This window comes from Panicum virgatum, chromosome 6K (assembly GCF_016808335.1).
Source record: "Panicum virgatum strain AP13 chromosome 6K, P.virgatum_v5, whole genome shotgun sequence".
In the NCBI taxonomy this organism is placed as follows: Eukaryota; Viridiplantae; Streptophyta; class Magnoliopsida; order Poales; family Poaceae; genus Panicum; species Panicum virgatum.
Genome location: NC_053141.1, coordinates 16,064,464 through 16,134,841, shown reverse-complemented (window position 1 = coordinate 16,134,841; position 70,378 = coordinate 16,064,464). Strand labels below are relative to the sequence as shown.

At 43.7% G+C, this 70,378-nt stretch overlaps 4 protein-coding genes and 1 pseudogene across 11 annotated transcripts; 1 reads left to right on the top strand and 4 right to left on the bottom strand.

The window, feature by feature from the left end:
* Positions 1-12,849: 12,849 nt before the first annotated feature.
* On the bottom strand, positions 12,850-15,378 carry LOC120711892 (peroxygenase-like). Its single transcript, XM_039997572.1, has 7 exons — positions 15,276-15,378; positions 15,008-15,162; positions 14,311-14,460; positions 13,949-14,034; positions 13,596-13,690; positions 13,373-13,498; positions 12,850-13,198 (listed from the first exon to the last, which is right to left on the bottom strand). The coding sequence occupies exons 1-7, from the start codon at positions 15,341-15,343 to the stop codon at positions 13,060-13,062; spliced, it is 819 nt and encodes a 272-aa protein (XP_039853506.1). The 5' UTR covers positions 15,344-15,378; the 3' UTR covers positions 12,850-13,059.
* Positions 15,379-35,861: 20,483 nt separating this feature from the next.
* Positions 35,862-38,121, top strand: LOC120711891 ((DL)-glycerol-3-phosphatase 1, mitochondrial-like). 2 transcript variants are annotated; one of them, XM_039997571.1, is made up of 6 exons: positions 35,912-36,160; positions 36,254-36,478; positions 37,203-37,263; positions 37,382-37,529; positions 37,618-37,694; positions 37,771-38,121. In XM_039997571.1, exons 1-6 carry the CDS (start codon positions 36,067-36,069, stop codon positions 37,892-37,894), a joined length of 729 nt encoding a protein of 242 aa, XP_039853505.1. In that variant the 5' UTR covers positions 35,912-36,066; the 3' UTR covers positions 37,895-38,121. The 2 variants fall into 2 exon arrangements, with proteins under 2 accessions (XP_039853504.1, XP_039853505.1); XM_039997570.1 differs by having other exon boundaries at positions 35,862-36,478; positions 37,771-38,109.
* Positions 37,955-48,626, bottom strand: LOC120711890 (phosphatidylinositol 3-kinase, root isoform-like). Of its 5 annotated transcripts, none has more exons than XR_005690517.1 (19): positions 48,153-48,568; positions 47,638-47,734; positions 47,196-47,292; positions 46,478-46,636; positions 46,138-46,347; positions 45,671-45,849; positions 45,261-45,408; positions 44,927-45,022; positions 43,697-43,832; positions 43,211-43,332; positions 42,922-43,116; positions 42,652-42,822; positions 42,278-42,415; positions 41,967-42,121; positions 41,331-41,474; positions 41,096-41,240; positions 40,832-41,006; positions 40,646-40,719; positions 40,419-40,615 (listed from the first exon to the last, which is right to left on the bottom strand). XR_005690517.1 is itself a non-coding variant. In XM_039997569.1 (18 exons), exons 1-17 carry the CDS (start codon positions 48,232-48,234, stop codon positions 40,869-40,871), a joined length of 2,412 nt encoding a protein of 803 aa, XP_039853503.1. In that variant the 5' UTR covers positions 48,235-48,568; the 3' UTR covers positions 37,955-38,166; positions 40,832-40,868. The 5 variants fall into 5 exon arrangements, 3 of the variants coding, with proteins under 3 accessions (XP_039853503.1, XP_039853500.1, XP_039853502.1); XR_005690518.1 differs by having other exon boundaries at positions 40,646-40,682; XM_039997569.1 differs by lacking the exons at positions 40,419-40,615; positions 40,646-40,719 and adding an exon at positions 37,955-38,166.
* LOC120713303 lies at positions 38,861-39,789 on the bottom strand (annotated as a pseudogene).
* A 9,345-nt stretch (positions 48,627-57,971) lies between the features above and the next one.
* On the bottom strand, positions 57,972-63,858 carry LOC120711888 (NADPH--cytochrome P450 reductase). Of its 3 annotated transcripts, none has more exons than XM_039997563.1 (17): positions 63,354-63,858; positions 62,467-62,526; positions 62,277-62,353; positions 61,748-61,889; positions 61,606-61,642; positions 61,450-61,519; positions 61,166-61,357; positions 60,964-61,056; positions 60,620-60,848; positions 60,445-60,528; positions 60,208-60,359; positions 60,028-60,124; positions 59,002-59,151; positions 58,839-58,916; positions 58,628-58,750; positions 58,425-58,538; positions 57,972-58,307 (listed from the first exon to the last, which is right to left on the bottom strand). In XM_039997563.1, the coding sequence occupies exons 1-17, from the start codon at positions 63,684-63,686 to the stop codon at positions 58,227-58,229; spliced, it is 2,112 nt and encodes a 703-aa protein (XP_039853497.1). In that variant the 5' UTR covers positions 63,687-63,858; the 3' UTR covers positions 57,972-58,226. The 3 variants fall into 3 exon arrangements, with proteins under 3 accessions (XP_039853497.1, XP_039853498.1, XP_039853499.1); XM_039997564.1 differs by lacking the exon at positions 63,354-63,858 and adding an exon at positions 62,603-62,747; XM_039997565.1 differs by lacking the exon at positions 63,354-63,858 and adding an exon at positions 62,615-62,638.
* Positions 63,859-70,378: the final 6,520 nt, after the last annotated feature.

Sequence of the window (70,378 nt, the reverse complement as noted above, 5' to 3'; positions counted from 1 at the left end):
GGTGGGGCCACACAACTCCAGGGCGACCTCTTGCGAGAGGATGCATCCCAACCTAGGGGATAGGGTGGTGCCGTAGCGTTTAGTCTCGTTCTCAGTAGATCGGTGCCTCGGAGTCAGTTGGTCGACGGATCGGCGGGCGATGGGGCGAGTGGGTACAGGTGCGCAACTCCTGTAGGGTGAAAACTATACGTATAGCCGCGTACTCTGTCATGTACATTCCTACACTTCTGTTACTTCATCTAGAGTAGTAAACCCAGATTTCTACCTCCCTCTAGTCCACTTCCCCCTGTGGAGTCAGATGAGGTGCAGGGAGAGGGAGTTCCTGCCCCACCCCGGGATTTAACCGGTGCCGGTATGGCCCGTGTCGGAGAGTGACAGATGACATATGTATATGTATATACTTGCTTGCGTAGGAAACCTCAGCCTATCCATTGGCTACTGTTTATATCTTATTGCATCCACTTAAAGCTTGCATACAGATGGTGACATGAACCTATCCCATCCTTGGGGATAGCCTGGTAGATGCAGAATTCGACTCGTGGATCAAGCCCGAAGACGAAGGATGAAGATAAGGGCGATTCGAGCTACACTCTGAGCTGCCTGTGGAGAGGAGACATCAAGACGGAGAATGCCCAGAAGTTTAGCTACTGCTTCCGATTTCTGTTAGTTTTCCTTTAGCACAAGGGGCTTGTACTTAGATTTTCGTACCACAACTATCTGAGTTATGTAATAATTAAACCCATGTAATGATTTTCAGCATTGTATGTCTGTGATATCTAATTGAAATGAGTTCTGTATGTGATACAGGGATTCGGGTTCTCCTTTCGGAAACCCGGGTCGTTTCAGGTTCAATTATGAAACCAACAATTATCTATAAAGATAATTTGCTTGCATTTATGCAATAGAAAGCAAGCGATATAAAGGGCAATATCACTAAAAACATTGCTCCTAAATTATTTTATGGGGAAATAGAAATCTTGCAAAGCAAATCATAAGATTTGCAAGGCTCAGGGGGAGACTCTCTCTGAATTGTAACCAATACAACCAACTATAATCATCAGATTATATAATTTTACTCTTTTCCTAGTGAGTTTTCCTATCAAGGTTTTTCTCATACATAGGTTTTTAATGAGGCAATATTCTATGTCATATGTCAAATTTTCCCCACCGGGGTTTTTAAAGGAATATTCAAGACATATTACATATATCATATCTTCTGTTTTCTTAGCAGAGTTTTTAAAAAGATATTCAAGATACTATTTCTCCTCATATTTTCCCATTGAGTTTTGGGGGAGAATAAGTTCAAACATGATCAACATATCTTAACACATTCAAACTTACTTATGAGTTTTCCTTTCGAGGTTTTCTCATATAAATTTGCAATCAATGATATTCCATATCATTTTCTCCTTATATTTTTCTCACTGGGTTTTAAAGGAGTTTTAATGGAATACCAATACATATATTTCATATCAAAATTTTCTCCTATTTTCTCAAAAGGGTTTGAGGAGTTTTTCCCATGACATATACATACACCTCCGGATTTTTTCCACAGGGTTTTTCAAGGAGTTTTCGATTGATTACAAGACTTCAAGAAGATCAAATTGATTAGAAGACCACAAGAAGAACAAATTGATCATGGGGGAGTGTTGTGAAGAAAATTAGATTATAATGATTAATTTTTGTAATTTGTTAATTAGTGATTAATCCCGAAAGGGCCACCCCGAAAGGGTCATCTCAAAGGGGGTCATTCCGAAGGGGCCATACCGAAGGGACATGTCCCTTCGGACTCCTTGGTCTTGTATATAAGCAGAAATTCCTCATCAATCAATAGAATCAATCATCTACTACCTCAATCTCTTCCTCTCTTTCAATTCTATTCTCAACAGAACTATCGCAGGCTCCCTTAAATCTTGCAGTGAAGGCAATTGCGCCAAAGCTAGAGACAAAGAATTACTTCGCCTAGATTAAATTAGTCCTGCACACCAGCCCCAAGAAACAAGTCATTATATTCGCCATAGGCATTTCAGCATAACCATCAGTTCTCCAGATCATCTAGCATTACAAATGACTGATCATATATCGGCAAAACTATTTTGATCTGCATGCTACATAGGAGAAAAATTTTGCTAGGATGCTTGTTTTATTGAGGACTTTTATAGTGCACAATACTATGTACTGTTATAAAGCTAAGTAGTATATTGGCATGCAAGAGACTAAGGGTCCAAATAAGTTGTCACCGATTGTGTCCTGCAACATTAGTACTTAGACGATGCTAATATTGGAAAAATAAGAAATGATGTCACTTTTGTTTTCCTTTGTGCACCTGAATGTCGGGGCTACTGAGCTTGTCTTGTCCACAGGACTTGAACACAGTGATGGATGGATCTGTTTGCTGGCTGCGATGGGAATTGCCGATGTGTCGTCGTGTCCAGATGTGTAAGAGGACGGGGCTGGGCAGCGCTAGACTTTGATGGTGCCTTGTGGTGGCGCTGAAGATGAAAGGACACCTAACATTTTCTTTTGCAGAATGACAACTCGGGTTAAAATAGGGACCAGAATAGAGCTGCCAAATCCCAAATGACAGAGGTGGTAATTTTCCTCGTTTTCAGAGCATTACAAAAGTACCCAACTGAATGCTATTGGCACTATACTAGTAGTATGGTGATCTGTAGAAGTCCTTTTATTTTTAAGAATCAGGACTAAAATTTTAGTTGATTTTGAATTCAAGCCAGATTTGTTCAAATCATCTCTTTCGTTTGAAGTTCGTTGTTGTGGTCATTTCATTTTCTTGATCTCTGGAAAAAAAAACCTGCCCCGGACTTCTGGTGGAGCAGCTATATAACTAGTGCATCACCAACCACCAATCAATCTGTATCTTACTTATAGACAAGCTAACCAAGTAACATATACGCTAATCCAAACTAGTATAAATAGAGATAATTTAACATATACTCAATTTCAACATCTTGACACCTAAAACAAAAACTATGTTGAAATTGAGAGAACGAGTCTGCTGCTTGCCAATTGAACTGTCATCACTGGAAGGTGCTAACGTTCAACAACAGACAAAGCACCCTCAAAACTGAACATATACCATTTCCTTCTTTATCTGCGGACTGCGAGGATGTGTATAGAAAGTTTATCATGGTTTGATCCGTATTTGTCGAACTGATGATAGGCACCCAGACCTCGTAAGTTCCTGCAGATAAGCACGAAGTTGGGGCAAAATTATTTCAAGCAAGCCACCCACTCATCGCAACCTGCAAGACAACATGAAACCAGATCTATTTTTAACGGGCCTGTGTTCATGCAACATCGCAATATCCCAACTCTTCGTGGTTCTGTCCTATTTTTCTTTGCCTCTTGGTTTGATCAATCACGGTTAATTAATTCTCTAGTTGTTTCCATCAATCGGCTTTGATTATTGTCAACAGCCAAAACCAATTCCAGTGTTGTTAATAATGTAATTACTAGGTTAACCCCCACGAGAGTCAATAGGCCAATATGCTTGGAAATTGATTAACAGCCATAGGCAAAATAGAGAAGTCGTCTGATTTTTGTTGGGGTTGCAACTCTCATGTAAGTAGGTGATTTGGTGTATGCATAATAAAATTGTTTTCAAATAAAAAACAGTTTACCTCTTTTCAGGCTGTCTTTAAGAGAGCGAATTAGTTGCACTATTTTTTTTAGCTGAGAAACACAGTACAAAACACAGACGCTCACAAAGCTATTGATCTCAATTACACTGTGAGGACTTAAGGAGACTGTTTGTTGTGCGAGTAATCCATTGGAGATTGCTGCCTTGGATATCTTTTCTAGGAATGGATGGAGAATGAAAGTGATCGAGTGCTCGTAGACTAAGAGGCGGAGGGGGTGAATTAGGCAACTTAAAACCTTAACCTATGGGTCCAGCTAGTTTGCACAAAAACTTAATCTAATACATGCTATGTAGATGTACAACTACGGTTTTTCTAGTAGTATAAAACCCTCACCCCAAAAGAGTTGTGCAACCTATAACCAATCCTAGGAAGATACTACACTAAGAATGTAAAGACACACAAGTTGTAATATAAAATGCAAAAACGTAAAGAGGGAATGAGAGGAAGCAAACTCTTGACATATGTGATATCCGACCTAATTTGGATGTGGCCCAGTTGTGGCCCATGAGTGCTGCGTGCATATATTTAGTACCACTTTGCTAGTTAAGTAAGGGTGGAGCCAACTTATAAGTCTTTATGCTCCAGCCATAGCACTTTTGGGTCAACCCTTTTATACCACTACAAGAGATTGGGCCTTCTATGACAAATTTATTGGATTATGACGCACCTTCTATGACAGTAGCATATAGTCACGGAAGGGGTACAATGACAAGAAAAAGACTGTAATTGTCACAATTCAGGTTGTCACAATCCAGGTTGTCATAATCCACACTGGATTGTGACAACTACAATATTTTTCTTTTCATTGTACCTCTTTCCTGACTATATGCTACTGTCATAGAAGGTGCGTCATAATCTAGAAAATTGTCATAGAAGGCCCAATCTCTTGTAGTGTACGAAGCGATGACGAAAGTGTAAGTAAGGTGCTATTTGTAAGCGGGCTCGCCCCTCGAAAGGGTTGTGCTGTGCGGCGTTGGGGGGCGAGGTGTTACAACACAATGATGTATCCCGTGATATCAGCAGGCAAATGCTAATCCTAGTCCACATTGTTGAAGCACACAATCAAGAGTATCGCTTCTTGGCCACTAAGTCTCTTCTGAGGATACTTTGACTTGCCACCAAGGCAATGCCACCAAGGCTTACCCAAGTTCTCGGTCACTTTGGCCCTGTTTTCCACTAAGGAGCTTCTCCACGAAGGGTGGGGGTCTTCACGTCCCCCGCACAAAGTCATCGACACCGCTCCACACTAAGCCGGAGAGTCGAAGACGTACCGGCGAGCCATCAAGACTCCAAGGATGGCTGGTGCACCGAGATACAAGTTGGTTCACCCTAGGGCTAGAACACAAGGTTCAACACTTTGCTCTCACACTCTCTCAAGAGATAAACCTAGCGCCAACACTCTCAAAGGTATGCTAAGGACTAAAGATTTGATCACTAAGCACTTTGAATGTCTTGGAGGTGTTCTTCAATGTGTATGGGGTCACCCTCAACTCTAGCAACACTGTTGATGGTCACTAACGACCTATTTTGACCATCAACTCCTGCACAAAAATGAATCATAATGTGGAATAAATGCTAGGATAGATTTATTTACTAACGAATTCCACAGATGATGTTCTAGAATGTGTACAGGTGATTTTGAGCTGATTTTGCAGTATAATGGTGTGGTTTAATCAAAGACACAATGCTCCAGTGAATTAGGACGTGACACATGTCAGAATATGGAGTAGAGGGCCCACCAGAGCAAGAAACCGACATGACAAAAGCCAATACCAGAGCCAATGACAAGTGGGCCCAGGAAGGAACTTATGGATCAAAAGGGAAGGTCGGTGGGCCCACTAGGAGGCCGGCAAACCAGCCTGGTCGGCCGACTTGCCCGTGGGCCCCACCGACTCAAACTTGCCATGTGGAGAGAGCTCATTGGATGACTATGTCGGTTTGGAGAGGATTAGCTGCAGATGAAGCTCCCCTCGACCGTGGCTCCCTCCTATAAATATAGAGGGGGGTGAAGAAATAGAACACACAAACACCCAATTCAACTCACCTTCCCCCTTGGAGCTTGAAGCCTTCATCCTAGATGCTTAGGTAGACTAGGACGTGTAGAACAAGAGGAGGAGAGAGAGGAGGAGTCGGGGAAGTGTCGGGTCTGTCGGCACTCTTTTCCGCTTGTACCTCGACGGATACTTATTCGGTTGTAAGTGTTCGAGACTTTCTTTGCTTATTTAGAATTAGAGTTTAGATCGCAAGTTATCATATCTGCCTTATTAATTAGTTGATGTATATGCTAGCGAGTAGCATTTGATCTTAGCTTAAGACCCCGGATAGAAAAGGGTAGTCTTGGCCAGGGCTAAGGTTAGTAGGGAAAGGCGTAGACGTGGTGTCTAGGCTGGACTATACCACTCAGTTGTCTGATAGTCCCACGGTTTGTAGAATTAGCCGGCAGGTGGTGACAGTCATGTTCGAGCCCTAGTAATCCTCCATGTTCAGATATTAGATAGAGTACTATTACTGGAACTATCGGCTTGTATAAGCCGGTCGAAACCGGTAGCTCGAAGTATAACGGCGACGTGATCTCTTCTAGGCATAGATTTTAGATCTAAAAAGTCCTCTCTTCTGTCTTCTCCACACCGGTGTGTGTGTGTGTCCTTGGATGAACCTGAACCCGTAGATAGCGTACTCACATTCCTCAGTGGATACGATACCCTGGAATACTCTTGGGTGAAAGCTACAGCGGTATCCGTGTGCTTGCAAATTTTATTCGTGACGTTGCAAAATACCAACAAAACACCAAAATGGCCGGGGGAAGGCATATATATAGCCCACAAACTCGAAGTAGCCGTTTGTAGCCGTTGGGCATTTTTCTACGTAGGCATCGGTTCAAACGGTGGTATTGCGTCGGTTCAACCGGTCACTCACAGGCCGAAACTATCCGTAGGCCTCTTTGACACTTCTGCAGCTGGGTTTTGCAACCATCGATTAAACTGATGATGGGGTATCGGTTCAACTGGTCACAGTGGACCTGTCACATAGCCATTGCACTTCACTTCTTTTGCTGACGCCATTGCACTGACGCTATGCTCTGATGACCGTAGGTTCAACCGGTGCTGAAGGCTTTGCTCTTGTGCACTTGACATACTCTCTGAGTAATAACAGGGTGATTGCACCGACCCCTGTCTGCCTACCGTCGGTTTAACCAGTGTCTCCCTGAGTTCTTCAATTGATCTTCAAAATGCAACGATTCATTGCACCGATGCCTCTGCTTCGGTTTATCCGATGACCATCGGTTAGACCGATGGCATGGCGTCTGTTTATCCAGTGCAGCTGATTCTGCTGATACTTGTCCAATGTGTCACAGCGATCAATTGGATATTGCAAAAATATTCTATCTCTAGTTTTTCACTATGACTAGGCATCTCTACGGCAAATTGGGCACATCTCGACGCTGGATTGGATGCTACAAATTACATTCATAGAACATAAAACCTTACAAATGTGATCTCACAAACTTGCTAGTCACATTGATTATGTTGTCACACAATCACTAAAATCACAAACAATGGCCTAATCGGGCCACATTCCTTACAAAGAAGCAATAAAGAATTTTCTATTGATTTCTTCAGAAGTTTGTTTACTTCTTTCCTGATTACTTATTATCAGTTTTTTGAGATGACAATATTATAAAACTTGATTGTGTGCGGTCACAGATGCTATCGCACAATAAACCATCTCAACATCCAAGATCCACACTTGTTTTACGCAAAATATGCAAAATGCGCATCTAAGGTGATTCAAACTTGTGACCTCGCGGGTCGCGCAACCCCTTCGTACAATTACACTATACAGTCACTTGTGACAAGTGAAAAGATAATATCCTTTTATGTTATCTTTTAAACTCTATAAGAAATTTTTAGGCACTAAAATAATTTTAAATGGAAATGTTGTCAACTACAAACTTAGATCTCGTCGAGCAATACAATGTTGATGTTGATCATTTTTCTAAGGTCATTTGATAGCTAGGTTTAATAGTTTATATCTAATATATTTAGTTATATAAATAATTTCAAATGAAAAATTAGTCACCTAGAAAGTATTAAGTCTCATTGAACTCTATAATTTAATGTAAACTTTGTCTTTCATTCAACTTCGTATAGAGAAGTTATAAATTTTTCTATGCGAATGGTAGGTTTTCGCCGCCAGGTTTATTTTCATTGTTGGGTCGTGAATATACCCAGCCTCTCCTATAACTGCCGATTTGTATTCCATTTCCACCACCAGTCCATAGTATAAACTAGCGGTAATAATCATTTTCCAGACTGGTTACAACGGCCATCACACCCACCAATTTATAAACAGGCTGTAAATCGCATTTGCAATGACCTATTCTGTAGTTTTGAGAGGCTATTCTTTTTCTCTAAAAAATCAATGGCCAACAAATGAACACATTTGTATTTGGAGTTTTGTTACATTATTGGTCTTTCTCAACCTTTAGATGTCTTGGCATTGTAAAGAATTTGGCAAGCCACAGGCTAATATTCGTATTGAGGAAATGTAAAATATTTAGGAGCCCAATACAAATGGACAGAAAACATCATTAGACATGACAAACTGCGAGTGCAAATAGACAAAGTTATCTCCCTGCATCAGAAAAGAAAAGCAATAGTATCCAAAAGATGAACTATATGCCGTCTTTTTTGGCCGTTAGACATAGTAAGTAGCAACCATGTGACTAAATTCATGTGCTAGTACAGTCAAGTATGTACTCAATGGATCATAATAGGTAGTAGGTATGGACTGGTTAGTGAAGCAGTAATTATATGGTTGTTTGAACCAGAACCTTATAGTAGCTAGTCGTCTCCTGCACCGACTGATGATTCCGAATAATAAGGTAATAAATAGCATGATTCACCATGTGAGCCTTAAACTGCATCGGTAACCTAGATGCAACAAAAGCTTGGTGTGATCTCCCCTTTGAGTCCTTAGCTATAGTCTCCACTACTCTCCGTAGGGAGAAAAAGAAGTGGGAGTGGGATGCACCGGAAATTTTCGTTGAACACACAGGGTTTCCATTTTGCTGCCGGGACCGCCATGCAAGTCTTATGTATTCACATTCACGATGACTGCTGGATCTCCTTCTACCTTCGCTGAAGTACAAGGGCGTCGAGGTGGAAGGAACTCTCTAAGCGAAGGCTTCCTATCTGAAGATGAGGTTGAGCAATGAGCCATGCAGACAGACCCAGCCGCCTGCTGGCGCCAGGATAGCTTTTTCAGGCCACTCATCACTCGTTCGAGGATGTGCTGCTCTAGCCGCCGCAATCCTAGGAGCCGGTCAACTTGGTTGCGCGCAGCGGCACAGAGCCGATCAAGCACAAGCACGTTTAGCCGCCGTCGGCAACCAGCAGCTAGCATGCCTGCACATCGGCCCTCTTGGAAGTACTTATTGGAACTAAAGACCCGCCGTGACTATGTATCGCCTAGGCTGCAAATCTCGTATCTATCTCCCGAAGAAAAGTTCGTACTCGAAGTGGTCTAAATTTGGCCCAATATTATATTCCGATCTCTATGGCCCAACAACCATGTCATATGCACTATGCACTGCAGGAGTAATCCTTTGAATAAATGTATGTTGTCAAATCGTGTTAGATGATAATGATGATGCATGTGGGTCTATCTCGTGAATGTTACAGTACATGGCATGTGCGTGACCTATAGCTGGTAGAGGGTGGCTTCAATTCATCATTTATTTTTCTCTTCCCGTGTTTTTTTTTTCTTACCAAGACTCCATGCTGCAAGTCGGTCAGAGTATTTTTTTTCTGCTTCTTCTTTATGTTTATATCTCTTCCCGTGACTTTATGTTTACACTTTAATTTTCATTCCCTTTTCCCATGCAATCCTTTGTATGTATATTATTTATTCTCTTTTCTCTTTCCTTCTTTTTCATTCTAAAGTTCATGTAATATTTCTTATTCAAGATGTAATATTTATTTTTTTTAATAATTCATTTCACACATCCTTTTTTCTTGTCTAATTCAAGTGAACCTATTTGTTTCAATGTCAGTGTATATTGATTTATTTGCATTACAAACTTATTAGTTGGTGATGTAAACTAATTTATTAAATTCATACTAGCGTCTACTAGGAGCATATCTTGTATGCATGTTGTATAACATTTTTGTTTTTTTCCTTATACTATTAAACAATCATTGGAGGTATTATTTTGATCGTTGTGTAATTTATCTTGCACGCAATTTATATAATATATTGATATTTCTAATAACTGATATTTTATGATAATTTATTTGTTAAGCCGAAGTGTTTGTTCCAAGTGCATTATTTATTCTTTCAGTTCATATAATTTGTTCTAGGGATATAATTTTTTGTTTGATGAGTTCAAATAATTTGTTCTATGCGTAAAATAATTTGTTCTCTAAGTTAGTATAATTGTTCCAAGTTTATATATATTTGTTCTTTGAGTTTATATAATTTGTTCGATAATACAACTATTTTATTCGGTGAGTGTTTATATTTTGTTTTGTATACATATATCTTGTAATAAAAATCTTCAAGCTTGTTCGCTATGTTTAATTTTTTTGTTCATCAGAATTATTAATTGTTTGAGTTGTTAAATTATTTGTTCCCAGGATCCAAAACTAATTATTTAATATTAAAAAACTATTTTTAAAAAATATCGTGTAGACATAGGCAAGTGTAGTCTTATTTTAGAGATCTTTTCGTAACAAAAATAATGGTGCAATCCAAATTTAATCTGAATGCTTGGTTTAATAGTTATAACTTTTTTATTTTTTTATTTTCATGCATGTAATGATGTCAGCGTTGTCTATTTGTGTATGTATGCATAGATTCTCTTTCCTATTAGCTGGCTTAATAGGCCTAATGAACGGCCCAAATCACACCCCTTCGGGTGATGGATGGCGGAACCATCGCCTCTGGTGATGGCTAATCGCGTCCCTAAAAAGACCTACTGAAAGTTTACTTTTTTTGCTGCTACCCGGCTCCACCTTATCCGCCCTTCTCCACTTTATGGGTAATATCTTATTTAGAGCTGGGACTTGCGCCATGTCATTTTTGGGCGGGCTGCGACTAGGGGGTGGTACTGGGCCATAACCCTAGTGGCTCCTTCACAGCCCAACAAGGCCCTTAAATTATTTAGCTCAAAATTGTATAAGATTAGAGTCCGATCCTTTTAGGGCCCGACCCTTAGATTTTCTAGTTCAAAATATTGGGCCCTTTACCACCCCTAGCTGCGACATGATTGTTTGACACGACCCAAAGCACGGTACGGCACGAAATATTTTGGACCGTGTGGGCACGACACGAACAGGAGGGCCGTGTTTGGGTCGGCACGACACAAAAATACCCCATCGGCCGGTATGTAGCCCGTTGTTCTACTATGGTAATTAATCTTCCTTTCTAATTAACAGCAATCATGAAAGGAAATATTATTCATTCAAGAAAATCACGTAATTTTTCTACCATCGATAGTTTATGTATTTTCTAATTGCAATAGTAACATTTTTGCATCGATGCATATAAATCCAATTACAGGTATATGAAGGGCCGTGCTTGGGCCGGCACGGCATGAAGACGTGCCGGCGTGCCTTGGGCCGTTCTTGGGCCGTTCTTGGGCTTGATAATAGACTTGTCGTGCCTATGGGTGGTAATGGGTCATAGTCCTAGGGGTCACTTCACAGCCCAACTTGACCCTTTAATTTTTTAGCTCAAAATTGTATAGAATTAGGGCCCGGTCCATTTAGAGCTTAGCCCTTAGATTATCTCGGCCAAATTTGACGGTCGTTTACCACCCTAGTCATGCTAGCATGGCACGGCGCGATGTGCCCATCGCGCCTAAAAATCTAGGCCCGACACGGCACGAGAGGCTGGACCGGGCTAGCACGACACGGCCTAACAAGTCCCGGCTCTAATTTTATCCACCCTTCTCCATCTTATAGGTAATATGATCTTTTGTACAATTCATTGTTCCAGTAAGAGACTTGAACTAACATTAGTCCTGAGTAAAGATTCCAAACAGGACCTCAGTCACAAAGCGGAACGTAGCCCCACACGCATCGGCGCAAATTCTTTTACCGATTACATTAAATTACATCAGTTTCAAACTCCCAAATTTCAATGTTCTACAGTTCCAGCATGGACATTGGAAGAAAAAACAATGCTTTTCTGAGGAGACGAAAGGAGGAGAAGAAAATGGTGCGACAACACAAGTTTGTTGAACACAAATTAGAAACAAAGCCATCAACACAAGGTAATGATGTTTATTTCAAGGAGGCTGCTTCGGGGAGAGAGCTCTCCCGATAGGATTCGATCGAGAGCCCCCCCCCCCCCCCCCCGCCCCCCTCCTCCTTCCTCTATCTCTCTTCTTCTTCCTCACCTCCGTCTCCTTCCTTCCGCCCCCGCCGCCCCCACTGCCGACCTCCCCCTCGCCGGCGTCGGCCGACACCGGCGAGGACCGCCACTCCAACCCCTCCCCTCCCCCTCTCCCTCCCTTCCCTCCCAACCGCCTCCATCCGCCCCCGCGGCCGACCTCCCCCTCGCCGGCGTCGCCGCCAGTGAGGACCGCTGCTCGAACCCCTCCCCTCCGCTTCCTTCCTGTCCGCCTCCACCGCTCGCCCCCCCCCCCCCCCCCGTCGGCCGACACCGGCGAGGACCGCCACTCCAACCCCTCCCCTCCCCCTCTCCCTCCCTTCCCTCCCAACCGCCTCCATCCGCCCCCGCGGCCGACCTCCCCCTCGCCGGCGTCGCCGCCAGTGAGGACCGCTGCTCGAACCCCTCCCCTCCGCTTCCTTCCTGTCCGCCTCCACCGCTCGCCCCCCCCCCCCCCCCCCCCCCCCGCCGCCGCCGACCCTGCCCACCGGTTGTCCACCACCACGGCCTCGCCGCCCACAACCCGCCTCCTCCGCCGGGCCGGCCGCCGCCCACGGCCATCCCTCTAAAGCCGCCGGCCATGGAAGCTCCCCCAACCCGAACCCCCGAACCCTAACCCTGCCGGCCTCCGCCGCCACTCCGGCCGGCGGCGACCCCGCCGCCGACCGCCCTGCCCACAACCCGCCGGAGGAGTTGGTGTCCTCGCCGGAGTTGGAGAAGAGAAGAACTGCAAATCGATTTGTTTTGTTACTTTCTTCTCACACTAACTGATTTCTCCTGTGTGGAGATAGAGGTAAGTTGGAGGGCTCTCGATTTAATCTTAAATCGAGAGGGCTCTCCCTGTAGGATTCTCCTTATTTCAAAGATAGGAGTTCTTTTCTACAATGCTTTAGCGTTTCTTATTTTCTATAATTACATCTACAGCCCAATGGCGAAGTTCCAGCTTTGTACTCTCAGCCCTTTTTCTTGGGCTGAACAATCCATTGGGCTCATTCAACACTCAGGAGGATTTCTTGTTTTCTTGCAGTCGCTCAAATAGGCTTCCATCGAAAGCGCCTCGGACAGTCTCTCGCTGCAACAGGCCATCCTTATCCTTTGCCACACTGTAGAGTAACAGCCATTCACCGGCTGCAGACACCCTGTATGGACGAGATCATAAAACATCAGAAAAGGAACTGTGAGAACAGTTTTCTTAATTAACGATAAGATCAAACATTCAAAAACAATCCCATGTGCGATCGATGCATTACATCAAATAGAACAGGTTGACACTGAAACATTATTGCTGCTAATAATTCAGTATCACTTCTTACCAGCCAACAAAATCATATATATTGCGGTTTCCTTTAAGCATGGAGAACACCTCGCCTAACGTCAAAGCATCCGGATGCGTTCGGCCATACTTGCTAAATATAGCATCGAACTTTGATGGATCAAACCTGTGCAACATTATTGAGCAGGCATGAACTAGTCTGAAATTGTGTGGCCGGAATTAGGCACTTGACCGACAGTAATGAATGTGTTAGGCCTACACACCTCCCTTCAGTATCATAGGATTCAGAATCGCTCCCGTGCTTACCCTTGTGGATGTTCTTGATATGGATGGGGAGCAAAGGGGAAGGTAACCATCCCTGCATTCAGAAGCACAGTTTTTAGTTCACCTGAAAACATACAGTATTATATATCTAAATGAAAAATAAACAATGTCCAATCTAGTCTAGCTAGAAAGGAACAGAAAGTGATGGCACACCCAAGATTTTCCAAAAACTGGACTCTGAAAGGTGAGTAGTCTCAGTAACTTGATTGACATGCCTAGCTAGTCACGCAAAGCTAAAGCAGCTAGATTTCAGAAAGGAACCATGCATCTGCAGAGAAGTAGAGAACGTCACCTGCTGAGTGGGAAAAGTGAGGAGGAGGTTGATCAGTATAGAGCCGAAGAACGATACCGGGAGCCCGCAGCCTATTGCACGGAGGCCTGACAAAGCAATTTGACACAGCAAGCATGAAACATCACCCTCACAGACAGCGTAATCAGCCAGTGCAGTATCCATAAACAGAATGTTTTTCGCCCCTACGCAATGCAAACGCTGGAGATTTTATTCTCACGCAACGCGAGACCACTACTGCTCATGCGTGGTTTCATTGGGATGGAAAAAGTTTGTGAACACTGAATGCGTGAATCGCTGCTGCTTCTTTTTTTTTCTGAAAGGAGAAAGACTGATCGATCGGTAATGACGGTTGAGTCACTCACCTTGAAACGTCTCCCAGGGGTAGATGATGCCGTCGCCGTTGCGGTCGAAGAAGGCGGCGTGCTGCTGAAGCACGGTCAGGCCGCGGGGGTCGCGTCCCCTCGTCCCCTGCGGGTGGCTCGGGTCCACCGCCTCCAGAGCCCGCGCGAGATCTGCAAAACCAATCCAGAATGCGTGAGCCCGATTACGGCTCTGCTAATCGCGAGAATGGTGGTGGTGTCTCCATCTTGATGGCAGGAATGACAGTGTTCAGTTCTGCCGTGCAAGGTACAGGCCTTGTTTGGATGCTTTGGCTAAAAAAAATAGGCTGAGGGAATCTTGTTATTTTGGAGTACAAGATGTATATTACCGACAAAACTCATTCCATAACTTCTAAGCTATTTTGCGAGACGAATATAATGAGCTTAATTAATCTATAATTTACTACAGTGATACAGTAACTAGATGCTAATCATGGATTAACATACCTCGTTAGATTTGTCTTGCAAAATAGCCCAGGGTTCTACAAATAGTTTTATACATATACTTTATTTAATACTCTTAAATGGTAAGATTTTCTATGACTAAAAAATAGCTCTGAGATCCAAACAAGCCCACAGGTGCCTTCCCATGTTTTTTAAGGTTCGGAATACAGAGTAGGACAGTCTAACTGAGAAAAAGGAGAACTAGTAGAGAGAGAGATCGGGTTGCATCGCATACATGGCTTGGGAAGCTGCTCCTGCAGGCTGGGGTTAAGCCTCCGCTCCCGGGTGACGGGCGCGTGGGGCGCCACCGTCTCCATGGACGCGTCCTCCGCCGGCACCGACGAGAAGGACGACGACATGCTCGCTCGCGGACCGACCTTGCCGCAGGGCCTGCGGCGGATCCACGATGATTCAGAAGTGTAACCTCGAAGCAGGATCGATCGAACAGCGACGGAGGATAGGAATCGGATTCGCGACAGGAGGAACAAAGAAGGATCCGGTACCTTCGGAGGTGGGGAACGGCGAGACGGGAGCACCGCGTGGGGAGGCTCGAGACGAGCTGCAGAGTCATGCGCGCCGGCGCGCGTGGGTGTGTGATGAAACGAAACCGACGGACGACGGGCGCCTCGGTGCCCGCTCCGCTCCCCTTTTTAAAGCCCTTTCCAGCTTTCCTGCGTTGCGTGGCGAAGGCGAGCCACGGAAAGCCCCGAGTGCGGCCACGGGAACCGGCGGAAAGCGGCGGCGTGGCAGCGTGGCCGGCCCGCACCGAACGGGGAAGTGCTTGGCCGGAACCGCGTGCCAGGCCACCGGAACTCGAGAAAGCGGCCACCGGACGTGGCGTCCTCGCTTGCACGATTTTGATTGCGTCGGCGTGCATGGCAATTTTTTTAAACCTTTTGCTTCGTTCTCGACGGGTCGACCCTCGCTAGTTTTCAAACCTTTTTAAATTAAAGCCGGAGATCATGGTGAGAACGTCTTCCGGTTTAGGTTTTTGTGTAGAAATAATGGAGTGGCGCGGTTTTCAAAGCTGGGGAGAGTGCGCGGTGAACATCTGGATGTTCGTGGCACGCATGGGCGTGGCAACCTGGCGAGGGCCAGGATGGACGCGTGGCTGCGTGTCATTTTGGCACTGTGATGTCAATTTTAATCGGGCCGAGATTTTCTTTCTTGACATGCTTGTGTCTTGGCCCACGCATGGCTTTTCTCAGTGTCGGTTCTTAGGCCCAGCCGTGAACTCTCTCTCTAGCCCCTGCTTGAGAAAAAAACAATCAAATTCATACTCATTAAAACTTGAAAGTTTCTTTATAGTGCCTATTTTGGATAAACATGACGTTGACTCTTGAATAATACAGGTATCACAAAGTCCAAATAGAAACACAATAAATAAATAAATAAATATAGAAGCATTTCTGATTTGAACATCAATCGGTGTTGTTTTACTAAAAACATTGTGACTCAATTGGGATGATCCAATTTTTCTAGTGTCAATCTTCTTGAGCTAGTGGGCATTCATCATGGAGATTTCCGGCATCAGCTAGCAATCCTGCGGATATACGCTTTCAACTTTTTTAAAAAAATGAAACTCTCAGGACGAAAATTTTTAAGAAGAAGTATGAAAACATCCATAAGAAACAGATAATAAATGAACCACTCAATATTTTTCAGTTTGCAATCTGAAATTGAAAAGGCAAGACTCAAGTATATTACCATTTTCACAATAATCTAGTCTACATTTAGTATTAGTAGAGAAACAATAATATAAGAACAAATAGTCACACTACTACAGAAACGCTAATTTGTTCCGGTTGGAAAATCCTTGTTGTCCCGGTTTCCCAACCGGGAACGCCAGGCCAGGACAAAAGGGGGGGTCCTTTTGTCCCGGGTCTGGCAACCGGGACAAAAGGTGCTGCCAGCGCCACGTGGTTGGCGCACCCTTTTGTCCCGGTTGGTGTTACCAAACCAATCGGGACAAAAGGTCCCCTTTTTTTTCCTGTTTTCCTTTTCTTAATTCTTTTTCTATTTCAATTATACTTTTGCATTTCAATTAAACTTATGTATTGGAATTCAGTGTGTATGATCTCCACTAATATATATATATATAGTTACTTATATAATATTTGTCCAAGATAGTTTTCATATATAAATTAATTCACTTATATATATATGTATACACATATCTATACATGTGAATTCCTTTACATATGAAAATGTCTAGGACCAATATTATATATATATACATACATATATATACACATATATATTATTGGAGTGCTTATATATATAATACATACATATTCATAAATATAAATTTAATACATACACACATATATATTTAGATAGGTATATTTGTTCTTAATTACATATATATGCGTATATTATCATATTTGCTGCGATTGTCAATATTAGATAGTCCATCATAGTAGAATTCGTCTTTTGGATCGAGGACTTGCTCAAAAATAAATCCGGACAATTGTTCTTGAATCGCCATAATCTTTTCCTCCGGTATGAGTTTATCGCGCATCTCCTCGACCTATGGAAAAAGAGGATAATTAATTTTGACTAATTAAAATACGAGTTCAAATATTAACAAGTTTTTTACTTACTTCCTCCTCCCTATCTGTCCAGGCCCTTGGAGGACCTAACAGACCATGGATGTTCTCGCATACATAGTATGCGCATAAATTAGTGCCTTGTTTCTGCCTCACACACTTTAAGAGAGAAGAAATTATTAGGTATTTACATGAATATATAATAAAACTAATGAATCGTGCAACGAATCATCCAAGTGCGTACCGCAAAATCTGTCTTGATCTTCAATTCCTTGTCAAATTTGCCTGAATGATTTTTAGCGAATTGTTTCCAAATCATGTGCATGATTAGAACAATTATAGTCAAGTAACAAAGTGATTCAAATTATCGGTCATCGACGGAGTTGTGGTATAATTACTTTTTCATCATGTTAAGAAGATTTTCGTATTGTTCTGGATTTCTCCTCCATGAGTCCATAACCACGAGTAGCCTCTTCTCGGGAATTATGACAATTAGGACCCAGTGTTCACTGCAAGATTATACGAAGGCAGTTCTTGGTAGTTAAGGTTTAAACAATTCGATTACAGAATAGAAAGAGTTAGACGGAAGGAATCACTCACGCAAAGTTGTAAGGAAACAATATCATTTGCTTGTTATGATGAACGCTTATGTACTTGAACAAGTTTTGGAACAGCTCATCAGAAGTGTCGCGTAGAATCCTCCAATTACAAGTAATTGGGTCGATGAAGCCGAGGTGAGAGTATCCCTTTCTCTTGCAAGTTTGTATCTCCATTCTACATGATACCGAATAAATCAAGGGATCAGTATGTTGAGATCATGCAAAACAATACGTAAGGAGAGTAAAATACTTACAGAACCCACAAGCCGACCATAGAGATGTCGAGGTCCTCCTGATGGAATAGTTGGTAAATTTCTTCCCAGTTTATCCATATAATGGCCTCTCCCCGTAAGAAATCGTCATCTTTAATCTTTGCGCCCTGCATGAAGATGCAATCGGCCATCGCACGCATGTAGTGCTGGTGCAGCTTACACATTTGTGTTGGAAGCACAGACACTACTTCGGGGGGTACAAGAGATTTGCCCAGCTCATACGTCCATTTGACGACCACATCGGCCTTAGGAATATCTTCTCCCCCTGCAATCTGAGCCACCGTCAGGTTTGATTCTTTCAAAAATGTAAAAAAGTCTTGTTATTGCGTCGTCTGTCCCACTAACAGAGCCTCTATTGATTGTTTCTTTTGGGCTCCGAGCTGTGGAACGTCGGACGACGACGACTTTGATTGTCTCTTCTTTTTCTCAGTAGTTTTGATAATTGTGCGTTCGTAGTCTGAAGGGGGATCTCTCGGAATGAATTTTCTCTTATTTGCTTCGCACATTCCCTTAAAAAATTTCAAATCTATCGGATTTATCACTTTCTCGGGCTCCGACTTCGGCTTCGGCTTGAAGTGCTCTTTAACTCTTTCTTGAGTTATCCGATCGCATTCTTCAAGGCTCATGTCCCAGGGTTTAATAGGAGCATCCTTGGTTTTCTTCTCCTTTTCCTTCTTCTTTGGAGGCTCCTTAGCCAGTGCAGCTACATTCTTTGCCGGCGGCTGTTTCTGCTTCTTTGCCAGCGGCGGAGGGGGTGACCATGGAGGCGACGGTGACGCTTGAGTGTTCATCGGCGCATGAGATGATGGTGATGGAGAATGTGCCGGTGAACCTTGCCGAGACAGTGCTGCCCTTGGGGAGTTTTGCAGAGATGCCGGTTTGGAGAGGCATGCTGAGATGTCGGTCTTGGTGTTTGATCATCCGACTTTAGGACAATGTAGCGCTTATCCCATAGGATGTAGCCATGAATGGTTTCTGCTAGTGTCCTCTCCCCATCGCCTCCAGGAATATCAAGCTCGAACGTCTCCCAACCCTGGCACACCTGCTCCACGCCAACTCGTGTGTATCCTGGCGGAATTTGCTGCCCATGGTACACGTCGCCTGGTTGGGTTGGCATGGCTGTACCGTACGCAACAGTGAACATTAAGTTCTTAATGGCAGTCTGCAGGTCACAAGCTGTCCGCTGGGTGATCTCATCCACTGGAAATCGCTGCGGGGCAGTCGCTTCAACTGCGGCCTGGATCCCCGTTGGCTCGACGACGGCGACGTCTGTGGAAGCGCAGCTATTTTTCCCGCTGAGATAGATGATCGGCTGCGACATTAGGCTCTGGAGGCACCGTTTGCGCTTGCTGTTGTTGGCTCATTGCTATGGCCACTTGGCGTTGAACCTCTTCCTCCAGTCTTTGATCGTGTGACATGAGTCGTTCCTCTAGCCTTCGCAAGTGCTCCCGCTCATCATTCTTTCTTCTTTGCCGGCTTCTATATGATTCAATGTAATCCCTGAACCCATACTTCCACGGAACCATTCCTTTGCCTCTTGTGCGGCCCGGATGCTCTGGATTCCCAAGGGCGTAAGTCAGCTCGTCCCTCTCTCTATCCGGCTGGAATGTTCCCTCAGCCGCTGCTTGTATGGCCTCCTGTAGTCTCTGGGCTGCTCGCTGGATGTTTGTCCCATAGATGCAGTCACCAGTCAATGGGTCCAAGCTTCCCCCGTGACCATAAAACCAGGTCCTTGACCTTTCATGCCAGTTCATGGTCGTAGGTTGGATGCCTCTTTCAAGCAGATCCTGCTCCATCTTCTCCCATTTGGGTATTGCAAGCTTGTAGCCTCCTTGGCCTAGAGTGTGATGGTACACTTTCTTCGAGGCGTTGTCTTTGGCCTTCTTCACCTTTTGAAGCCCAAGCTCTGAAGACTTGTATTCCACAAAAGCATCCCAGTGACCCCTGAGCTTTTCGAGCTCACCGGTAAATACGGGTGTGGTCCCGGTCTTGATATATTTCTTCGTCAAAATTTTCTTGAATGAATGCAGCTGTTCGGCCATCTTACTCAGGGTCCAGCGCTTGCATATCTCTTCGGATTCAGCTGGAACCGTGAAGTTTTTCTTAAGCTCCCGCCAGCACCATTCTTTTTCTCTTTCGGGTACCACATCCCGTTCCACGGTGGAAGCTTTCCAGAGCATGAAGCTAAACGGGATGAGGTCCTGACAATACATCCGGATTGTCTTATGAATTTTTTGGCGGCAGCTTCTGGAGCGATCGGTTCGCCATCTGTACCAACTTCCGTTATAATGAACCGCCCTTCCAGTTTTTTTGTTGGGCCTCGCTTCGGCTTTTTCTGCTGCGACGATGATCCAGACGGCTATAAAAAAACATTCATAGTATTCATATAGATTCAGATGAAAATATGATTGTCACTACAAATAAGTATAGTTGTGATATGTACATTAGCACTTTGTTCAGCGGCAGCGTCATCCTGAAGAGATGGTGGCTCAATTCCATCACCGGACATATTTAAATATATGTCGGTATTGCTGCCATCATCAGCTTGTTCAGGGACATCTCCTTGACCTTTGTCAATCAAATTCAACAGGAACTGTTCGCCTTCCGCGTCTGTGTGTCGCGGGTCCATCGTAACTAAAATATGAATACAAATAAAACCCTTAAAAAATTCTCTAAGTAATTCACATCAATATTGACTAAGTAATTCTCCAAGTATGTCACTAAGTAATTCAATTAAATATTCACTTATTAATTCACACAGTATTTCACTAAGTAATTCACTAAGTCATTCTCCAAGTAATTTACTAAGTCATTCTCCAAGTAATTCACTAAGTTATTCTCTAAGTATTTCACAAAGTCAAAATGCAATTTTCTACAATATTTTGTAGTCTCTAAGTAATATACAGGAAATATTCAAGAAATATTATAAACTTTTGACATATTTGCGCAGTATGAAATTGTATTTAAAGGTGATAGGAATGTTCATGTTATACTTGCCTTCCTCAAACTGCTCCTACTGCTCGAAGTGTCCCGCGGAAGGTGGCTCCTGGTACTCCTCCGACTGCTCAACGTCTACTCACGATCGCAACGCCAAAACAAGGTCCAGCACATACACAAACATGCAAACAAAGACAAATCCTAAGAAACATTACAACAATACATAACAATAGCAAACAAAACTGAGCTAGAACTATTCTACGTGTTACAACGATCGCGTGGACATAAAGAACGCCTGAAACAGAGCTAGAACGCGAAATCTAGGGCTAAAACAAGGTTCAGGGACTAAACTGCGAGAAAACTGGAACTACGGGGGGTTCTATGCAAAAACCAGGGACCTAAACGTAATTAAAGGTTAGATCTAGGGTCTAACACGCAAAAAGGCAGGGGCTGGACTGCGGATCCAAAAACTGGAAAGCTCAGGGGGTTCTGTGAAAGATTCTAGGATGATATGGAATTATTTTTGAACTAACGTGGACTGCGGGTTAATTCAAGAAAAATCCAGGGACTCTTTAGCAAAGTTTCAAGGCCGAACCGGTACCAAGGGGTTCGGATCGTCAGATCGCGATCGAACGGCTCGGATCATAACGGTTCAGGATCTAATCGTGAGCGTTGGATGCGGATCGGGCGGCCAGGGCTCATCGGAGCGCGGGTCGGCGGCGAGGCTCGCTGGAGACAGAGCTCCCGCGGCGGGGTGCTGCCGAAGTTGGCCAAACTCGGTCCTCTGGGCTGGGATTCGAGGGGGAAAAGGGCCAGGGAGGCTCAGTGCGGCACGCGTAACCCACCTGGGGTCACAGCGGGGCTCGCCGGGGCGCGGAGCAGCGGGCACAGCTGCAAGGGCGGATCTGCGGCGGCGGGCTCGCCGGTGAGCGCGTTCACACGCTGTTCTAGGCACGGGAACTGGGCAAAAGGGCGTGTGCACGTGTGCAGTGCAAGGGTGACACGAAACTGGGTCGGTGCGGTGCTGTGCAGGGCCGCAGGGGCATGGCCGCATGTGGAGCAGCGGCGGCGGAGCGTCGGTGTTCTTGTTCTAGCTGCAGGGGTAGCTACGGCCTACCGGAACCGGCGTAAAAAGGATCAGGGAGGCAACGTGGTGCTCACCGAGGGCCTGAAGTGGAGGATGCTGTAATGCAGGATGGCCGGCGTCGAGATCCGGCGGCGGCGCTCGACAGAGCTTGTGGGCGAGGTCGTTGCAGGACGGCTCCGGGCTTCTGATCCCCACGAGCGGGTTCCGCGTCGCGATGCGAAGCCAGGGAGGTGGTCAGCGCGGCTGGGGGGACATCGGCGGCGAGGAAATTCCACGGCGGAGTGGAGGCCGGGGTGGCGAAGATGAGGTGGAACGGGGGAAGGACGACGGCGCACCGGTGAGCGGCCTGGTGGGGTCGTCGTCCAAGGCGGCCGGGGTGTGGAGGCGGCGGAGCTCGGGTGGCGCTCAGAGATGGTGGGGGACGTCGACGGCGCTCGGGGATGGCGGCAGAGCAGATCAAGAACTGTGCCCAAGTGTTGGAGGAAGGCGGAAGAAGAAGGGACATATATAGGGGGCCCCCCTTTTGTCCCGGGTGAAGCCACCACCCGGGACAAAAGAGTCTTTTGTCCCGGGTCGTCGCTCCACCCGGGACAAAAGGTGTTTTTGGGCGGACCGGGAAAATTGTCAGCCCGCGGCCCACCTTTAGTCCCAGGTGGATCAACCACCCGGGACAAAAGGGGCCCGTTTTCCCTCATTCCCGCCAAATCTTATGTTTGTTTTTATTTTTTTACTTCTCTTTTAAAATAGGCTTTTATTTGTTAATTCAGTTAATAAAATTATGATTCCAAAAATTATGGAACAAAATTTCTTATCTCTATATAAACTTTATACACGCAACAAAATTAATTAATTTTCATTCAAGTGATTGGGTCAACGAAATATCTAACTTTTTTGAAATCATATTTGTTATTTTGACCATGCAAAAATATATTAGGTGAACAAATTTTTTTAAACTGTTTCTTTTCGACAGAAAGTGGATTCTATCACGATATTAACGTTTAAAAAGTGAATTTTATATAAAATTAAGTAATTTCATGATATTAATGACGAACATCTAAGACTTCCCAATATGGTAGCTCCCAAAATATAGATTTCTTCTTCAACATGGGCGCCATTCCGTTTTCGTTCGGAACAGGTTGGCTACCAGATTCCTTTCCAAAAATAACTTATAGATCTTTTACCATGTTGAAGACGTCTTTACCACTACGGTGCATCGGTTTTGCTCGGTGGTCCGCTTGGCCTTTGAAATGGATGCCCTTCTTTCGTACCGCATGCCTGATGGGAAGAAACCGACGATGACTCATGTATGTAACCTTCTTACAGTGAGTCAACCATATATTATCGGTATCATCTAAACAGTGTGTGCATGCTTCGTATCTCTTGTTCGACTGTCCTGACAAGTTACTAAGAGCAGGCCAGTCATTGATCGTTACGAACAGCAATGCTCGTAGGTTGAAGTTTTCCTATTTGTATTCATCCCACATCCGTACACCTTCATCGCCCCAGAGCAATAAGAGTTCTTCGACCAATGGTCTTAGGTACACATCAATGTCATTTCCGGGTTGCTTTGGACCCGGGATAAGCACTGGCATCATGATGAACTTTCGTTTCATGCAGAGCCATGGTGGAAGATTGTACATACAAAGAGTCACAGGCCAAATGCTATGACCACTGCTCATCTCACCAAAAGGATTCATGCCATCCGTACTCGAACCGAACCTTATGTTTCTCGCTTCCAAATCAAATTCATGGTACGTTCTATCTATTTTTCTCCACTGCGACCCATCAGCGGGGTGTCTCAACATCGAGTCTTTCTTGCGTTCCTCTTTGTGCCATCGCATCAACTTAGCATTATCTTTATTTCTAAACAGACGCTTCAAACGTAGTATTATAGGAGAATACCACATAACCTTCGCAGGAACTCTCTTCCGGGGAGGCTCCCCCTCGACATCTCCAGGATCATCTTTTCAAATCTTGTAACGCAATGAACTGCATACGGGACATGCATCCAAATTCTCGTACTCATCTCGGTAGAGGATGCAGTCGTTGGGGCATGCATGTATCTTTTGCACTTCCAATCCTAAAGGGCAAACAAGTTGTTTGGCTTCATACGTTGTGGTAGGCAATTTGTTGTCCTTAGGAAGTATTTTTTTAACAAGTTTGAGTAATTCACCAAATCCCTTGTCAGATACACCATTTGTCGCCTTCCATTGCAGTAGCTCCAAGGTGGTGCCAAGTTTCTTCAATCCATTTTGACAATCTGGGTACAACAACTTACGGTGATCCTCTAACAACTTCAGGAACTTCAATCTCTCCGTTTCACTCTCACAATCTGCCTGCACATTGTGCAATGCCTGCCCCAGATCGTCGCTGGGATCATTTTCTGCTACATCTACTTTGGGCTCTTCCATGGGAATATCGTCATCGAATGCACCGATTCCAGCATTCCCGGCAAAGTGGTTGTCAAAATCTTCTTCTTCATTATCTTCCATGGTAACCCCTCTCTCCGTGCTTCGTCCAACAAACATACTTCTCCATGAAACCATTTGCGAAAATGTGGCTGTGTAGGATTCTTGAAGATGAGTAATCTTATTATTGTTGCAAGGAACACACGGGCAGCACATAAAAACCATTCTGCTTGTTTGCCTCAGCCACAGACAAAAAATAATGCAGGTCATCAATGAATTCTTTCGAACGTCGGTCAGCATTGTACATCCATTGCCGGTTCATCTGCATTTTAAATAAATCGATTTGAATTCTTTACACGTATCGAATAAATAAAATATATCAAACCTAAATTAAACTAAATGTAACATAACATGAATAATTAAAAGATCTGCAATATCCATCATACATATTGATTAATTAAAAAGAGTACTTAATCCATTACAGAACTTAACAAAGGAGTACTATACATGAAACTTAAAAATTCGGACAACAACACATAGGTTTTCAACCGTCCTTGCGTTGGAACGCAGAATGCTCTAACGGATTTCTTGCTGGCGCAGAAGAAGATGGCGGAGCTGAAACCTCCGAGTTTGGTGGTGACAAACCGTAACGTCGCAATAAATACTCAAGATCAAACGGAGGTTCCTCGCCCCTTGCCATGCATTCTCTATATTCTTTTTCCAAATAACGGAGCGCTGCCATATGAAAAGCACTAGGTTTTTTGGACCGACGACCTACTCGAGTTGTGCCCTTCTCTCTAGAAGGACAACGATCACCCCCACCAGTGCCACTCCCTCCAGCTGCTGAAGTCATATTTTACTGAAAAATACCATTATTTTCCACAAAATTATAAATTCTTACCATTACAATGCAAATATTATTTACTATTACAATTACAATGATCAGATTAATAACTCTTGCAAATAACAATGAAATCATATAAAAAAGATGAAATGTATCATTAATTGAAAGAAATCTCTAATTAATCGAAAGAAATCTCTATAACTTCTAATTACTTTGACACCCTTCAGTTCCAGGAGTACACTCTTTTCAATATCCAGAAACCCTCTAGAAGAAAAAAACCCTTTTATTTCTGAAAATGTATATGTCAGTAACCTCAACCCTGCGGTGATGACACTGCCTTTCGGGGGGACACGGTGTGGTACAAGAATGTCACCAATCGGCCAGTCGCAGCACCAACATTTACGATTAATAGGCACAGCACTTGGCACAGGCAGCATGCTCGTTGATATGCTCTCAGTACAACAACGGTCATGCTAACTGTGTCAAATGCTATCTTCTTATCAATCGGAAGTGCTGGTGATGCGACCAACCAATTCGCGACGTCCTTATAGCGCATCGTGTATCCCCGAAAGGTAGTGCCATCACTGTTGGATGGAGATTAGCGACGTATACTTGTTTCGAAATAAAGATTTTTTTAGCTTCTAGATGGTTTCAATGTGAGCGTAAATAAATACATCACTAGAGTGTCAAAATAATCCATTCATAATATACTCATTTCATTAATTCATTCATGAATACAAAAATCAACTATCCATAATATGGTCATATATACAAGTACATCACATGAAGTGTCTACACTCATTCTAAAAATTTCTACTATCCACATACTCATCTAAATCTAAAAGAAAATCACACCTACATATGCAATCTAAATGTCCAAGAAATGAGCTAGCTACACATTTTCTCTATTTCTAAAGCATGAAATGAGCTATACAAGCCAAGGAAGAAGAGAAAAACAAGCCCCAAACGGGGAATCAAAGATCTTCACAAATGTGGTGAAGAAATGAGCAAGAACTCCTCTCTCCTGAGCCAAGAACAGCAAGAACAAGTGAGCTGAATGGCTCGGGCGGGGGGAGAGGGAAGGGGATAAGGGGGCCAAGGAGTTTTGTCCCGGTTGGAGACACCAACCGGGACAAAAGGGGGGCCTTTTATCCCGGTTGGTGGCTCCAACCGGGACAAAAGGCTGTGCGGGCCTTTTGTCCCGGTTGGAGCCACCAACCGGGACAAAAGGCCACCCTTTTGTCCCCGTTGGTGCCTCCAACCGGTACAAAAGGCCCCTGTCCCCCCCCCCCCGCTGTCCCGGCTAGCCGTTGGACCCGGGACAAAAGCCACCTATTGTCCCGGGCCCAAAGACTGCCGGGACAAATGGCCTGGAACAAAGGCATGTTCTGTAGTAATGTCATAAATATATAGTAACTGCAAAATGGTTGCATTGATTCGATAAAGCGCATAAGGAAACCATACATGTTGCGGTTTCCCTTAAGAATCGATTTCAACTTGTGTTTTGTCAAAGCATTTGGATGAGTACGGCCATATACATAGGATCAAGTTTTAATGGATCATACCTGTGCAACATAAAGTAACAAACAGCCAGTGAAATTTAAGTACAAATTTTATGTCTAGAAATGCCTTGAAATTGGTGGCTTTACAGACACCTCGCTTTACTGTCATATTCCCTCTGTTACAAAATAAGTGTTGTTTTACAATTTAATTAAAGTTTATCCCACAAATTTTTTTTAGGTTGTACTGAGATCCATCTAAGACCATTCTCAATGCATAGTTCAATGGTACAGTTACGAAGATAGAAAAAACTCGGCAACCGAGACGAATGAATGTAATGGAGATGAAACTCCTCTTACATCTTACAAAACTTTCCCTCCTATCTTTTCATAATAACCCTATCATGTCAGCATTGCTGATGTGACATACAATTTAATACTCATGAAACCCCATTGACATTGGACTAATATTAAAACAATATTAAGTACTAACATAAAATTGTATAGAAAAATGTATAGAGCCAAGCAAATGTTTAGTAAATGCTACTTTTCTAGTTCCAATATATATGTACTCAAAGAGCATCCTCAACCTTCCACGTAGGATAGTTTTCACAGCATTTATTATAACGCCACATATAACTCTTAGCTTACACAAAATAGGAATTTTTGTCCATTAACTTTATTCCGAGGGTCAAGTTCGTCCCTCAACTATCAAATTAGCCAATATAGTCGCTCAACTTTTGTTTTGAGGTCAAATTCATCCTTGTACTGACCCTATGCTCCATAATAACAACATAAGATAAATCCAAAAAATTCTTTTTATCCTTGGTTTCTTTTACCCTCTCAATTTAGTGTCACTGTTTGCTCATCTTTTGGCAACATTTTATATGGCAGTGCATAGTTATGCAAAGTAGCTTTAATTTTACTCTCCATAAGTCTGCAATACAATATGATGCATGCATAAATAAAATTTTATGTTCCAAACTAAATATTTTATGATGTTCAGCTCCTAAATGAATTTAGAAGGGGGAGGAACCAAGGGCAAAAAGGTCTTTTTGGACAAATCCTATGTTATTATGGACTATAATATGAGCATAAGAATGAGTTTGACCAAAAATAAAAGTTGAGAGGCTATATTGGTCTATTTAAAAGTTGAAGGATAAACTTGACCCTCGAATCGAAGTTGAGGGATTAAAATGCCTATTTTGTCTTTAGCTTATGTGGCACCATAATAAATAAGTGCAAGTGGACTGAGGAAGAAACTGGGTCTCATGCAAGACCTAGTGCCAACACGTAAACCAACACATGAGACACTACAAATTGTACATGGGAGTGAGGTAGTGTCTTTATAATAAATGGAGAACAAATATGATAGCCGGAGAAAAGAGTGTGGGTTTAATAGGAATTCACACCAAAACATCATTGGTTGTAGACTGTAATTTCTAAAGGTGGTGTCTTGATGATATGATAACATAGACATTATCCACTACCCATAGACACTATGGGTTAGAGCAAGTTTAATAATAGAGCCATGTGTTTGGCTATTAGCCAAGTTGTAAGAGCTAAGCAATACAATACACTTATCTGTCTATAAGAAAATTTTTATTTCATATTCCATCTTCTCTTTTCTAGTGCTCCTCACATTCATTTAATGTATGGCCCACCACCTGCATATGCTTATGTGCCCAAGTTGGTGCTTGCATGAGAGGCAAGCTCTCCTCTCTCTCCTTTCTTCTCTCCACAACAGGATTTGATTGGCTATTGTACTTGCTCTTAAGATTACCCTTAGGGATCTAGAAACCAAATAAACAATATGATTTTCAATTACAATTGTTAAAAATAATTAGGCATATGCATTGTGTTGACACAATTTTTGACACGTGTCAATCTGTTGAGCAAGCGGCTGATAAAGAAATGGGTCGGCACTGGAACGAAGGATGAGAAGCACATTGGGCCTTTGGGCCAAGATAGGCATCACAGCTGGTGGAGCTGAAGAAAGGAGCCAACAAAATTGTGTTGGCAAGTTACCTTATAGATTTTGTCATTTGTGTTAGACAAGTTTTGTTTTCTTGTAATTCAAGTCAAATCTCGCTGTATTGGCAATATGGTCTAGGTTTAGGCTATAAATAGCAGACCTCCGTCATTTGTAAACATTGATCAACCTCATCCAAACAAAAAACAATTACCCTTATCGCATCTACTTTTCATGTCGACAACTTTGCCAAACCTCTAGTTGTAGTAGATTTTTCTCTTTACGAGTTCTTCTCAGCCGAGACGTTCATTGTTTGTTAGTAAGTTCCGAGTCGAATTGCGTAGATAGGCCCAGGTTGACGGCGCATCGCTTCTTCCTTTGTCTATAGCGCTCAAGTTAACGAGCAATTAAATCCGTCTTGGGGTTTTAACTTGTTCACAATTTATAGATAGAAGCTATCAATTTGTTAGATTAATCCGCTTAGTGTAGCATTTTGTTGCTTTCATCACAAGTTATTGGCAATTGCTTAGATCTTGCAAGGTTAATCCATTTAATTAGTTTGTTTTAAGTTCTTACCACAAGTTATTGACACCTGCTTAGATCATGCTAGGTCAATTCGTTTAATCTAGTTCGTTTTAGATTTTTGTCACAAGTTATCCAGCCTATATCTGCTCTCTATCGGCTCCCTTCGTGATCTCACAGTCATAGCCGATTGGATTTGGATCTAGGTGTTGCTTGCAGGCTACGCCTAGGCGCAACTTGCTCCCTTGAATCAGTTGTCGGATAGCCGATTGTTTATGTCACCAATATCGACTGGCTAGCCGATAGCTCCTTAAATTTAATGTCTAACTTCCTTGTCAATTGTAGGTCAAATTGACTGGCACTCCAAGCGCACCATACGTGCGCCGATCGGGTTCGGTACAACAGAGCGAATCAGATCTCTCCGGCCCTAGCGTACGTGGAGCCTGAAGATCCGTCTGGCGGGATTTTTGCGTCAGCACATTGGGTATGAATGGTGTTAGTTTTCTATGTGTCTTTGTAAAGAGTTCGTAGTGAGACCCTCGCCACTCGCCAAAGGAAGTGTTTAATGGCCTTGCAAACTCATACAAAATAGGCAAACATGATTTGTGGTGAAAATGTATGACCTCTACAGAGTGTAAAACCGATATATCATCCATGCTCATGATCATGAGCAGTTTGGACCCTCCCATGATAATTGATCTTTAGGAATAATTAATTTATGGTTTACTTGGTTTTGATATATATGATGATGATGTATCTTTTATGCTTAAGTGGGTTGGTATAAACTTATACCTAGATACTATATTTTTGCTAATAAAATTTGACCAACTAAAAATGCTAACTGCAATAAACCTCAACCTTTCCTTGATAGATTTGCATCTTCCCCCACACGGTGAGTACCAACCATAAGAATACTCACTCTTGCCTAATTGTTGTTCAGAAGAAAATGTGGAAGTGGAAACTTATAGTAACTTTGAGGAGTTCTTGGCGCATTCACTGGTCAAGTGCCTGTGGATGAAGCTTTGCAGCAAATCTCATATAGGCTATCGGTGGAATGTTCAAGACCTTTTGAGTCTATTTTTATTCGGAATGTAACAATATTATGCACTCTCTTTTGTTTAGGTTTTGAACATTATCTTTGATATATTTTCTTATGATGTCTTTCATAATCATGTAAACTTGATCCTGGCAACATATGAGATACATCTAGTTCCTTTACGAAACTAGGTGTGACATACTTCTCGGTGATCATAGCTGTGTGTTTGACTGCTTCTTGAACATCATCTGCACTGCATCGACCCACAATGTCCTGTCATGGCACTGGTCCTATCTTGGGGTACTTTCTAAACCTTCTCTGATTTATTTTTGTGTTCGTGTTTTAGGTGAAATTCATATGAACACAAACACATGTTTTCTTGCCACAAGATCACTAAATTGTATCCTATAATTGCTAGTATTACTTGAAATTGAAATATGCTAAAATTTGCTTAATTATGTAACACCGTGTCCCTGTGCATCGCCCACCATGCGCCCCCCTCCGCTCCTCTGTCTCCCGATCATGCCCCTCCGCCACATCGATGCGGAGTTCGTGGGCTGCCACCGGTTTCATCCTGGCCAGGATGAGTGGCGGGAGGAGGAGCGGCGCCCCCTTCTCTTCTCCTCGGTGATGTCATTCTTGTGGGCTGTGGCCTTCTCTTTCAATTCCATATTTTAGGCATCCAAGCAAGAATTGCATTGAACTGCTTCTTATGATTCCAAAGTCAATATCATGGTTATCGAAATAGAAGAATTTAAATCATGCCATTTCAATGTCATGGACAATTTGGTATTGAACCCAATTCAATGCCATATCTTCCAATATTGACATCCAAACAAAACCTTATAGCCATTCAATTTTTGGAAACTCTCAATGCTGTGTGGGCTCACTCTATTGGATCCAAAGTTAAGTGGCCGATTTTTAATCAATTGTTATGTAGTCATTCTTAGCTGATTGATATTTGGAGCGTCCTGTTTACCCTAGCAAATTGACCCCGACTCATTTCGAAGAGAAAAAAAAACAACTCAGCAGGACTTAGAAGCCCACCCAGCTAGGTTTAGGGCTGCTTTAGGTTCAAAAACTAAAGGCCCAGCATTACTCTAGCCCAGCCCAACTCGGCCCTTTCTTCCCAGGTGAAACTCGGGAATCCTATACATCCTTCGGAAGATTTTTCTTTCCCACCTTCTACTGTTTGAGATTCGTATAAACAACCATAGCCCTTGTATCCACTCAAACTCTAACTTCCTCTCTCACCTTCTCTCTTCCCTACCGCCGCCGCCTGCACCCATCCCGCAGCAGCGCCTCCTACTGCGTCGCTGCCCTCCTACTTCGCACGCCGCCTGCTGCGCCGCCGCCCTCCTGCTCCGCCGCCGGCGCACTCGCTGCAGCGCCTCCGCCATGCACAACCCTCCTACTCTGCCGCCGCTTGTTGTGCTACTACCCTCATGCTCCGCCGCCGACGCCAGAGAAGATGGAAAAAATGTTAAACGGGTTGGAGACAAGTGTTAATGGACCTCAATGCACTTATAAAGGGTTAATTAGATCCATGCCATTACAATTTTGCAAGTTTTCTGATCTGCCATTACAATTCACCTAATCTGAATGATGCCATTACAATTCTTATCTTCTCTGAGGCGTGCTATTTTATACGAATTTGATGCTCTCAGGCCCACATGCAGGCGTCTGTATTACCGTATGGACCAAAATCCCCTACTATAACACTCTCACTCCACTCACTGACATCCGGCCCCACATGTCATCCCTTTCCTCCATCCATTCTTCTCCTCTCCTCTGTTCTGCTCACCGTCGTGCGCCGAGCAAGCTGTGCTTGTGAGGATGCTGCAGGGGCTAGCTTGTCAAGTCCAGTTTTGAAGGAATAAACCGAGCAATAAATCATATGTGCACCAGGATCAAATTTAAACACATATGACGACAATAGCAAATAACAGTAACAATGCCATAAAGTACCAAAGTTAAATTTGTTACAAACCAAGCTGAAAGTCATAAATATAAATAAATAAGTATTTCAGTTCGCATTTATGCTAGCAGCGGATACTCCAACTCCATAGGTAGCTGACTGGGAGAAACATACGCCTAGAAGTCCTAAATATCCTCTGGGTACTCCTCAAACTGATATTGCTCTGAATAGTGTAGTAATAGCAAGGGTGAGCACATATCGTACTCAGCAAGTATATTGGAAAGTAAATGACATGCAAGGCTTACAACAAGGAACAAAGGCTGGCTGATCAAAGCGGTAAGCATTTTAATTAAATCATTAGCAATTAATTACTAAGCATGTATGATCCAACCCACATTTATGAAAAGAATAGTAAAATTGAATAAACAAGTAACTTGGAACAATTAAATAACTGAAACAAAGCAATGATTTCCATTAAGTTGACATGCGAGGGTCCGAGCCGCTCTTGACCGTGAGCATGGCTGATATATCAGTTTTCACTCTGCAGAGGTTGCACACTTTCACCACAAGTCGTGTCTCCCTTTGTGCCCGAGGTAGCTAGCCTCTTAAACACTTCCTTTGGTGAGTGGCAGGGATTCACTACGAGACCTTTACAAAGACTCCCTAACCAGAAGTAGCCCGCTAAGGTTTCAGCAGCTGCGTGGATGAACCTCCCCTAAGGCATGACCAATTCCCCAAACATAGAACGCACCCTAGGCAGGTAGCGATCATCCCATCACAGGCCGCCATAAGCCTTTCGGTAAGCCACTAATAAGCTAGAGACATCTAATTAATCAGCCAAGACCAGAACCATGTAGTTCTTGTGGTTGCGCTTTTTCCCGAGTAGTCGCTTCATGGTTGATTTTAATCAAGTTACAAAACATGATATTGTTCCAAAGAATATATACTGAAGTCTCATGTCTCAAAAATGATGTTGTATAACCCACCCACAACCATTATTCAGCGGCTAAGCATACTCCCCAAAAGACTTTGATAAAGAAAACCCGGCTAATCAAGGACAAGAATAACAAATAAGATAAATAGGTAGTCTCCCATCAATTAATGCATGCAAGGTTAAGTAAATATTATTGGGATAAAAAATGATCAAGGAAGATACTTACCTTCTTCAGTCACTTGCTATTGGTCAAACTCTTCAAAGTCTTGATCTTGGAAGTTCTCGAACGGCTCCTCCTCTATACGTCACGTACAAGCAAGCAATACAAGTACATACAAGCAAACAATGGAAACGAATTAAAACAGTACACCAATCATAGAAAAACAGAGATAAAAGGTTTAGAAACTAGTTCTACGCATTACAACGATCGCAACGGTACCAAAAACGCTTAAAACAGAGCTAAAACGGTGAAGTTACGCTAAAAACAGTGATGCAGGGACTTGGTTGCGAGAGAAAAATATTTTTTTTGGGAACGCGAGAGAAAAATATTAAAACGGGTTAAACAGAACTGTTTTTTAATAGAGGTGAATAGCGGGTGGATTTTGGAGAAAAGTAGGGGGTTTCTTGCAAAATTGCTATGGTTGACCGGATGAGCTAGGTTTGACTGGAAGTAGATCTATTGTGCGCCGTGGGATCTCAATCCGACGGCCGGGACGATCTGGCGGCAGCGGAACGCCGACAAGCAGCGGCGCTGCATGCCAGCGCGACGGAGCATCGTCAGAGCGGCGACAGATCGACGATTCTGTGCGCTAAAAGATTGCACGGGACGGTGCTACGGCTCCAGCACGGGACGGGGGAAGCCAACTAGGCAACGTGAGCACACGGAGGCGAGGGTCGACGGCGACCGGCAGTGGCGGATTTCCGGCGAGGCCGAGCAGGGGCCTGAGCACATGGAACGACTTCGAGACCGAGAGGAAACGAATGAAGAGCTTACGGGGAAACCTCCTAGCTACCTGAATCAAGCGGACGGCGACGTGAGAAGGAGATTGGCGACAGCGTGCGGCAGCAGAGCTTGCGACGGTGGGTGAGGGGCCCGGGTCGCGCAGAGGGTAAAAGGGACCGGGACATGGAGCCGGGTCGGCCTCGGCGTGCGCGCTGTGGTCCCAGGCGGAGGGGGCTCGAGTCCGAGCCGGACTTGGCCGGAGGTAGAAGATGACGGGCGGGCCCTACTCGTCAGAAAGTGGAGGAGAAAAGAAAGAAAAAGAAAAGAACACCTGAGTCGGGACGTGCTGGACCAAAAGAGGAAGGAGGGAGATTGGGCCGGCGGGGTAAAAGAAAAGGGAAGAGAATGGGCTGGCGGCCCAGGAGGGGAAAGATAGAGAGGAAAAGGGAGAAAAAGGGAAAGAAACAAAAGATGTTTTTTTTCCAAAAATTAAAAAAATTAGTAGAAAATTGCAGAAAAGTTAAAAAAAATTAGAAAAAATCTAGGAGCTTTAGAAACTCGAGCACAAACATACAAAAATAGAATATGCACCAACACGAATGCAACAAATCAAATTATAGCCTATAGTGAGTTTTCAAAAGTGCAAAAAAAATTCTTATTGAAGCTAGAAAATTGTGGAACTGAGTTAGACTCTTCTAAAGCAAAATTTAGGGTATTACTGGGCTTCTCGCCTGCCTCCGCGCGCCCACCTCCGCTGCCTCTACATCGCCGCCGCCTCGGGTACGCCGCTTGGAGCGGAGCTCGCCACTGCCGTCACTCCGCGGCCGCACCACCATGCCCCGACGCGCCTGCGAGGCTTGCACCAGCGCCTCCGTGCCGCCCCGGCGAGGCCACGCCTCCGCGCGCGCACCGCCGTGGATGCCGCCGTCGACCACGTCGCCACCTACTATGAGCACAAGGCCCGCTCGAGCACACCTTCCTGTGGACCTGCGGAGCGGAGGGGGGGTGCGGGGGTGTGGACGGCAAGGTGCGAAGGAAGGTGCTTTCACAGGAGGTGTGAAGGAAGGTGCTTGGAAGGCCAGAACGGCTAGTGCGCCGCCGCCTTCCAAGCGCCCTCCAATCTCGACGCGAGCGGCGCGACGTTGGCGGACCGGCGGTGCGGAGGCTTGCTAGCGCTGGGGCTTCTCCTTCCCGGGCAACAACGTCTACGGGTGTGACGGCGGGGACGTGGAGACGCCGTTTTTGGAGCAGGAGAGTAGGCGGTGCGTGCCCCAACTGAACGTCAGGAAGGAGAAGTCGTGGAATTGAGTGCGACTGCGGGAGAGAAGAAAGCCAGGTTGGAGAAGAAAGGAGGAAGAAAATGACGTGGAGCTCATATGTCAGCAAGTGGAGAGAAGAGAGACAACATGAATATTTTTGGATAGAAAATACGGAGGCCAAGTGGATAAGAGCATGAAATACGTATAAAATGGCACATCTCAGACAAAGAACAAATTGTAATGGCATATCTCTCCATAGGTGAATTGTATATGAGAGAACTTGTAAAATTGTAGTAGTATAGATCCAATTAGCCTCAGTATAAATGATTGCCTTATCTACATGTTGATTGCCTTATCTACATCATATACATATAGGACCCCAGGCGAAACTGCGCCGTCGGCTGTGGAGTTCGGAGACGCCAATCGGCAATCTCACCCAAATTCCGTCGGAAACTAGCCAGCCACAGCCACCGCACCCATATCTCCCTCGCTCGCTCGCTCGCCGGGGCGCGCCAATGGCATCCACCGGCGCCGACGAGTCAGCTGCGGCGGCGCAGCCCAGGGCCGCCATCTCGCACGTCATCTTCGACATGGACGGCCTCCTCCTCGGTATCTTTTTTTGTTCTCCCCCTTCCTCCTCTATTTCTTGGATTCAATGCGAGTTTCTTGGCGCTCGGTTCTATGTGTCTGGTGGTGCTGCAGACACGGAGGGCTTCTACACGGAGGTGCAGGAGAAGATCCTTGCGAGGTACAGCAAGGTCTTCGACTGGTCCGTCAAGGCCAAGATGATGGGCAAGAAGGCCATCGAGTCTGCGCGCATCTTCGTCGACGAGTTCGGCCTCGCCGGCCTGCTCACCCCCGAGCAGTTCCTCGAGCAGCGCGAGAGCATGCTCCAGGCGCTCTTCCCATCCTGCATTAAGCTGCCAGGTGAGCAATGATGAACGCCTCACGTGTTGACGATTACTGAAGGAATGCTCTATGTTAACGATTTCTTTTGTCCGGTGAATCCCTGAGACCTGGGAAAAGGTAACTCAAAATGAACGAACTTGAGCTGCCAAAGTTTATCTATTCACTTGTAATTTCCTATGTTGCTTTGGGCATTTGGTTGCTTTTGCTTCTGGCTCAATGTTGTTCAAAGTGAGTAACTGAACATTGTCTAGACTAAATATTTAGCATTATTCAGTAACATCCCAATCACACTTTGTATGATGTGATTTAGTTAGGTGGTGCCAAACAAAAATGGCTAAGCAGTGTCTTCTGGTGTCAGCCCTGTATCATTCATGTTGTCTAAATTCCATCTTATACTAAAATCAGTGTCCTACTATCTTCATAAACAGGAATTCAGGGTGTTCTACATTGTTTGTTTTGCACCAGGCCCAGTTTTGACTTTACATTTGTCCCTCTTGAGACAGTGTCATGTAGCAGCATCCTATAACTGGTATTTTTAGGCATGCATATGTCTTACTAACTGATGGCATTGTTGAAGAAGAAAATCGGTTATTTTACATAGCTTGTCAAGTTTTTATAGATTTAAGTGACTTGTGATTGCCATAAGTTATCCTTCAAATTGTTATAACATCCGGAGTATAGCATGCTGAATTGGATATATTGTACATTTATTTTAGCAGATAATGAAACCTGTTACCTGCAGGGGTACTACGTCTGGTCCATCATCTTCATGCCAATGGAATACCAATGGCTGTTGCAACAGGGTGCGTCTTTACATTTTCTTACCCATTTGATCTTGGTCTTGTAAACTACCCTTTCTGCGCTGCTCATTGCTCTTTTAATAGAATATATGAATGATCTGTTCTTTTTTGTGGCCTACAGATCCCATAAAAGTCATTTTGCACTGAAGACACAGAACCACCAAGAGATGTTCTCCCTGATGCATCATGTTGTCATGGGGGATGACCCGGAGGTGAAGGCTGGCAAGCCATCTCCTGATATTTTCCTTGCTGCTATGAGGAGGTTTGAGGTATTGGGTTTGACAATATTGTAAAACCTGTAATTGCAATGTTCCTCTAGGATACTGCGCCCTAATTCACTTGCATTACATTGTTTAGGGCAATGTAGAACCCAGTAAATGCTTGGTTTTTGAAGATGCACCATCAGGTGTAGCAGCAGCGAAAATTGCTGGAATGTAAGTGGTTGTTTTTATTGTAGGTACTCTTTTCACAAACATTGCTCTCTGCCTACAAACTCTGCTTATTATGCAGGTCTGCTGTGATGGTCCCAGATCCGCGGCTTGATGTTTCGTATCACAAAGGAGCTGACCAAGTTCTCAGTTCGTTGTTGGACTTCAAACCCAGCGAATGGGGCTTGCCGCCTTTCAAAGAGTAGACAAATTCCGTATGATGATTTTAAAACTGAGGAACGAGAGAATTTCAAACACTCACAGCATTGATCAGAGAAATTCCATAAGATGTTGCACAAGATTCTGTTTATCCTAGGCCTTAGGCCTTAGCAGTAACAATTTGAGCATTTGTTGTCTCGTATTCTGTGGAAGAAAACTACATCATATGACTTCCCTTCAATGAAGATCTTATGAATATATAGATGTTCATGGATGTCTTGGGTGTATCCAATGGTATCAGCCAGCTGATAGCTCTAAGCTGGAAGAGAGGTGAAAAAACAGCAGCAGCATAGTATTAGGCCCTAAGAGTCAGCAGGTACCTATAAGCAAATAAATTTGAGGCTTTTACCTTTATGCCATTACAAAAGTTCGCGTTTACCTGTATGCCACTAAAAAGTTCGCTCATACCTGTTTGCCATCGCGCGAACTTTTCTTTACCTCTATGCCATTGTGAACGGAAGTAGCAGTAACGGGGTTAACAGAGATGGGAAAAGACGGTTCTACCCTTCTGCCTTGTGGGACCCATTTGTCAGCCAAGCTTTGTTCTCTCTATCTTGTCTTCTCTGTAGAACGTCGCGTGGGGCGACCGCCGCTAGCGTTGGCGCCGCCGCGCCGGAGAGCTCCGCCCCGGCCGCCGCGGGCTTGCGGACCCGGTAGCACTCCACACTCATCTGCCGCCGCATCGTGTTGTCGTGGAGTGCCCAGGACGGCTGAGCGCTGTCGCTGTTCGCGCCGCTGCCGGCAGCTCCGGGGACCGTGGTCCCAGGCATGGCCAAGCCAACCGCAGCAAGACTCAACCCATCCTAGCACGCACAGACGCGCCGACGCGCAGCTGCGCGGCATCGAATTGAGCAACCGGCTGTGCGCCGCTCGCGCGTGCTCTGCCCTGCTTGGAAGTTCTTAGCTTGATGATCTCACATGACGTCATGGCTACGCTTTATGGCCGTTTTCCTTCAAAAAACAAATCTAAAAATACTATTCCAAATACAGAATATGCTTCTGAGCTCCATGGACCGGCCGCCTACGACATGTTGATGACGAGTTGACGACGGCCGACGCCGAGGCCCGGGTGGTGGCGGTGACATCGGCGACGAAACCACACAGCGCGTCCACCTCCCCCGGCCGGTGTGCAGCGGCTTCAGGCAGCTCCGGTGGTCCAAGCCGTGGTCAATGACGCAGAGACTCTCGACCCCGGGGCTTCGGTGGCGGGATGGGAAACCTGCCGCCGCGACTCGTCGCCCCCCCCCCTTCCGTGGCCCGAGCAGTGGGCGCAGACCCGCCGTAGAGGGCAGTGGTGCGGTCGGCGGAGGATCCGGAGCGCCGCCATCGTCGTCGAGCCGGAGCTCAAACGCGAGGGCGAGCGCGGCCCACTCGAGCACGAAGATGGTGGCGCCGAGCCTGCCGACGAGCTTCAGAATGACCTCGCCTCCTCCCTGACGTAGGACCGCAGCTCGGCGAGGAAGTCCGCGGTGCGGATGAAGGCGAGCAGCGTGGCGGCGCCCTGGAAGATGGCGGTGAGGACGGCGCCTGCAGTGTGCGCGGCGTGCGCGCGGCCCGCCCTGCGCCGCCGCCCTCCGTGTCCGTGAAGGAGCCCGAGCAGCCAAGGGGGAGGTCCGAGGGAGGGGCGAGGGAGGACAGGGAGAGATGGAGTACGAGATGGGCTCGGGATGGGGCAGGGAGGGGCTCACGGCGACTGGATGAGTCAAGGGCAAGATGGAGAATTTCATAGGTGGGTCCTATTTGACAGAGCTGCAAAACTGTTAAGTTCTAACGGCAGTTAGACGGAATGGCGTATAGGTAAAAAAAAGTTCGTGCGATGGTATAGAAGTACGAGTAAACTTTTTAGTGGCACACAAGTAATTACAAACTTTTGTAATGGCATACAGGTAAAAGCCTCAATAAATTTAGAGCCAGCAAGGAGGTTTAAGCCATTATTGAATGTCGTGCAGTGAGATGGAAGCACGTTGAAAAATGTTATAGACTATGCTAATCTCTGGCTAGCTATTCACTTTTGCTACTGTTCACGAAGTAAAAAACTACTTTTGCTAGTTTTAAACGACCCCTTTGGAGGATGCCTTAGGAGACGTGTCGTGATAGAAATTTATTGGGAGATGTGCGAGACCATCTATTCTTCTAACGCTAGCTCTTCATTTGATACACCTTTCAACGTTTAAAATACTAATTTAGCTAGCTCTAAGCTAGACTGTTGCACAAGACCTTAGTGTCCTCTACAAACACATACTCCCTCCGATCTAAATTGTAGGTCGTTTTAGCAAATCTATTCATAAAATTTTCCATGCAGCTAGATATATAAATGCTTGGTCGCTTGCATGTATGCAGCAAATCAAACAATCAGTGAATTAAGGATGTCATAGATATCCCAGCTGTGTCACTCCCTACCCTTTTTCTTTTCAAAATTCAATGGTAACATTAACCGAGCTATATAGTTATTCTGTGCGGCAATTCTGACTGCTGCCTGCTGGTGAGCTAGTCTTCTCATTGCAAACAACATAAGATCATCCAATATTCACAAATTTTCTCTTGAAGTTGATATTATACATGAAGAATGCCCAAGGGTGATACGACAGTTAATGATAAAGTCTACCCATCGCGGGTGACAAAAAAGGAATTCCTGGTGGTCGCCGGCACAACCACCTCCATCGACAGCAGCGTGTGCTACAGCTTGAACCCCAAATGGCAGGTTCCCACCTTCTCAAAAAAAAAAAGGCAGGTTCCCATCTGTGTTCTCACCAATTACCGTGGCTCATTTACAGTCTATACACAATCCATCTATTATTAGTTCGTAAGACAGCTGGAATGAGCAAAACCAACAAAAAGAAATACAGATTAATTCCCTTTGCAAACAGTGTACCATACTCCCATACTAAAGTATCATGACAACAGGGAAATATTAGCCAACTCACCATGTATAGATTTGTGCTTGACTTATGTGTCGTCAACCTATCGCCAATACTGAGCCCATCTATGGATGGTCTCAACCATTTGAGGGAACAGAGCGCTGACACTTTCATTGATAAGATCCTGGAAGAAATGTATAGCCTCCTCATCATCCAGATCCAGCCGGAATTTCTCCTGGAGCTGATTGATGATGCACCACAGAAACAGAGAACATGTCATTTTGACTGCTTTTGTAGAGCTGACACTCAACTTGTAAAACCCAAATTTACCTTGAGACCTCCACTTTCATCAGCGGAGATATCTGGAATGCCTGACCGTTCCATCAACTTGAACAGATTCAAAATGAGGCTGCTAGACTTTCTTAGAATGTTGTATGCTTCACAACAGTAGGATTTGAATCTTGTATAGTATTGGCTGAAACACAAATGCAAGTTTTGACAGTACATACCCATCTATTGAATGAGTGAAAGTTCAGATACTTGACAAAATTGTTCAACTAATTACCTTTCTGCACCACCCATGGCCTCAACCATTTCTTTACACAGTTTCATCGGTGGTGGAAATGGCTTTGGATCTCGACCAAGGATAAAAGCAAAGTCAACATGGAAAAGGCGTCCATCATCTGTTAGGAGAAGATTATCCAGATGCCTAGAGAACACAAAAAAATGCAATTACTGGTAAGCCCGTATTTGCATGTGTTGTATCATTGTTGACAGTAGACATTGATGACTTCATGTGTAAGGAAGAAGAGGATGTTCAAAACAAGCTGTGTCAGCCAGACTTGAACATTACAACAAAATGTCCTTATCATGAACGTACTTCCATTAAAGCATGATAAGCACTAGCAAACTAGAGTTATTATTTAGAACTGCAACCACGAATACCCATGTTTAGCTACATAATCCTAGCTAAACAAAATAGAAATCACATAAAATTTCATGCGCAGACAATCATCACAAAAGAAACAAATAGTGAACAGATAAATAAGTTCAGGAGAACTCATCCAACTATCCAATCTTGCTGTTTGTAATAATGTAATAATTGCTTGGTTTATTGCAGAGAGCTGAAATCAAGGCTTCTAAACAAGAATGGTGGCTACCACAGAGGTACTTCAAACCAGAAGGCATTAAAAAGACAAACCTGTCTCCAACCCCCAAAATATATGTAATGACAGAGTAGCCAGCGCAGCTTTTTATGAAAGTCTCCAAACATTGAGCTGTTATACCGAAAGGACCATCCTCATCCGGATGGAACTTCTGTAGGTAACTTGTAATACTGCGATGTTCTGATAGAATCTAGGACACACAATACTTGAATCAATATAGCTATATTCATGAAGTTCGTTGAAATAAAGCCTAATAATGAACTGAAGCTAGAATTTGTAGAACGCTTCATTGCAATGGAAAGAATACAGTGGTATTTGGCAACCAGACTACCATTTACCATGTTACCTGTGCTAGAGAACTGGAAGGAATAAATTCAAGCATCCCTTCATCTTGTCCAGTTGCAAGAACTCGATATGGAGTAAGGTGCAAGTCCAGATTTTCTAACTTGAGTAATCGGTCCATCAAAGAAACTGTTTGAATGACCTATAATCATAAAGAAATGATTAGCTATGATTCTCTCCCATTCAAACACTATGTCAATGGATGCCCTTGAATACGTTACAGCTCACAATGTTTTGATCTATTCAGATAAAGTGTTAAGTTAATAAGTAATTGATCAATATTAATTACTCTTTTGGAATGTCAAGCACCAAAACAACAAAAAGATGATGGTATCGTGTATGGTATGGAACAAAAGTAATGAAACATTCATTGCATACCAATTGATCTTGCCGGAGGTCATCCCCCTTTTTGTAAATAATCTTGTATGTTCCCCCATTTGCTGTCTTAAATGTCAGGCGCAGAGGGTTCAAAGCACTTTTAAATATAGATGATTCTTGAGGCACAACTCCTGTAAGGAGAAGAGTTGGTGCTAACGGTGAACGAATTGGCTGGAATCAGTTCAAAAGAAACAAGTCAGTACTTATAGCTACTAAGCAAAGTTAGTCTGCCACAACATTTTCTAGCACTAACAGACAATACAGATTTACCTCATCGAAGTTTGTAAGCTCACTGAATACTCCTGATAATAACTGCCTTAATTTTTCAATTTTCTTTTGTGCACTACCACGTACATTTCTTACATCCTTCATGATAGAACATAACTGAGCAGTAAGGTCTGTCTGCCGCGTTAAGCTCTGCCACAGTCGAAACCCATCTTCATCGCCATCCTCCCTACCAACCAACTGTTAAGAACAGAAACAACCATATATGTTATGCAAAGTTACAAACTGGGAATGATATAACCAAGAGGATTGTGCAAACGGAATAAAATCGTACCTTCATCATACTATTTTCAAGCATGTCATATGTACCGTAGTATCGCCTTGCATATGCCGGACTATGAAGCTCAACTAGTATATACCACCGAAGGAAGCTAGCAATTTCGATGTTCGACAAAGCTGGAATGGTGGGGGGTGGAGATCACAGTATAGAAACAGTTTTGTTGGGGCATTAACAAACATAAGCTGACGAAAGGTCTGCTAGATAAAATTTCTGCATATCATGCAAGCTAAAAGTTTGCAGGGAAGACTCAATCTTGCATCAGGCATCAGCAATAATAATATTAAGTGTTTTAAGTTGCACTTGCTTCCTACTAATTCAAAGTACAACCATGGTAGTCTAGCCAACATATGTGCACATGAACAAAGTGCCATTTTTTCTCCTTTTGATAAAAAAGAAGAATTATGTTACTTCATCAATTTCAGGGACCAAGTGTAGTAGATGGATATGCGATCAAATATTTACGTAGGCATTTAAACATACCACGGTTTACAAGAAACAGTGCCAAACGGGACTTGTCAGATCTTTCAAACCGAAGAGCTTGCACTAACTGGAGTAAATAACACTGTAATTCTTCATCATCAGCCCTTTCAAGTACACTGACAGCATAACCGCGGACCTTTGCACAAAAAAAATTGTTTCCTTAAAGAATAGGTCATGAGATGATAAAGCACAAAGCCAGAGTTTTCAGTCTAATTATTGAATTATGCATTAGGAACTGACATAATAGGATACTCATTTATAATCTTAACTCATTTCACTCAGGAATAAAACTTACTAGCACCAGTGCACGAACCCTTTGAAAAAGAAAAAAAGAACATCAGGAAGCAGACAAGAAATCACAAATGGAAGGGCGCATTAGATCATCTTATCCAAATGATACAGGTCTTGGATAAGAATCTACAGTGCAGTAGAACGCTGATAACTCTTTACTGCAACGACATTCAGGGTATCAAGTAAGAATACAACAAGGTGGATAGTAAATGGTGCGCCAGATAAGCAATCAGCAAATATGCAGAGCAGCAAACCTGTACCCAGGTGAAAACCCACCTCTCTCTCAATGCTGCCAGGTGCAGCTTTGTGTTAGGCTACAGGTAGGTGGAGAAGTTTGGGATGAGGATTAGAAGAATTGGAAAGGATTAGATCTGAATTGGAGAGAAGAGGAGGAATTGCATTTAAGGAAAGAAGTAATTGTCACATAATTGCATTGATGCCTCTCTTTCATTCATTCTCTCCTGTCTTAAATGATGGTCATGCCCGCAAAGCATACACACGCAACTCATATCCATTCTGGGCCATTCAGCCACCTGACATGCCTTAACTCATGGACATCAGTAGACTACAAAAACCCCACAAATTGCGCATCTTTTTCCTATATAAGCATGCTGATTTCCATAAAAACAGAATAAACTAACACAACAAACATGGATTAAAGAGGAGCAGACATTGCTTTCATTACACTGGAGAATGATGGGACATAAAGGGAACCTACAGCAAAAACTGAACAATGAAATTTGCCAAAAGAATGTATTCTTGTTGACAGGAAACTGCCATAAAAAATCCCAGAAGAATGGCATCAGGATTCAGGACTAATTCACGTAACTGAACAGAGGATTAACAAGAAACATTTCTTAGTAATCTAACAAAAATCTACAAACAAGTAAACATAATAAAACCATAAAGATACAGAAATAAATGTGGCAGACAGCATACTTCGTCACTTTCAAAATCCGGTGAGAGAAGCTCTAGTGCATCAGCCACATCAATCGTTTCCCACTTTCCAATCAATTCAACAGCTTGCTTAGCTTCCTGCATAGCATTATCACATTTTGGATTCAGACAATGCAGTGTTCACTACTCCAAAAATAACACTAGACTCTTTCCAGTATGTAATAGAAAATTTTGGCATGATGAAAAATGTGACATCAAATAAGCCAAAGGCAGACTTGCAGTACACTTTTATGTGTATATCACTTAGTAGAGGCAGACCAAATATGACAGCACAAAACAAAAGAAGCACTTGCACATATAGGTTTCTTTTACTAACTTGGTTATCGCTCCAATCCACTGAGCGGACGAATTTCGTTAGAGCTTTCTTCTCAGACATCAAAGAGAAACGAAATTTCCACACCAGTTGCTTTTCATCCACCTCTAAAGTGCGTGTAGGAGGAAACTTGATTATTGTTTGTAGTAACCTACACAGTAAAGACAAAAATCAATCAGGATTATTGTTTGTATTATTGTTTGTAGAAACCCACCAACTGCACATCACTGTTAACAGAAATGACAGACTTCTGCTTCCAGCGTCTCCTAATTCATTCAGCTGGCATACTAATGTGGTTCTCACAAGTTCATGCCCACAGGACATAAAAGTTAAAGAAGATTCCTCACAAAAGATCATACATTGAAAGCAGGAAAAAAAAGGGGGAAATAGAAAATAATACAACTTGCACATACTTTCGCTCATTTGAGCTTGGTTTTAGATCTCTATCAACTATTCCACGAGTCAAGCTCCTAGCAAGCTTTAACTGCTTGTGCTCGGATGGATTGGTTCGTCCGAGTTCAGGGTCCCATACAGTGACCAGCTCGTTTGATAACGATACCGGAGCCGGAATATAAAAATTTGCTCCAGATTCCTGCATGGACTAAAAAGAGTCAGCATTTATCCAGCTAAGATGAACGGTTACTTTTCCTATAACTTGTAGGCACAACTCATGTTCAGATAAATATTACTCAAGGAATTCAAAAGATGAATTCCTCCAACTACAAAAAACAGCATGGGAGATTACATTGTGCACAAAAGCTGCAGATAAATTTTATAACAGTAACAGATAAAGAGTCAGTCAACTACATAGTGAGTTAAAGAAAAGAATAGCTCAGTACCATTACATAGATAAATGCATAATAAGGGTGAGCATGTTAACCTGGAAGACAACTCTGTGTTCAAAACTGCACAATTCAATAACCAGGCTAGGGTACAAGTTGGCCTTCCTCTCACACTCTTTCTCCTTAGCTTTTTCCATAGCACTGAAGGCAAGACGATCAAGCCAATCTACATGATGTATCTGCCCTCTCTCATACTTGTTAACAAGCCTCTCCAAACGCTCTATCTCACCCCTCTCATTCTTAGGAACCTAAAAGTTAGATAGGAAAAAAACAGTAAGTGCACCTTGAGGGAATAGAAGTAAACAAGTGCAGAGATTAGTTGAGAAGAGAACTGTAACAGATGAACCCAGAGTGCAAGAAAGCAAAGCTGCCTGTTACCTTGCCAGGGGTTGTGGTAGGGACTCCTCCATCAGCCTCCTTTTTGGGCCATAGCCGCAGCTTCTGCCTTCCTGTTTTAAGTTGCCTTTTGCTGTTGAAAAGGAATATGGTAGCTCCACCAACAATCTCAGGTTCCTCACCAGATGACACATCCCACACCTACATGGAAGATTTGAAATAAAAAGAAGCTAAAACTCAAGGGAGACCATAGGGTCGGGAAGTGCATAATCATCTTGGACACTGATAATTTGATTAACAGGATTTGTTAACACATGGCAAGCCATTTTTTTCATTAGGTGTAGCTAGGTTACTTCCTAAAATATAGTGTCCAATCACTACTGTCAAGGTATAACTAGGGCACTAAGATTTGATACATAACTCATGGTGATCTCCAATGAAATTGACCATGAAACACATCCTCCTGTTTGGTTTATTCAAAGTGCACATTGAAATCATACAATGTCTCCACTTAAATGAGAAGCCAACATTTTCTACCAATCAAAAGTACAACTGAACAACACATTGAGTATGACACAGACTAACACAATTATATTAGATTAGATTAAAAAACATATTTAATTTGTTTGGTCTTCATTTTCACAGGACCCCCTCCACATTTTTGCTAAACAATATTGACCTCTGATAAACACAAAAATAGAATTCCTTTCATTTACAATTGACAGGAGTGGTGCACAAAATACGAATCTAAGAAATATACCGTAAAAGCAAGTTGTGAGAGAGAAGTTAGGTCCCTGTACTTGGTACTAAGTGTTATCAGCTCATTCCAACAGTACGTCGGTCCTGAAGGTTCCAACCTAGCACGAGAAAAGTTGTGCATTATACTAAAAGAAACAGAACTGCTCACTACAGATGATTACATAAAAAGAACATTTAATGTGTCTTTGAGTGCAATCAATTGGTTGATACTCCCTCCGTTACAAAATTTAAGAAGTTTTAAGTTTTCCAAAGTCAAACTCCTTTAACTTTGGCCAAGTCTATAGAAAAATATATTAACATCTATAATACCAAATAAATATTTGTTTATGAAGGTTTTTGGTGCATTTTTCTGTAAACTTGGTCAAAATCTGAGAACTGACTTATGACAAAGCTAAAACACCTTACGCTTTAAAATCGAGGGAGTTTATTAAAAAAAAGTGTACCTTGTCTTTACGGGCAACCCAAATAGTATCCCATCCATGTATAGCTTGCACTCAACAAAGAGCTCTGGAGCCTTTTGCTGGGTCAACAGGATATGTTCTGGAAACAAGGAACATAATGATTTAAGAAATATACATGAATGACAAAAAGGAATAATATGATGCATATTAGTAAAATAGAAAGATTTCTTTCTTGGTCAATAATACAACAAAAAAGAAAAAATGGCCTTTGTGGATGGAATGCAGAGGCAGAAGCACGGATGATTGAAAGTAAAGACTGGATAAGAAATAAATATGGATCGGTGCTGTGTAATAACAGTGAAAAGCACTTGAATGCAGTCATTAAACAGCAGAGGAAATTACAGGGTCAATTGGATTGGGATCACAGTTGGGGCAAAATTGGGAGTGAAAAAAAAAGGAAAAAGATGGGGGTTTTGAAGCGGGTGGTAGCATGGCGAGCACATCAGGCCAAATTGGCGAGCAAATTGAAGGGTAGAAGAGAGGTAGTTGTGATATACCTGCGTGGAGGACGCGGAAGGCGAGCGGGAGGCTGATGTCGCAGGACAAGAAGAACCGGAACTCATTGCCGCCGCCGACCATCTTTCGGTACCGAAGAACCGATATCTTGCGGGAGAGGAATTCGAGGAAGGGGTGACGGGATCAAGACCGCGCGGAGAGATTTAGGTTGCTTGGCATGGGCGGCATGGGGGCCGGAGGAGGAAAAGAACGCCGGGGAGACGCGGCGGCGGGCGGGCAGGGCGATTGCGGCGGAGGGGCGACGAGTGAAGGGATTGCCGTTTCTTCCGATCCTTTTCTTTCTGCGCGTGCGGGCGGCGGTCGTGGCAACGAGGAGAGGAGAGGAGCGGCAGCGGCGGAGCGTGCCGGCGAGGGGACGGTGGTTGCGTGACTCCAGCTGCGAGAGGAGGGTTCGCATGGGTGTGGATCAGGGCAGGCTGCTGTTGTGTCCACGGGTTCGACCCGAACCCAACCCACGCCGCTCCAGTCCAGGACTCCAGGTTCAGAAGAAGCCCACCCGGCATGACCTGTTCATTTTTATTTTTTTGATAGTGGCATAATCAACCTTCAAAAAAAAAGATAGTTGCATAATCTGTTCAGGTCCACCCATTCTTGAGCCCAGCCCATTCAACCCGAAGAAACACGGCCCATAAGTGACGGGCTAACGGCTGTGTATTGTACTGATGAGAAGAAAATTGTGTCCCATTAAAAAGATTCAAAGATTTAAAAAAATACCATTGAGTTGATTTGTAGTATCGGCGTTAGCTGCTCCGTGGGGCTGCTGTGGTCGCACGGGTGACACCAACAGACTTGTCATCCACTACAGATTTTATGTTTTTGGGTTTAAACTGGCTCATAGTTATTTTGTTCTGGAATAATTTTTTAATTGTTCTAGCAATAAAAAAATTGTTCGGGTTCCGAAAAGAAAATAGTTATTGAGCCTTGAGCGATGGTTTGACTGACAGTAGTCCAAGCGACTTCTAACATTTGCGTGCTCCGTTAGCTGTGATTAAAAAAGAAAGAAAATCACAAAACCCACCCCAACTCACGCACGCAGCTGTTATGTTGTTGGAATGAGAGCAACTAACGTAGAGTTAACAGACATGCTAGAAATCAATAATGCAGCACTCTTTGGATGTTATTTTTATATAGTTCAAACTTTCAATGGTATTTTTCTAAAATTTTAATCTTTTAATGGTACAGACCCAATTTTCCCTATTGTATTTCGATTTTGAATTCTGATTCAGTTCCAAAGGCTCACAGCTACTAGTCCCTTTGCATGTTTTATTAGTTTTATCCTAAGCTACAGATTTTTCCCAACTTTTATCAAAGAGACACTAGATAATACATCAATGAGACGGTACATAATAATTAGTGGGGCTGTTCATTCTGTTCTATGGTAGGCAATATGCCTATCAGCAATGAGACATATGTAGACTTCATCAATCAAAAAATCTGCCAAACTCATATGGTAAGGTTGTGTTCCTGTATTTATAGGGTGGAGTGTCTATACATAGTTGTGAACGACTCTGTCCATATTTGCTTCGTAATTGACGCAATGTGTATTAGCAGATCAAAATTAAAGACGAGGCAGCACAAGGTGTTTCACAAGTCACAACTGACTCACAAGTCACAACTGTATTGTTGCGCCTATGCTTCTCCCGTGATCAGCCATAGTGGCATACACTGTCGCGCAGCCAATTACGGACATTTGATCAGAAAAATGATGTGTTTTAAAAAGTAACGGACACGAGCGAAGTAGTTTGCACCTTCCTGCTGAAAACCTGTCATTTTCAAGTTTCGACTTTAAATGTTCGGGTTTATACATAAGTAAAAGAAATTAACACACTCTGTTTTGCTTGACTCCGAGTCGCCTTGTTCTCTGATCAATCTAATTTCAGGACTAAAACCGATGATTCACCACCATATCTTTACACATAATCTATAATGAGTAAAATGCACTGTAGGTACATGAACGCTGTGTCAAATAGGTCCATAAACTTAGAAACCGGACATCTAGCCCCTCGAACTTGCGAACCCGTTCACCCCAGGTCCAGTCCGGTTTTGCATGGCTTGCATGGCGCTGTGCGCCCGCGGTTTGCTACAGTAAACCCGGATTTGCTACAGTTGCCGCGGTTTTGTTTTTTCTTTTCTAATTTATTTCGGCTGAATCTTTGAAAAATCATAACTCTTCGATACGACATCGGATGAAGATGATTTTTATATGAAAATTGTAGCCCTCGACGAGATCTACAACTTTCTAGTTTTGAGTTTTTTCATTTGATGAAGTTAAGTTGCCCAAAAAAATTATACAAAAGTACAGCACCATAATAATCACGTACTTCTGCTTGTCGCACTAGAAAATTAATATATTTTTCTGTTTGTTGTCAAATGAAGACACTTGTATACTAAAATTTTAGTACTCTAAAAGATCTAGATTCTTAGAGTTTTAAGTTTTTATATTTGAAGTTGTTAAAATGTCGATAAAACAGTATAAAGCAGCATATTAAGTACACAAAAGACGTTGAGGCTTTATACTATTTTATCAATATCTTAACAACTTTAAATGTAAAAACTCAAAACTACAATAATCTAGATCGTTAAAAGTGTTAAAATTTTGATATACAAAGTGTCTTCATTTGACAACAAATAAAAAATATATTAATTTTCTAATGCGACAAGCAAAAGTACGCGATTATTATGGTGCTGTAATTTTATATAATTTTTTTGAGCACCTTAACATCATCAAATGAAAAAAATTCAAAACTAGAAAGTTGTAGATCTCATCGAGGGCTATAATTTTCATATAAAAATCATCTTCATCCGATGTCGTATCAAAGAGTTATGATTTTTCAAAGATTCAGCGGAAATAAATTAGAAAAGAAAAAACAAAACCACGGCAACTGTAGCAAATCTGGGTTTACTGTAGCAAACCGCGGGCGCACAGCGCCATGCTGTTGGAGTAATGGGCTTGGCCCATTTATTCTAAAGCATTAAAAGAATTTAAAGCCCACTATTAATGCTAGGGAATCAATGTTTAATTCCGTACCGGGAATTGAGGAGGATCTCAACCGACTTAAAAGGTGGACTTCTTGTACACCACTTGTGAAGCCGGTAAGAGGAGGACGGTGAACCACACGCGCGCGCGCTCGCTCGCCTCGCCGGGCCGGGCCGTGGCCGTGGCCGTGGCCGAGGCCGAGGCCGAGGCCGAGGCCGAGGCGCGGCCGGCCGGACGGGCGGGCGGGGCGGGGCGGCGCGGCGCGGCGCGATGTGATGGCTATTTTGCCGTTGACAGCAATTAATCGTGCGATTAAACGTGCAATTAAATCTGTAATTAATGGCCATAACCGCATCACCTAAATGACTCTGATGGTGTCCAGGTTCAACGATCCTGAGCACCTGAGTCACTATATAAGGAGTGCCATTCCCCTCATCCATCCTGCACCAGAGCACTGAGGCAACTCGGCTCCTCTCTTCTCCCTCTCCAGTTGCAACAACTGAGTTCCCCAACGCTAATTTCTGCGCGCACAGAATTAGCGTGAGCAGGCCTCCGAAACCTTGCTCGCCTTGAGATCCTGCACGGGATAGGCGGGCAATCAGGTTTTTGGGTAACGCTTTAGCGTGACTGCAAAAAATACTAAGGCTTTGCCCGATTGTACGACTACTTCCTGGTGGACGAGCCGAACGACTACGTCGACTACATTCTGGTGGCCGAACGACTACGTCGACTACATCTTGGTGACCGTTCGTGGGACTGCACTGCGAACTTCTTCCTGCACCGATTTAGTTCGACTACTTCGACTGAGGCCAACCGAGTAGATGTCTACTCCAGTTGGTAACAGCGCAGCCAATGCCTCCGGCAACGGCCCCGCTTTAGGGTACTCCCTGAAACTTTGGTTATTTATATTGTTTATGCTTATATGTGTGATAAGTATAAACATGTTCACATGTTTTATTTTACTCCTTAAAGTCATAGAAATATTGCTAGTTTATACATTTAATTTTGGAATTAAAATATACCGAAAATTGCCTAGATTTCTAACAATCCAAAAACCTGATTGTGTTAATAGGCTTTCGGTATCTAGCTTTGCTGCATCAATCAAACCATCACCTTTTGATGGTTCAAATTACAAACATTGGCAAGAGCGGCTTATACTGTGGTTAACACTATCGAGAGTGATCCATGTGAAAGAGGGTAAGCCTGAACAATTCTCTCCAGAGGAAGGGAGTGCGTTCGATGAGGCTGATATCCTCTTTCGAGGCTTGATCATTAGTGTTCTCGGTGATAACCTGGTGGATTCTTATATCCGGCTGCCAACTGGGAAAGCTTTGTGGGATGCTCTTGAGGCTCAATATGGAGTATCTGACGCCGGGAGTGAGTTGTATATCATGGAGCAGTTCCTTGAGTACAGGATGGTCGAAGACCGTTCTGTAGTGGAACAGGCTCATGAAATACATACTCTGGCAAAAGATCTCAAAAATTGCAGCAAAGAGTCCCCATGTGTGTTACCCAATAAGTTTGTGGCTGGAGGTATAATCTCTAAGCTGCCACCTTCTTGGAGGGACTTTGCTACTTCTCTAAAACATAAGAGACAGGAGTTCACAATAGATGGACTCATAGGGACTCTTGATGTTGAGGAGAAGGCGAGAGCAAAGGACATACGTGGGAAAGGAGTTGTTGGTGCTTCAAGTGCCAATCTTGTTCAGAAGAACAACTCCCATAAGAACAAGAAAAAGCCACCGCAGAACCAACCAAAGACTAAGAAGACAACCACTTTTAAGAAGAAGAAGAAGACGGGAGCCTGCTATGTGTGTGCTAGTACGGATCACTTTGCTGCAAAGTGTCCGAACCGCAAAGGCAACGACTCCACCAACATGGTTATTAGCGAGCCTGGAGGAACTTCGGGGTACGGTAATTTATTACCTACTGTTCTTTCAGTCTTTGGTTCACCCGAGTGGTGGGTTGACACTGGTGGTAATATTCATGTTTGTGCTGATGCTTCTTTGTTCTCTTCTTACCAGACCGGCGGGACTTCCTCCTTGCTGATGGGGAACGGATCACATGCGCGTGTTCTTGGTGTTGGTACGGTAAATCTGAAGTTTACTTCGGGGAAGACCGTGCAGCTGAAGAACGTGCAGCATGTCCCCACCATCAAGAAGAATTTAGTCAGCGGCTCTCTACTGTGTAGAGATGGTTTCAAATTAGTCTTTGAGTCCAATAAATGTATCTTGTCTAAGTTTGGTACTTTTGTTGGAAAAGGTTATGAAAGCGGAGGTTTGTTCCGTCTTTCTTTGTCAGATGTTTGTAATAAAATTGCATACAATGTTATTAACGTTGATGAAACAAATGTTTGGCATTCGAGGCTTTGTCACGTTAATTTTGGTTGTATGATGCGCTTAGCTAATTTGAGCTTAATTCCAAAGTTCACTTTTGTCAAAAATTCTAAGTGTCATGTATGTGTTGAATCAAAACAAACTCGTAAGCCTCATAAGACCGCGGAGGCAAGGAGCTTGGCACCCTTAGAATTAATTCATTCCGATTTGTGCGAAATGAATGGAGTGTTGACAAAAGGTGGTAAAAAATATTTCATGACTTTGATTGATGATAGTACTAGATTTTGTTACATCTATTTGTTGAAGTCAAAAGATGAAGCTTTACACTACTTTAAAATCTATAAAGCTGAAGTAGAAAACCAACTTGAGAGAAAGATCAAAAGAGTTAGGTCAGATCGTGGTGGCGAGTATTTCTCAAATTTATTTACTTTATTCTGCGAGGAACATGGTATTATTCATGAGAGGACGCCTCCCTATTCACCTCAGTCAAATGGGGTTGCCGAAAGAAAGAACCGCACTCTAACGGATTTGGTTAACGCCATGTTAGATACAGCGGGACTTTCCAAGGAATGGTGGGGTGAGGCTATATTGACTGCATGTCATGTCCTAAACCGTGTTCCTACAAAGAATAAAGAGATAACTCCTTTCGAGGAATGGGAGAAGAAAAGGCCAACACTGTCATACTTACGTACATGGGGTTGTTTGGCAAAAGTGAGTGTGCCAATAACCAAGAAACGTAAGCTTGGACCTAAAACTGTGGATTGTATCTTTCTAGGTTATGCTATTCACAGCGTTGGATATAGATTTTTAATAGTGAAATCTGGTGTACCTGACATGCATGTTGGTACTATAATGGAGTCCAGAGATGCTACATTTTTTGAAAACATTTTTCCCATGAGAGATGAAACAAGTTCATCTAGGCAAGAGTTCATCAAGGATGATGGCTCTGCTGAGCCGATAGAACACAATGAACATACACTTGTAGAAAATCCTGAGGAGGATAACAATGATGCTCCGAGAAAGAGCAAGAGACAAAGGACTGTGAAGTCTTTTGGTGATGATTTCATTGTATACCTCATAGATGATACACCCAGAACCATTGAAGAGGCATATTCATCTCCTGATGCTGACTATTGGAAGGAAGCAGTAAGGAGTGAGATGGATTCTATTATGTCTAATGGAACCTGGGAGGTCGTTGAACGTCCTTATGGATGTAAACCGGTTGGATGCAAGTGGGTGTTCAAGAAAAAGCTTAGGCCAGATGGTACTATTGAAAAGTACAAGACTAGGCTTGTGGCCAAGGGTTATACACAAAAAGAAGGAGAAGATTTCTTTGACACTTATTCACCAGTTGCCCGATTGACCACAATTCGAGTGTTACTTTCCTTGGCAGCCTCTTATGGTCTTCTCGTTCATCAGATGGACGTTAAGACGGCTTTCCTCAATGGAGAGTTAGAAGAGGAGATCTATATGGATCAGCCGGATGGGTTTGTATCAAAGGGTCAAGAAGGAATGGTTTGTAAGTTGTTAAAATCTTTATATGGTCTCAAGCAAGCGCCTAAGCAGTGGCATGAAAAGTTTGATAGAACTTTGACCTCTGCCGGCTTTGTTGTGAACGAAGCTGACAGATGTGTGTACTATCGCTATGGTGGGGCTGAAGGAGTGATTTTGTGCTTGTATGTGGATGACATACTGATCTTTGGCACTAGCCTTAATGTGATTAAGGAAGTCAAAGAGTTTTTATCTCAAAATTTTGAGATGAAGGATCTGGGAGAAGCTGATGTTATCCTTAATATAAAGCTGCTAAAAGAGATCAATGGTGGGGTGATTCTTACACAGTCTCACTATGTGGAGAAGGTGTTAAGTCGCTTTGGTTATAGCGACTATAAACCTGTCTCAACACCATATGATGCCAGTTTAATTCTTAGAAAGAACAAAAGGATAATGCAAGATCAGCTGAGATATTCTCAGATCATTGGTTCATTAATGTATTTAGCGAGCGCTACAAGACCTGACATCTCGTTTGCTGTAAGCAAACTGAGCCGGTTTGTTTCAAACCCGGGAGATGATCATTGGAAGGGTCTTGAAAGAGTAATGCGCTATCTGAAGGGGACAATGAACTATGGAATTCACTACACCGGGTACCCAAGGGTACTAGAAGGGTATAGTGATTCAAATTGGATTTCTGATGCTGATGAGATAAAAGCCACAAGTGGATATGTGTTTACACTTGGTGGTGGAGCTGTTTCCTGGAAGTCTTGCAAGCAGACCATCTTAACGAGGTCAACTATGGAAGCAGAACTCACAGCATTAGATACCGCCACTGTTGAGGCTGAGTGGCTTCGTGAGCTCCTTATGGACTTGCCGATAGTTGAAAAACCGTTACCGGCAATCCTAATGAACTGTGACAATCAAACGGTAATTGTCAAGGTGAATAGTTCAAAGGATAACATGAAGTCATCTAGACATGTGAAAAGGCGGTTGAAATCTGTCAGAAAATTGAGAAACTCCGGAGTTATAGCCCTGGACTATGTTCAGACGGCTAAAAATCTGGCAGATCAGTTTACAAAGGGTCTTTCACGAAATGTGATAGACAATGCATCTATGGAATTGGGCTTGAGACCCACGTGAGTCATTCTATAGTGGAAACCTGTCCTATGTGATCGGAGATCCCGTGAATTAGGATGGTGAAACAAACTAAAGTCTGACTGTGAGAAGAGAACCTTTGTGAAAAGGGCTCATTCCGTGTATAAGGTGCATTTCTCTTCTAATCTGTATGGCAGGTTGGTCTATACCTTAATGTGTGCCAGGTGGTTTCTTTTAAACAAATGAGTTGTTTTCTTGAAACAAAGATGTTGTCCTACAGAACATCTGAAAGGAACACACCTATATGAGTTTGACCACTGGTCATGGTCTATGAGAATTGGGTATTCTCTAGAAACTCATGAAGGGCCTGGAGTATGACTTATAAGCTCCAAACCGCGGGGATGCTTTTGCAGCCTAGTACCAGTGTAGGGCTCTGGTCAAACTTGTTTGCACAAAACTGGCAATTCAAGGCATAGTCCATTGCACAGTTGTGAATAAGTGTAGCCTTTGTCCTAGATGGAAGTTCAACTTAACAGTCTCTGTCGAATACTGGTATATCAATGAGAGAATGAGGGTATTTCTAGTGTGGCTTAAATTTCTTGGTGGGGATTGTTGGAGTAATGGGGTTGGCCCATTTATTCTAAAGCATTAAAAGAATTTAAAGCCCACTATTAATGCTAGGGAATCAATGTTTAATTCCGTACCGGGAATTGAGGAGGATCTCAACCGACTTAAAAGGTGGACTTCTTGTACACCACTTGTGAAGCCGGTAAGAGGAGGACGGTGAACCACACGCGCGCGCGCGCTCGCCTCGCCGCGCCGGGCCGGGCCGGGCCGGGCCGTGGCCGTGGCCGTGGCCGTGGCCGAGGCCGAGGCCGAGGCGAGGCGCGGCGCGGCGCGGCCGGCCGGCCGGACGGGCGGTGCGGCGCGTCGCGGCGCGGCGCGGTACGATGTGATGGCTATTTTGCCGTTGACAGCAATTAATCGTGCGATTAAACGTGCAATTAAATCTGTAATTAATGGCCATAACCGCATCACCTAAATGACTCTGATGGTGTCCAGGTTCAACGATCCTGAGCACCTGAGTCACTATATAAGGAGTGCCATTCCCCTCATCCATCCTGCACCAGAGCACTGAGGCAACTCGGCTCCTCTCTTCTCCCTCTCCAGTTGCAACAACTGAGTTCCCCAACGCTAATTTCTGCGCGCACAGAATTAGCGTGAGCAGGCCTCCGAAACCTTGCTCGCCTTGAGATCCTGCACGGGATAGGCGGGCAATCAGGTTTTTGGGTAACGCTTTAGCGTGACTGCTCAAAAATACTAAGGCTTTGCCCGATTGTACGACTACTTCCTGGTGGACGAGCCGAACGACTACGTCGACTACATTCTGGTGGCCGAACGACTACGTCGACTACATCTTGGTGACCGTTCGTGGGACTGCACTGCGAACTTCTTCCTGCACCGATTTAGTTCGACTACTTCGACTGAGGCCAACCGAGTAGATGTCTACTCCAGTTGGTAACAGCGCAGCCAATGCCTCCGGCAACGGCCCCGCTTTAGGGTACTCCCTGAAACTTTGGTTATTTATATTGTTTATGCTTATATGTGTGATAAGTATAAACATGTTCACATGTTTTATTTTACTCCTTAAAGTCATAGAAATATTGCTAGTTTATACATTTAATTTTGGAATTAAAATATACCGAAAATTGCCTAGATTTCTAACACATGCAAGCCATGCAAAACCGGACTGGACCTGGGGTGAACGGGTTCGCAAATTCGAGGGGCTAGATGTCCGGTTTCTAAGTTTATGGACCTATTTGACACAGCACTGCAAGTTCATGTACCCACAGTGCATTTTACTCATCTATAATTACCCGAGACCCTATTTGCCACAACTATAAACACTGTAACAGGCTTATGTCAAAATTGTCCTCATCTTATACATATAAAGAATTTGTACTACACAGGTGCAAAGACCTCTCGAGAATATCTCAAAAACAAAAGAAATAAGAGAGAAAAAGAAAAAAAATGCAGAGCCACTAGAAACATCTGATCTTGGTCCGTTGTCAATACTCTTCCGGCAATAGTTGTACATTTGTATAACATGAATGAATGTTCCCCAATGAATATCAGGAATTTTCCATGTCCGGCCCTTACCACACATCCCTCAGATATCTGCCCTCTGTTTGGAGATTCTTCACGAAGCTCTCGGCTTTAGAACTGTCAAGTGAACCCTGTTTTAAACAGAAAAAAAAGGACAGAGTTTGCATGAGAAATGAGGAATTCACCATATTATTAGTGGTATGCAAGTACTTTAAATCCCCCATGAAAATGAGGCCTATCATCAGTACCTGCTCCTGAACGATGGTGTGGAGAACTTTATGTACATCTCTGGCCATGCCTTTGGCGTCACCGCATACATAGATATAAGCACCTTGGGAAATCATGTCCCAGATTTCAGATGCCTGGAAATGGACAGAGTGGAATTATGAGTCACCGGACTAGGGGCTCGAAGGGTTAACTTTAGTTTATAAGAAAGGTGCAGATGAATTACTTTCTGCGCCATTTTGTGTTGCACATATTCCTTGGTAGGACCCTGACGTGAGAAGGCAAGAACCAGCTCAGATAGTGCTCCTTGCTCAAGGAAATTGTTCAGCTCATCCTCATAGATGAAGTCCTGAAAATCAAAATCATGTCAGCTATGGCCTATAGCAGTGCAGATCTTTGGTGTTAACTGTTAAGTGAGATATCTGTTCGGTGTGTACCATCTTGCTATTTCTGCATCCAAAGAAGAACACCGATTGACCAAGCTCGGTTCCAGATTCTTTTTGAGCTAGCCTCTCCTGGTATCATGGATGAAATTTGCACATTAGCAGTCTGACTGATGACCAGTTCATAAGCATAAGTACCATGGGGGCAGAAATCAACCTGCAAGAAGCCACGGAAGGGTGCTAGACCAGTCCCAGGGCCAATCATGATAATTGGAACTGAAGGATCAGCTGGCAGTTTGAAGTTTGATTGTCTCACAAATATCGGAGCCCAGCTGCAATCCTTGCTCTCTTCTGATGGAACAGCATTCTGAAAATCCAATCGGGACTAGGCATGAGGGGGGAGACGTTAGCCTAGATGGGCAAGTGGTGGTCCAGAAGGATATTTTTCGGTATTTAGGATCGGTGCTACAAAAGGATGGCGACATTGATGAAGATGTTAGGCATAGAATTTCAGCTGGCTGGTTGAAATGGCGGCAAGCTTCTGGCATCCTTTGTGACAAGAGGGTGCCACAAAAGCTAAAAGGCAAATTCTATAGGACAACAATTCGTCCGGCGATGTTATACGGTGCTGAATGTTGGCCTACAAAAAGGCGACATGTCCAGCAACTGAGTGTAGCAGAGATGCGGATGTTGCGGTGGTTTTGCGGGCACACAAGGAGGGATAGAGTCTGGAACGAAGTTATTCGGGATAGGGTCGGGGTGGCACCAATTGAGGAGAAACTTACCCAGCATCGGCTGAGATGGTTTGGACATGTCCAACGAAGGCCTCCTGAGGCGCCGGTGCGTAATGGGGTTCTTGAGCGGGTCGATAATGTAAAGAGGGGTAGAGGTAGACCTAAACTGATGTGGGATGAGTTGGTGAAGAGAGACCTTAAGGATTGGAATATTTCTAAAGAGATAGCTTTGGATAGGAGCGCTTGGAGACTAGCTATCAATGTGCCTGAACCTTGAACTTATTTCTTTCGGGTTTCATCTCTAGCCTACCCTAACTTGCTTGGGAAAAAAAGCTATATTGTTGTTGTTGTATTGCAACAATGACAACTCAATTTACTCATTTAATGAAAATTATCATCTTTGGTACTATCACGATTGGTGAGAACAGAGACTCTTTTTATGGAAAGGACAGAGAGATATCAAAACCCTAAACACAAACACACACACAAATAATACGATCACAATTTACCTTGATCCAAGTTGAGCATACCCCCTTATGTACCCTTCCAGCGGGTGTTGTTTCATTCACAAGCGCACATGTGACATGAATCCTAGTTGGTGCCATACTAATAATAGACAAAAAAAATATATAGGTCAGCAACATTGAACTATTCATAATGAGAAGTAAAATGTAAGTCAGATTATTTACCTAGGTGAAGATGAAATAGAATAGTATCTCGGTTGAAGACGAGGGGCAACAGCTGCAAAGAAGACTCCTAGTGGAGGCTTTGCCGAAGGGAACTCTGCCATGACTTCCAACAGGCTCCTTTGACTTGCCACAACCCATTGAGCATACTCATCCTGAACCATGAATACACTTGTTAAATCTTATGCCTATGATTTCCATATAAAGATGAAAAATTGCACGGTTCACTCAGAAGCTCACCTTCCCAGCAGGAGAGGCCAAGAATTTTAAACGGTCAGCCTCAGCAGGATCTGAAGCATAGGTAGCTAATGCAACCAAAGAACTCTGCAAATCATACACATCTTTTGATTAAATTATCTCGTCAATTGTCAAAATATGTAGAATTTTTGGCATTTTGCACTGATGAAACACTCACCTTCTTTGGTGAATTCAGAAGATCAGCATATCGGGCAAGTGCGTTCCTCACAATGATTGGGGAGGGGAAAGGAGAAGGAAGAGAAGCACCGCTTAGTGGAGTACCATCCTCTTTATCTGCATGGATGGTGAAAAATGTCTCCGGCGAGTAGCCTAACAACCTCTCTGCCTCCTCCACAACTTCAGGGCAGTTCTCAGTGTATACACCAACATGGTCACCAGTTTCATACCTGATAAGCAGCATGGTAAATTATATTAGGAACATCATTTAAAGGAAAATTTAATAACTCGACTAGCAGTCTTTTTCTGATTAAACAATGCTCAGAACTGTAGATAATGACTTACATAAGACCAGATCCAGCAATGTCAAATTCCAAGTGAGTGCATGAACGATCAGAAGCAGGAGTGTGGAGCTCTCGCCGCACAGCCACATTAGCCCTAAAGGTGCAAAGAGTGTCCAGCTTATTAATTTGAACTCCAATATTACAGAAAATCTTGGGGTTTTCTGCCCTTACTTCAAATATAGGGAAAATAGGGAGATTCTTACCGGCAAGGATGCTGAGCATCATGGACGGCATGACCATTTGCAAGGCTGAAGTTTTTCTCCAAATGAACTGCTTGCTCAGGCTTGATGAATTCAACCCGGTATTCAGGAATAGCAGCTGTGTAAGTAGTGCCTGTGGAGACATCATTTTCATCACGAAGTAAACGATCCAACTCTGGCCAGAGAGCTTCTTTCCTGAGGAGACAATAGAGTTCAGGAAGCACCATAAATAACACTGAAGCAGTCAAATGACAAAATTCAGCTTGAGAGAAACTAATAAGACATACCATGCATTGAAGTCATCCTCAATGCATTGATCATCATCTCCGAGACCAACTGGAACAAGGCATTTTCCACCTAGTCAAACATGAAACACCTAAGGTCAACTGAACAGCTTGACTAATGAAAAAGACATGTACGATAGTCATGACTCATGTGCATACCTTGTTCAGTTAGGAGGTTGTCAACTACCACGGCTATCTGTAGCAGATCCAAGAGATCAAAAAAATGAATGCCAGCATAACAAGATTTTACAAATGAGGAAACACATAGTAAAATGATATGATAAGTTGTATTTTTGAGTACCTTGTTGAAATGCTCGTACTGTCGATTGCCCAGACCAAACACAGCATACTCAAGATCACTCAACCAGACTCCCCTCTCATTTCCCTCCGTGAACCATTTGTAGAACCTAGCGGCATTGTCAGTTGGCTCACCATCTCCGTACCTGAAATTTACCAAACTAACATTAGCAAGGTTTCCTTGAGTACTAAGACAGAGTAAATGAGAACGTTCACCAAATTTTGACTCTTCCTAAATTGTTAATTCAACTATTACAACTAAGGCTTCATCCAAGCTGACAAAATGAATAATGAAATAAAGGCAGACAAAGTGTGCTGAGATCAATATAAATTTCAGGACAACATTATGAATGTTTTGGTGTTTAGAAGCTGTGAAACTACAAATGACTTTCTCTCTTAATACAAAGATATACAGCTCTCCTGCGTGTTCTAGGAAAAAAAACTACTATTGACTTACTTTCACATTGCGCACTGAAGTGTGACATCAAAGTGCTATAAAAAGAAGAGCACAATGGCAAGAATAAATGTCTTACGTTGCCACGAAGAACAACGCTATCTTCTCTTTCTTCAAATTTTCCTCAAATTCCTCATCCTCTGCTGCATAATCATCCTATAAACACCCATACTTTGTGCATAAGATCATTTGAAGTGATCCTTGTTTTGAATGATGCACCAGACTAAATTTCCATTCAACGTTCATGGTTCTGTGCTGTTATTTCTTACCATGTCCACAACTTTAAAGATTGCCTTGTCATATCTTGCCTTTGCCTCCTCAGCAAGCGCCTGTTATATACATAGCAGATCAAATAATTAGAAGACCATATTATATACCTAACAAAAAACATGCATACAGCCATACACTGAAGATTACAAGAAGGGTTCAAGACTAGAAAAGACAATTGTCTTTTCGTCTTTTCCCACCAAATCTACCAAACAACTCCCACTTTTCCCCTTTGTTTGTTGCTTTTACGCACGAAACCAACCACGACGATGTGATTTGGTTGGGGTTCAGAAAGAAAGGGAGCAGAGGAGAAGGTTTGTTTAGCCCACCAACCCCCCCTCCTTGAAGGTTGACATCGACAGCCATATTATTTCCATCCACATGCCTGTGTTGCTTATTTGTGGTCAACACATGCCGTTGGCTATTTGCTACTTGCTACTTGCTAGCAGCAGTTGAACAAAAAAAAAAAATCCTGACGGGTGATGACTGATGAAGGAACGAGCGGCTTGTTGACTTTGTCAAGCAAATACTAGCTAGTAGATCAGTTGGACTAGGACACCCTGGAAAATTAAGTCCGATAAAATTCGTATTTTGTTCCAAACTATTCAAACGTGGCGGTAACATTTGTAGACTAGCCATTTGTAGACTAGCGATCTCGGGGCCGGCACGACAATGATGGGGAAGGTTTTAAAAACCCGTCGCCATCAACCCAGAAAGCAGTTGCTAGTTGCTTGTCTCCCCTAATCAAAATCCCCGTACCCTTGGAATTACAATTTTGTTTGTATAGCGTAGTAAATAAACAAGCTAAAAATTCGTCAAAAAACAAGCAAATTTATATATGAGAGAAAAGAGAGGGTGATCAATCGGTCGTCGCTGCGCACGCACGCACCTTGGCGAACCCCTCGGCGGTGCCGGTCTGCGTGCCGAAGAAGACGGTGACCTTCTTCCTGTCGGCCGCCGCCTCCGCCTCCTCGTCGGCGACCTTGGCGCTCCTGGCCTTGAAGTGCACGGCCTCCGCCGCGGCGGCCGCCTCCTGCTTCCGCTTCTTGCCGGCGGCGGCCCGCCGCCAGAGCACGAGCAGCGCGGCGCCGAGCACGGCGGCCGCGAGCGTGGCGACGAGCGCGCGGCCCTCGGCGCCGCCCCCGCCCAGCTCCGGCGGGACGCGCCCACGCAGCAGCGCCGCCACCAGCTCCATCGCGCCCGACGACGCCGCCGAGTCCATCGTCAGCTCGGCGCCGGGGGTTGGTTGGCTGGTGGTAGGTGAGGCGGCGGCAGGGGGGAGGGGAGATTGAATGCTGTGCGCGGCAGCGGCGGTGAGCGAGCCTTGGTTACGGTCGGGCCGGCAATTACGGCTCGCAACAGCTCGGTACGGTGGACGCCGCTGCTGCTGCCGGCGAGGCGGGGGAGGCGCGGGGGCTTATATAGCCGGGCGGGCGGCGGGGATGGCGAGGCGCGGTCAAACCACCTACCACCGCGGCGGAGGGAGAGGCTTCGCTGCGGCTGCGGGGTGGGCCCGGGGGTGCTGCGTGCGCGGGCGTCAGGGCGTGGGCCCGGCGCGGTGGTGGGGGTAGGTTTTGGGGGGATGGCCGGATGGCATGGAACCCGAGCAGCGTGGCTGCTCGGTGGCGTCATGTTGCTGGGTGTAGGTGGGGGGAACCGGGGAGGCGGGAAAGGAAAGGAAGCGGTCGCGAAGAGCGGCGGGCATGGGTATGGCAATGGAAACCGGCGGCGTGGCGAAAAGTACCGCTCTCACCTAAAGACGGTAACGGGTAGAAAATACTCGCGTACCCGCGGATACCCGACCCGTTGTGCGTGGATTCGGGTCTAGATTTGTGCCCGCGGGTGCGGACGCGGGTACGATTCCAAACCCAACGGGTATTTTATAATGGGTCTAAAAATTTGATACCTGAACCCGCAAATCTGTTGACATGTGGCCCTACCACCCTTTTATATAAAATATCTCTAGGGTTTCTCTCATCTCTCCCCAATTCCCAGTCCCAGCCGCCAGTGGCGAAGGGTGAAGCTAATTGTAGGGGGCCGATTTCAGAAAGCAAGTGAAATTCAGTTCATGTTTGGGCCTTGGGCTGGTTTAGATGCGCTAATGCTGCCTGCTACGACATTGTTGTGTATGCGTATGTTGGCAATTGCTATACTTGGTCCTTGGATTAGTACTGGACCTAGGGAATTTCTACCGAGGCAAAGGGGGCCGAAGCCTAGTTTCACCTCTACGAGGCTCTGCCCCTGCCTGCCGCCAACCCCCCCCCAACCAAGCGAGCGCAGCGCCCCGCCCCCACGTCCCCAACGCCGCGCGTCGCGGCCTCCGCCCTTCCTTCCACCTCGGGCTGCCGGCCGCCACTCACCCCTCCTCCTCTAGCAGTCGTCCGCCCCGCCTGGCCGCCATTGCCTGCACCGCGCGGAGCCGCCTGTCGCGCCCCCCAGGCCCCAGCGCCCGGCGGAGCGGCCTGCCCCCTCGGGCCTCGCCCTCCAGCCTCCGGCCTCCGCCTGATCGCCTCCTTGGGTGCCTGTGCGGCTGCCGCTGCTGCACAGCGTCGCCAGCGGCAGCTCCACCACCAGCCGCAGCTCCATGAATATATGCTGAACAATGACCCTTGTAGTCTTGTTTGATTTTGATTGTGTTGTTACATATTCTAATTTTGCTTGCTGTTAAGATTGAATTTTGTGCATGATTTTCTTAAGTTTACGGGTATACGGGCGTGCCCGCGGGTATGCTGTATCCGCGGATAGCGGATATGGGTTTTGTTTACTACCCATTGCGGGTTGCGGGCGCGGGTGCAGGCACGGGTTTGGGCTTGCGGGTGCGGGTTTGTGGAGTTAGTATCCGCGCGGATTTTACCCGTTGCCATCTATACTCTCAGGCTGTGGCTGGTGCTGATTTTCTGTGAGAGAAAAGTACTGCTGACTGACTAATAACGGGTGCTGATTTGGTGTAAGAGAAAAATACTGCTGCTGGTTGTCAGCAGAATAGAGTGGTAGCTTTCCGACACAAAGCCAAATTTTTGCCGTTCGAAATGGCTTCTGTGCCATCGAAATTCAGAGCTCTTGACCTCACGATCTGTTGCAACAACATTTGTTGCGTGCTTGGGGCCAGGGCAGCCGCCTACCTCTCACCCTCTCATTCTTTGGGGCCATGCGCAGGGTAGGCGTGGCCGATATTTGGAGGCCGACGTTAGTCTTGAACTCAGGTTTTTTTTTAAAACCAACCCGATCTAGTGTTTGATCAAGAGGTGCCATAAGAAAAGGGAGAGGATTGCAGTTAGGGGTGAATGTAATCCAAGTGTTGCGGCTAGCGGAAATGTCGCGGGTGGTCCGAGACTTGGTGATGGATTGACAGTGTTAGAGGGGACTGAGATCTTCTGCAGGAGCTGCAGAGGTGATTTCAGTCACTAGCGTGTGGGCCTGGCCCCATGAGTTAGTGACCGAGTTCCTCTGCAGAGGCGACATTAGCGAGCATGATCGAAGGCCAGGCGGTGCCAACAAACGGAAAGGGAGAGTCGAGGAGGATGTTGCAATTCCATTAACTTGTCAATATTGAGATATGGCCTTGGATTAAAATCCTCCCCCAAGAAGGGTGGCCACTAATAAAATGCTAGTTGGCCATCATTTTGTGCCGAGAAACATATAAAAGAAATGAGAAAGTTACAACATTTTGGAACTACTTTTGTAGAAAAACTCAAGGATACGGTTTGCCAGAAGTTCTAGTAAAATATTCATCAAAAGTAGTAGAATTCGAAGTCTAGACGTGTAAGTTCCACCTTGCGCGTAGCCTCAAACAATAGTCGTCTGCCAAGTACTCTGCTTAACTTTTTATAAAATTTTCCCAAGAAGAGTTGAGCTGAAATACGTTGGATATCAACATCTCCTAGGTGAGGAAGACTTCAAAAGCGTGGGTCAAGACGCAGGCGGCCGGAGGTTTATTTCTTGTGGAACAAATAAAAAAACGGACAAGGCAAGCGCGGCGAAGGAATGCAAAGGAGGTCAGCAAGGGTGCGGGGTGCCTGCCTCTTCCTTGGAGGCGAAGGCCTTCTGATTCTGCCTCGATCCGAATGGGAGAGCTAAAGGAACTAAGGAACTCATGTTCCCTGCTCCTATCTCCGCATCCTTGGATCTCATATGAGCGATTGTGATTTATTAGTATCTGTGCAAGCTGATGCTTCAGAAAAGGTATGGTTGGCGATGTAACCCTAATGGCCTTATTTGGTTTGCCTATTCTAGGCAATTCTAGGAGAGAATTTCTCCTGCATAACGGGCTAAATGAAGTCTGTTTGTATAATTTTTCGCGACAAATCTAATAACGGTAATTAATCGATGATTAGAGGATGGTTACTATAGCATTACTGTAGCCAATTACCAATTAATTACCGTCATTAGATTCATCGCGAAAAATTACATTCATTCTTGAAAAGATTTTGCAAACAGACTTCATTTAATACTCTATGCATGCAAGATTTTTTTCTCTCTTGTGTGCACTAGAAAGTATAGAATGAACCAAACGTATTGTGAGGGGCCGTTTAGTTCCCAAAATGAAAATTTTTAGATGTCAAATCGACTGTTTGACCAGATGTCGGAAGGGTTTTCCGAATACTAATTAAAGAACTAATTTCAGAACTCACCTAGAAACCGCGAGACGAATTTTTTAAGGCCTTTGACCGCATCATTAACACATGTGGGTACTGTAGCACTTATGGCTAATCATGCACTAATTAGGCTCAAAAGATTCGTCTCGTCGTGTACATTCAAGTTGTATAATTGGTTTTATTTTTTAACTATATTTAATGCTACATGCATGTGTTCAAAGGGGAGGTAAAAATTTTTGGGTGAACATTTTTGGTAACTAAACGCGCTCTGAATAGAAAAAATCCCTTGCATCGTTTGTTGTGACGGGCAGCTTCATATTCCGAATAGAAAATCTCTCTTGCATCATTTGTTGCGCCAGGCAACTAGAAGCCTCCAACACACCCTCTACCTCCTCTCTCTCTCTCTCGTCTTATCGCCGGTAGATACTTATGGCCGCAAAAAAATATGCTTATGGAGAAAATTTTCATGTATACGAAATTTGAATGTGCATGCAACTTTGATGTTTAAGTGTTTTGATTCTAGATTTTCTATATACAAATATATGTGTAGTTTCTATTTGTGTATCTTTTTTCTTTATTGAAGCATATATCCAGCAATAACAGATATGCATCTTCAGGTGCATAATGTTTTATATTATAATGCATACTTGCAAAATACATTATATGTGTACTCTTATATAATAAACTATAATAAATTTCCTTCCTCGTGTGGTCAAAATAGATGCTTATGTTGTGCATAATATATTCACCATGGAACCATTTTTTGAGTTTTTTTAATTATGTGTATCTTCATTTGATGATTTAAAAATTTATTTTGACAAATGATATGTGCATTTGAAATTTCTTACATAGTAGTATGAGCATCCTTGCATGCTTCGATATACTCAACAATTTTCATATCTTTTTGTGATGGGCAAAAAACTTGCATCGTCATGCATCATCCAATTTGTATATTATTATGTCCTAAAGTTTGTTAGGTATGTGCTCTGTGTGTCCATCCCTCAAGGAGTGGATGTGTGCCATTATGTGTAATTTATGATCATGTGTCGTCTATTACTAATTTACTATTGTTGTATATATTAATTACATATAATGTGAGGCTCGCCAGTATGTGATTGTGTGTTACATAAAAAATATATGTATCGTTATTAATGCAAACCACTTTCAAAGAGTCTAGCACTAATACAATTTGATGTAGTGTTTCTACCACTTTCAAAGAGTCTAGCACTAATACAATTTGATGTAGTGTTTCTGCAGGTGAATATAAATGTATAGCAAGTCTCTGCACACACAGAAACAACACACCAAAGTAGATCGATGCGGAATTATAAAAAAATGCTAGAACTCAAAATAGTGAGGCAAACCACAAAGGAGACACAAGGATTTGTTTACCGAAGTTCAGATTCACCACCGTGAATCCTACGTCTCCGTTGAGGAACTCGTTGGGTGTGAGTCTCTTTCAACTCGATCCCTTGAGTTGGGTCTCTTTCAACCACTTCACCGATTCTACTATCTTGATCCTTTTCACCAAGGGGGCAAGATCACTTCCGCACAAATTTGCCGCTGCTCACCACACCGTCGGGAGCTAGCCGACAAGACCTAGCCACCTAGGAGGCAATCCTCCAAAAGTAACAAATGCAATTGAAAGTTTTGACGGATCATAAAGTTGCTCAAGCTATGGTTGCTCACTTGCTGCTCAAATTGTAGCTCTCACAATACTCAACAATCTCACACTTGCTCAATCTCTCAACCCAATCCAAAGATATGTAATCTAATGAGATCAACTCACAAAGAGTGTTGGGGAGAGCTAGCTGGTCAAGAAAATGCTTTAGGAAGCTCAAGAGAATGCAAAGAACCAGCAGCACACGCAAGAGGGGGCTAAGGGGTATAAATACCCCACTTCTAAAAACTAGCCGTTGTAACTGTCAGTGCAGACCGGTCTGTTCAAACCAGTAGCCGTTAGACCCCAGACTAGTTAGACCGGTCTAGGCCAGAGAAGCCCAAACACAAGTTAATGTGCTCTACTTGGTCCACCAAGTCAACACATGATCATCCAAGCAGCACAGAGTCAGTTCTCAGGGGTTTTCTCTCAGGATTCTCACTTAAGGTGACCTATGAGCACTTTTGATCAAGTCAAACAATCAATGTTGCCTCCCTCCTGATACTACAGCATACCTATACTCAAGATCAAATATCAAACACATTTCAACTACTTGAGCCTTGAATTGCTTCAGCTTTGCCATACTTGACTTTCTTCAACTTAGGGATTTCAACATTGCATAACATCCTTTTGAGCAAATCCATACTTGAGCTAGTGACTTAGAGCTCCAAATCTTTTTGCAAAAATTGTTCTTAAATACTCAAGTCATTCCAATAAAATATTTGATGCATTGCATTGCCTCTCCCAATCAAGACTTGGATATGATACTTCGAATACCTCACGGATACTAGCACTTCACCTTAGCACTTGCACACATGGTAAGCCGTCGCTTCACCAATAGCTTGCTTAGTCCCTCGCACTAGTCATCTCGGTTGGTTTCTTCATCACTTACCCTTGTCATGTTGAGCTCGACTTTGCACATCAACAATGAATTCCATATTTCATTCACACATCTTTATTTCTTTGTCTTGCTTTATAATCATGAATCTTTGATTCTTTAGACAAAGCATGCTTCACTTTTGACAAGTCATATTTAGAAACCATAGAGTAACACATGAGTACTTGTTTCTATCTTTCTTCATAATGTGTTTGTCTTTACTTTATAATCATGAATGATAACCATATTCCAAGCATTGCAAGCTTCCAAATATAAGATATATATATATATATATATATATATATATATATATATATTCTTCTTTTTGCTTTACTCCATGAAGCCTTGCAATCAACGCTTTCAATAAATTATCTCTCAATTGTGCCAAGCCATGAATAGAAACCTTATGTCAACATTGCATGAATATGTGTTTCTCATTTCATATCACAACATGCTTGACTTTTGTCCAATAAGCTCTCTTTTATTTGATTCCATGATACATGAGTCAATACACAAATTGATACGTAAATAAATCCCTGCTCATGATATCTCAAATAAAGCGTTAGTCCTTTAATCATGTTGTCATTCAATTCACCAAAACCCATTAGGGGTCTAGATGCACTTTCAATCTCCCCCTTTTTGGTGATTGATGACAACTCTAATTAAAGCTTACAAATGAATCAAATAAAAGTTTTTAAATTCTTAGATATAATCATGAGCTTCCCCTAAATATGTACTTTGAATTGAATTCATAAAACAAGGCCTCAAATGCCATTTGCACA

What these genes read in the sequence shown, in the direction of transcription:
- LOC120711890 (XM_039997566.1), bottom strand. Translation starts at nt 48,234, where the DNA reads ATGGTCGGCGGCGGCAATGAGTTCCGGTTCTTCTTGTCCTGCGACATC. An exon ending in CTACCACAACCCCTGGCAAG is followed by an intron (nt 46,348 to 46,477) that starts GTAACAGGCAGC and finishes TCTAACTTTTAG; the next exon opens with GTTCCTAAGAATGAGAGGGG. An exon ending in CCAAGCTCAAATGAGCGAAA is followed by an intron (nt 45,409 to 45,670) that starts GTATGTGCAAGT and finishes TTTACTGTGTAG; the next exon opens with GTTACTACAAACAATAATCA.
- LOC120711892 (XM_039997572.1), bottom strand. Translation starts at nt 15,343, where the DNA reads ATGACTCTGCAGCTCGTCTCGAGCCTCCCCACGCGGTGCTCCCGTCTC. An exon ending in GCCGTTCCCCACCTCCGAAG is followed by an intron (nt 15,163 to 15,275) that starts GTACCGGATCCT and finishes GATCCGCCGCAG; the next exon opens with GCCCTGCGGCAAGGTCGGTC. An exon ending in GGAGCAGCTTCCCAAGCCAT is followed by an intron (nt 14,461 to 15,007) that starts GTATGCGATGCA and finishes TTGGTTTTGCAG; the next exon opens with ATCTCGCGCGGGCTCTGGAG.
- LOC120711888 (XM_039997563.1), bottom strand. Translation starts at nt 63,686, where the DNA reads ATGGACTCGGCGGCGTCGTCGGGCGCGATGGAGCTGGTGGCGGCGCTG. An exon ending in TTCTGAATTCACCAAAGAAG is followed by an intron (nt 60,529 to 60,619) that starts GTGAGTGTTTCA and finishes TATGATTTGCAG; the next exon opens with AGTTCTTTGGTTGCATTAGC. An exon ending in AACACAAAATGGCGCAGAAA is followed by an intron (nt 58,539 to 58,627) that starts GTAATTCATCTG and finishes GTCCATTTCCAG; the next exon opens with GCATCTGAAATCTGGGACAT.
- LOC120711891 (XM_039997570.1), top strand. Translation starts at nt 36,067, where the DNA reads ATGGCATCCACCGGCGCCGACGAGTCAGCTGCGGCGGCGCAGCCCAGG. An exon ending in CCAATGGCTGTTGCAACAGG is followed by an intron (nt 37,264 to 37,381) that starts GTGCGTCTTTAC and finishes TGTGGCCTACAG; the next exon opens with ATCCCATAAAAGTCATTTTG. An exon ending in GCAGCGAAAATTGCTGGAAT is followed by an intron (nt 37,695 to 37,770) that starts GTAAGTGGTTGT and finishes CTTATTATGCAG; the next exon opens with GTCTGCTGTGATGGTCCCAG.